The sequence below is a fragment of the Mus caroli genome, unplaced genomic scaffold, assembly GCF_978045245.1.
Source record: "Mus caroli unplaced genomic scaffold, Mus_caroli_1 scaffold_2, whole genome shotgun sequence".
Classification (NCBI taxonomy): domain Eukaryota; kingdom Metazoa; phylum Chordata; class Mammalia; order Rodentia; family Muridae; genus Mus; species Mus caroli.
In genome coordinates this window covers 82,777,298-82,849,386 of record NW_028227257.1, presented here as the reverse complement: position 1 = coordinate 82,849,386, position 72,089 = coordinate 82,777,298, and positions in this window count along the sequence as shown.

Genomic DNA, 72,089 nt, shown 5'->3' with positions numbered 1-72,089 from the left:
GCACAGTGGCATTGTTTAAGGCGACTGTATATCGGAGACTGGCACCATCTTTTAGGCGCTGGCTGCCTACAATCCCAGGAAATAAACCACCAACAAGAATATACATAAAGGGACCCATGGCTCCAGGAGCTTATTTAGTAGAGAATTGCCTTATCTGGCATCAACAGGAGGGGAGGCCTTTGGTCTTATAAAACTTGATGTCAGAGTGTAGGGGAATGCTGGGGCAGTAAGGCATGAGTGGATGGGAGGGGCATCACTCTCATAGAAACGGGAGAGAGGAAGGGATAAGGGCTTTGAAGAGGGGAAATCGAGAAGGGAAATAACATTCTAGACCACTTTTAGTAACATCCAGGCAATAATATTTTTGTTACATTTCTGAGGATTGGAAGGATTTCTGAGGGTTGCCTTGATTTCCTAAATAGTGCCACCAAATGGGGACTAAGTTGTCAAATACACAATCAGTTAGTGGCCTTACCCTGTGCTCGGTTGTTGTTGGTTTGCCTGTTTGCTTTTCTTGATATTAAATACTTGATGACATCATCTCATCTTCTGTTTCCCTTTACTAAAATTCTGTGGTTTGTTTCAATTGTATTTTTTTGTCTTTCTTATCTCACATTTTAAATGAGATCAAATAAACTGTCCGTTTCATTATATATATATATATATATATTTACATATATATGTATATGCATATATACATATATACATATGTATACATATATACATATACACATATATACATATACATATATATACACATGTATACATGTATACATACATGTATATATATATATATATATATATATATATATATATATATTCTTTGTTCTCAAGTTGTCTATGTCTAGAATCAACTAAAATTCCAAAATGGCTTTGCACACCTGTGAGGGACTTTTGCATAATTGGACTATTTGCCTCAGAAAGGTCCATATCTAAAAAGAATTCCTGCAGAGGAAGACACTTCCTTAAATTTTTTTCTCAGAGTCTTTTTCTTTATTAGATATTTTCTTCATTTACATTTCAAATGCTATCCCAAAAGTCCCTTATAACCTCCCCCTGTCCTCCTCCCCAACCGACCCACTTCTGCTTCTTGGCCCTAGCATTCCCCTATACTGGGGCATATACTCTTCCTAGAACATGGGCCTCTCCTCCCAATGATGGCCAACTAGGGCATCTTCTGCTACATATGCAGCTAGAGACATGAGGTCCGGGGGTACAGGTTAGTTCATATTGTTGTTCCTCCTATAGTGTGCAGACCCTTCAGCAACTTAGGGTACTTTCTCTAGCTCCTCCATTGGTGGCCCTGTGTTCCATCCAATAGATGACTGTAAGCATTCACTTCTGTATTTGTCAGGCACTAGCATAGTCTCACAAGAGACAGCTATATCACGGACCTGCAGCAAAATCTTGCTGGCATATGCAATAGTATCTGGGTTTGGTGGCTGTTTATGGGATGGAACCCTGGGTGGGGCAGTCTCTGGATGGTCCTTCCTTCCATTTAAGCTCCAAGATTTGTTTCTGTATCTCCTTCTATGAGTATTCTGTTCCCCATTCTGAGGAAGAATGAGGTATCCACACTTTTGGTCTTCTTGAGTTTCATGTGTCTTGCAAATTGTATCTTGTATATTTTAAGTTCTGGGCTAATATCAACTTATCAGAGGTTGCATATCATGTGAGTTCTTTGGTGATTGGGTTACCTCACTCAGGATGAAATCCTGCAGATCCAACCATTTGCCTAAGAATTTCATAAATTTATTGTTTTTAATAGCTGTGTAGTACACCATTGTGTACATGAACCACATTTTCTGTATTGATTCCTCTATTGAGGGACATCTGGGTTTTTTCCAGCTTCTGGCTATTATAAAAAAGGCTGCAATGAACATAGTGGAGCATGTGTCCTTCTTACCGGTTGGAATATCTTCTACATATATGCCCTGGAGAGGTATTGCTGGATCCTCTGGTAGTACTATGTCCATTTTTCTGAGGAACCGCCAGACTGATTTACAGAGTGGTTGTACAAGCTTACAATCCCACCAACAATGGAGGAGTGTTCCTCTTTCTCCATATCCTCGCCAGCATCTGCTGTCATCTGAATTTTTGATCTTAGCCATTCTGACTGGTGTGAGGTGGAATCTCAGGGTTGCTTTGATTTTCATTTCCCTGGTGATGAAGGATGCTGAACATTTTTTTCAGGTGCTTCTCAGCCATTCAGTATTCCTCAGGTGAGAATTCTTTGTTTAACTCTGAGCCCCATTTTTAACGGGGTATTTGATTTTCTGGAGTCTAGCTTCTTGAGCTCTTTATATATATTGGATATTAGTACCCTATCTGATTTAGGATAGATAAAGATCCTTTCCCAATCTGTTGGTGGCCTTTTTATCTTATTGACAGTGTCTTTTGCCTTACAGAAACTTTGCAATTTTATGAGGTCCCATTTGTTGATTCTCGATCTTACAGCACAAGCCATTGCTGTTCTATTCAGGAATTTTTCCCCTGTGCCCATATCTTCGAGGCTTTTCTTCACTTTATCCTCTATAAGTTTCACTGTCTCTGGTCTTATGTGGAGTTCCTTGATCCACTTAGATTTGACCTTAGTACAAGGAGATAGGAATGGATCAATTCTCATTCTTCTACATGATGACTGCCAGTTGTGCCAGGACCATTTGTTGAAAATGCTGTCGTTTTTCCACTGGATGGTTTGAGCTCCCTTGTCCATGCCAAATGTAAAGCTGTACTACAGAGCAATTGTGATAAAAACTGCATGGTACTGGTATAGCGACAGACAAGTAGACCAATGGAATAGAATTGAAGACCCAGAAATGAACCCACACACCTATGGTCACTTGATCTTTGAAAAGGTAGCTGTCTTTTCACTGGATGGTTTTAGCTCCCTTGTCAAGATCAAGTGACCATAGGTGTGTGGGTTCATTTCTGGGTCTTCAATTCTATTCCATTGGTCTACCTGTGTGTTACTGTACCAATACTATGCAGTTTTTATCACAATTCCTCTGTAGTACAACTTGAGGTCATGGTGATTCCACCAGAGGTTCTTTTTTGTTGAGAAAAATATTTACATACCTGTTTTTTTGTAAGTCCAGATGAATTTGCAAATTGCCCTTTCTAACTCCGTGAAGAATTGAGTAGGCATTTTGATGGGGATTGTATTGAATCCGTAGATTGCTTTTGGCAAGATAACCATTTTTAGTATATTAAACCTGTGAATCTATGAGCATGGGAGATCGTTACATCTCCTGAGATCTTCTTGGATTTCTTTCTTCAGAGACTTGAAGTTCTTGTCATACAGATCTTTTACTTCCTTATTTAGAATCACACCAAGGTATTTTATGTTATTTGTGACTATTGTGAAGGGTGTTGTTTCCATAATTTCTTTCTCAGCCTGTTTATCCTTTGTGTAGAGAAAGGCCATTGATTTGTTTGAGTTAATTTTATATCCAGCTACTGCACTGAAGCTGTTTATCAGATTTAGGTGTTCTCTGGTAGAATTTTTAGGGTCACTTATATATAATATCATATCATCTGCATATAGTGATATTTTGACTTCTTCTTTTCCAATTTGTATCCCCTTGACCTCCTTTTGTTGTAGAATTGCTCTGGTTAGGACTTCAACTACTATATTGAATATGTAGGGAGAAAGTGGGCAGCCTTGTCCAGTCCCTGATTTTAGTGGGGTTGCTTCAACTTTTTCTCCATTTAGTTTGATGTTGGCTACTACTTGCTGTATATTATTTTGATTATATTTAGGTATGGGACTTTTTTGGAATAGTTTGAGGACAATTGGAATTAGGTCTTTGAAGGTCTGATAGAACTCTGCACTAAACCCATCTTGTCCTGGGCTTTTTTTTTTTTTTTTTTTTTTTTTTGGTATGGAGACCATTAATGACTGCTTCTATTTCTTTAGAGGAAATGGGACTGTTTAGATCGTTAATTTGGTCCTGATTTAAATTTGGTACCTGGTCCATGTCTAGAACATTGTCCATTTCTTCCAGGTTTTCCAGTATTGTTGATTATAGCCTTTTGTAGTAGGATCTGATGCTGTTTTGGATTTCCTCAGGTTCTGTTGTTATGTCTCCTTTTTCATTTCTGATTTTGTTATTTAGGATACTGTCCCTGTGTGCTCTAGTTAGTCTGGCTAACTGGTTTCTCTATCTTGTTGATTTTCTCAAACAACCAGCTCCTGGTTTGGTCGATTCTTTATATAGTTCTTTTTGATTCTACTTTGTTGATTTCAGTCCTAAGTTTGCTTATTTCCTGAGGTCTACTCCTCTTGGGTGAATTTGCTTCCTTTTGTTCTAGTGCTTTTAGGGGTGCTGTCAAGTTGCTACTGTATGCTCTCTCTAGTTTCTTTTTGGCAACACTCAGAGCTATGAGTTTTCCTATTAATTGTCCTATAAGTTTGGGTATGTTGTGACTCCATTTTCATTAAACTCTAAAAAGTCTTTAATTTCTTTCTTTTTTCCTTGACCAAGGTATCATTGAGTAGTAGAGTGTTGTACAGCTTCCACGTGAATGTTGGCTTTCTATCATTTATGTTGTTTTTGAAGATCAGCCTTAGTTCATGGTGATCTAATAGGACGCATGGAATAATTTCAATATTTTTGTATCTGAGGCCTGTTTTGTGACCAATTATATGTCAATTTTGGAGAAGATACCATGAGGTGCAGAGAAGAAGATATATCCTTTTGTTTTAGGATAAAATGTTCTGTAGATATCTGTTAAACCCATTTGTCTCAAAACTTTTGTTAGTTTCAATGTGTCTCTGTTTATTTTTCTGTTTCAAGTATCTGCCCATTGTTGAGAGCTGTGTGTTGAAGTCTCCCACTATTATTGTCCGAGGTGCAAAGGGTAGTTTGAGCTTTACTAGGGTTTCCTTAATGAATGTAGATGTCCTTGCATTTGGAGCATAGATATTCAGAATTGAGAGTGAATCTTGGAAGATTTTACCTTTTATGAATATGAAGTGCCCCTTCTCTTTTTTATAACATTGGGCTTGAAGTGGATTTTATTGGATATTAGAAAGGCTACTTCAGCTTGTTTCTTCAGACCTTTTCCTTAGAAAAATGTTTTCCAGCCTTTTACTCTGAGGTAATAGTGTCTGTCTTTGTCCCTGAGGTGGGTTTCCTGTTTGAGGCAAAATGTTGGGTCTTGTTTATGTAGAGAGTCTGTTAGTCTATGTCTTTTTATTGGGGAATTAAGTCCATTGGTATTAAGAGATATTAAGGAAAAGGAATTGTTGCTACCTGTTATTTTTGTTGTTAAAGTTGGGATTCTGTTCTAGCAGCTATCTTCTTTTAGTTTTCTTTAAGGATTACTTTCTTACTTTTTCAAGAGCATAATTTCCCTCAGTGTGTTTGAGTTTTCGCATTATTATCCATCGGAGGGCTGGATTCATGAAAAGATATTGTGTGAATTTGTTTTTTTCATGAAATACTTGTGTTTCTCCATTTGTGATAATTGAAAGTTTTTCTGGGTCTAGTTGCCTGGGCTGGAATTTGTGTTCTCTTAGGCTCTGTATAACATCTGTCCAGGATCTTCTGGCTTTCATAGTCTATGATGAGAAGTCTGGTGTAATTCTAATAAGTCTTTCTTTATATGTTACTTGACCTTTTACCCTTACTACTTTTAATATTCTATCTTTATTTATTGCATTTGTTGCTCTGATTTTATGTGTCAGGAGGAATTTATTTTCTGGTCCAGTCTATTTGGAGTTCTGTAGTCTTCTTGTATGTGCATGGGCATCTCTTTCTTTAGGTTAGGGGCATTTTCTTCTATAATTTTGTTGAAGATATGTGCTGGCCCTTTAAGTTGAAAATCTTCATTCTCATCTACTCCTATTATCTGTAGGGTTGGTCTTCTCATTGTGTCCTGGATGTGTTGTATGATTTCAGTTAGGATCTTTTTGCATTTTGCATTTTCTTTGATTGTTGTGTCCATGTTTTCTGTGGAATATTCTGTACCTGAGATTCTCTCTTCCATATCTTGTATTCTGTTGCTGATGCTTTTCTAGGATTTCAATCTTCAGAGTTGTGTCCCTTTGGGTTTTCTTTATTGTTTTTACTTCCATTTTTAGATCTTGGATGGCTTTGTTCAATTACATCACCTGTTTGTTGTGTTTTCCTGTAATTCTTTAAGAGAATTTTGTGTTTCCCCTTTAAGGGCTTTTACCTGTTTAGCAGTATTCTCCTGTGTTTTTTAAAGTTATTAATGCCCTTCTTAAAATGCTCTACCAGCAAGCTTCATGAGATATGATTTTAAATCGAAATCTTGCTTTTTAGGTTTGTTGGGGTATTGCTTTGCTTAGACTTGCTTTGGTGGGAGTACTGGGTTCTGATGATGCCCAGTTGTCTTGGTTTCCATTTGTAAGATTCTTACATTTGCCTTTTGACATATGGTAATCTCTGGTGTTAGATGTTCTAGCTGTCTCTGGTTGGATCTTGTTCCTCCTGTGATTCTGTTAGCCTCTGGAAGTTCAACTCTCTCCTGAGTCCCAGTGGTCAGAGCACTCTCTTCAGGCAAGCTCTCCTCTTGCATGGAAGGTGTACAGATATCTGGAGCTCAGATCTGTCTCCTGACTGAAGATGAAGGCCTGAAGGGACCCTGACAAGGAAGCTCTGTTGCTTCTGTGGTCCATGTACTCTCCTGTGTGGACTGTTCTTTGAGAGACCTGGGATACAAGATGGCGCTCTTACCTGAGTCCTGGGGTCAAACCCTGTCTAGTGGCCAACTCTACTCAGTGATCCTAAGATCCTAGGTGTGCTAGGGTGCCTGCAGCATGGAGAGTCTTCTGGGGACCTTGGGACCATCAGCTGAGTTTACTCCCAAGGTGCTGTGGGGCTGGTGCTGTCTGGAATGAACCCCAGCCCCTGTTTGGGCAGGTTTCCTGTGTCCCTGTTCCTGCTGGCCCAAGCTCCTCTGGGTTGTTTTGGAACAGATGTTGCATTCCACTCACCAGTAATCCCAAGATCCTGTGTGTGCTAGGGTGCCTGCGGTATCAAGGGTCCTCTGGGGATCTTGGGACCATCTGCTGAGTTTGTGCCCAAGGTGGTGTGGGGCTGGTGCCGACCTGAACCAAAAATACACATACTTAACCCAGATATTTTGAGATATAAATATCCACTTCTCATCTGAGATACACATTTTTTTGGAAGCCTATATTAAAGGCAAGAAAGAGGAAAGGTATGTCTCACTGTCTGCATCTTCCTTTACTCACTAGCAAGACCATTCCTTCACTAGCATTGGAGATTATTTCTTTAGAATTCTGACATATAATGAAGATAATCTATGCCATCTAGCCTCATGCATGGACTGAATAATTACTGAATCTTAAACATTCTGTATTTCGTCAGCCATTGTTGGGTTATTAGATTATGATCTATAAGTGATTTTAATAAAATCTCTTTACATATATATTTTACTGCTATCTTACCTAGAACAACAAGACAACTGGGGAATATGAAGTGGACTACAAATAGAAAGGGAAGACTTAAACATATCTTAATCCACAGATGAAATATATTGGTAGGATCAATATAGTAGAAATGGCTACCATACCAAAAGCAATCTACAGGTTCAACACAACACCCATCAAAATATCAACACAATTCTTCTCAGATAATTAAAGGAGAAATTTCAGCTTTTAAGTGTTCAATGAGCAGGCTACAATCTATATAGTCACAGAGGTTAGGAAGAAAGTATGGACTAGGGGTGACAGAATGTAAGATCCTCTTGCTGAGTACAACACCTACATAACTCATTGAATATGAATAAATTTGGTGCTTACCAGAGTGTAAGGATTAGTGCTTATTGTACTATAAGTTCCTATACAAGTATCAGAGGAGAAAAGCAAAATCCAATCCTACAAAATCTTATTTTCACTATGGTAATCTGCTTGTAATATGCTGGTGAAATAGCAGGATAAAGTTATGTGAGAAATCAATCACTATCTGACTGGGATTAATCCTAATCTATGAGATTAAATCCACACTTAATGCAGTTTAGGTAACCAAGAGAATGAGACCAAATAAACTACAGATCTGGGGGGTGGGGGTGGCAGGGAAGAAAATACTACTGTTCTGCTAAAATTATGTGGCAGTAAAATGCCTTCTTCTTCTTCTTCTTCTTCTTCTTCTTCTTCTTCTTCTTCTTCTTCTTCTTCTTCTTCTTCTTCTTCTTCTTCTTCTTCTTCTTCTCCTTCTCCTCCTCCTCCTCCTCCTCCTCCTCCTCCTCCTCCTCCTCCTCCTCCTCCTCCTCCTCCTTGTTGTTTGTTTGTTTGTTTGTTTGTTTGTTTGTTTTTCAAGACAAGCTTTCTCTGTATATCCGTGGCTATCCTGGAATTAACTTTGTAGACCAGGCTGGCCTAGAACTCAGAAATCCACCTGCCTCTGCCTCCCAAGTACTGGGATTAAAGGCATGCGCCACCACCACCTGGCTTAAATTTCTTCTAACAACATTTTACATACTCATAGATCAGTCTCTTACTCAACCATCATCATAGAAGCTTTCTTCTGTAATAGTTACAAACAAATGCAGAAACCCATAGCTGGACAATGTGCAGGAACTGAGAGACATTGAAATAGTCTGTCTTATATGGGACATACTATTTACAGCATAAAAGACATAGAAATGGAAGACATCAAGAAAAGAAGGACTTCTAGATACAACAGATGGATATATGAACTCACAGAGATTGTGGCAGTATATACAAGGTCCACACAGGTATAAGCAAGATGGATCTCAGCATTGAGAGATAAAATGGACCAAGTCCCCAACCTCTAACCTAGACTCTGTTTCCAATGGAAAACTGTTTGGACAAGATATTTCTCCAATGGAGTATCCCTGGGAATAAAATGAACACTTAAGGACATACTCTATACCCAACACTAGATGGCCAAGACAAAATGAAATCAACTGTATTTTTGGAGGGATTTTGTCTCAAACTGATTGTCCTAAGTATTTTTTACTGCAGGTCTTACTGCAGGTCTTTTGCATATATATATCATGGTTTTATTCTCTCTCTCTCTCTCTCTCTCTCTCTCTCTCTCTCTCTCTCTCTCTCTCTCTGTGTGTGTGTGTGTGTGTGAATGAGATTTTTGTGTGTAAGTGCATGTGCTTCTGCATCTGCATGAGTTTTTTTGTGGTTTTCCTTGACTATTTATATTTGTTTGCTAGTATTTTTTATCTTATTTGTTTTTTAGATGCTTGTTTCTTTTCTAATGAAATAAAACAAGAAAGATGTGGGTTTGAGTGGGTGTGGAGATCCTGAGGATCTGGGAAGTTGAGGGAGAGGAATCAGTGATCAAAACTATTAAAATGAAAATTTTCTTGACCTTGCTATATGGCAGTTACATCGAAATACTACTACATATTATTAATGGTATTTTTTTTTTATTATTTAAAGTGTGTGTTTGTGTTTGACAGTCTCTCTCTCTCTCTCTCTCTCTCTCTCTCTCTCTCTCTCTCTTTGTGTGTGTGTGTGTGTGTGTGTGTGTGTGTGTACATGAGTATTCACTCATTTAGCTCCATTACAGGTGGTAGTAAGATGCCTAATTTTGCTTCGAATGGAAATATGGGCATTTGGAAGCATAAAAAGAATTTGTAAGCATGATTTCATCTCTTTAACTTCCACAACTGGATGTTTTAAGCATTAGACATTTTTTAGAATTTCATATGATTTTATTTTAATTATATATTATATTTTGTATACCTAATTATGTTACACATAATATCGAATATTATATAAAATATTCATTTCTTTAATTATATTTACATTTTACTTATAATGATATAGATTTATACCTTTTAATGAATTTAAAAAGTGTAAGTGAAGGGCCAAGGCTTTTCCCATTCAGTTTGTGGTAAAATCTGTTTCCTGATTGTGGTATAAGCCTTCTCTGCCTATGTTTCTTAATGGTCTTGCTCCAGTACCTGCAAGAGTGTATTTGTGAAAAGTGAAAGGGGCAAGACTAGAAGAACTCTTTTAAGTATGAAGTACAAAGGTTTAAAGAAAATTTTAAAAGAAGATATATGTAAATCTATTCATTGAGTGAGAACAACAACTTCAAGTTATTTTTAAAAGGCTGAGACCGTCCACTATTTAATAACTCAATAGACAGCTATTCAATTTAACACAATATTGTACCTGGGCTTCTTTAAATGCCAGATGAACCTTTTTGTTGTTTGTTGTTGTTGTTGTTGTTGTTGTTAACTCAAGTTTTAATTCTTCAAAGCTGCTTTTTCATAGTTTGGCACATCTTTTCTTTTTTTGTTTTTCTTTTCTTTTTCATTTTGTATTGATTATTTTATTCATTTACATTTCAAATGTTGTCCTCCTTCCCGGTTTTGCTTTCTCAAACCCCCTATCCTTTTCCTCTCCATACTGCTTCTATGAGGGAGCTCACCACCCAATCACCCACTCCCACCTCAGTGCTCTAGCATTCCCCTATGCTGAGGCATCAAGCCTTTACAGTGCCAAGGGCCTTTCCTCCCAATGATCCTTATCTGGATATTCAATTGTCTGCTACATATGCATCTTGAGCCATGGGTATCTTCATGTGTACTCTTTGTTTGGTGGTTTAGTAGCTGGGAGTGGTGGGGTGTCTGGTTGGTTAATATTGTTGTTCTTCCTGTGGGCTTGCAAACCCCTTCAGTTCTTCTCCTAACTCCTCCATTAGGGTCCCCTCCCTCAGTCTGAGGGTTGGCTGAAAGCATTTGCATCTGTTTTGTAAGGTTCTGGCAGACCTTCTCAGGACACAACTATATCAGGTTCCTGTCAGCAAATACTTCTTGATATCAGCAAAAGTGTCTGGGTTTGCTGGCTGCATATTGGATGGGTCCCTAAGTTGGTCAGTCTCTAGATGGCCTTTGATTCAGTCTCTGCCCCACTCTTTGTCCCTGTATTTCCTTTAAACAGGAACGATTCTGAGTGTATATTTTTGAGATGGATGGGTGCTCCATTCCTCAACGAGGGACAATTTGGTACATCTTTTCAATCCTGGTCCTCAATTTGAAAATAAATAAATAAAAGAACAGCACTCATCACAAATCATTCATCATTTTCAGATTCGTTGACTAAAACGTGTAAACATTTTGAACATCTGAAATTACTTAATAAATTAGGTTCTTTGAGGAAATAAGAATTCGTTAATAAAATATTGTAAACCAGTACTTGCCGTAGCTATAGAAATTTACTCCTGACCTGTACATCAGTATAGGTTTGTATAGCAGCAGCAAGTCTCCCAAATATGAATGAAGGAGTTATAAACATTGTTTTCTGAAATGCACTGTCTCTTATAATGACTTCCACTGGCATATTAACTCCAATTTTTATTTTTGAGATTTACCAATGAATTCTACATCTCAGCCAAGGCTTGTTACAGAGAATAAAAATCATTTTCTGAGCAAATGAGCTCTTTAAACAACACCTTTCTCAGTTCTTTACTATATTAAAGATGAAGATGTACAGTGTTTGAAGCTATTTTGACAGATAAATTCCCTTTAAATAAATTACAACATTCACACAGAAGAATATCAATTGCTAAATTTGTGTCTTAGTCCCAGGAAGAGACTCCATGACTATGGAAACTTTTATAAAGGAAAGCATTTAGTTGTGGTTGGTTTACTGGTTCAGATATTTAGTCTGTTATCATCATGGTATGGAGCATGGCAGCCTACAGGCAGACATGATGCTAAGGAAATAGCTGAGAGTTCTAAACTTGGATTTTCAGGAAGCAGGAGGAAGAGACACTGGGTCTGACTCTGGATTCTGAAACCGTAAAGTTCATGTCGAGGGACACACTTCCTTTAACAAAACCACACACACTCGGACATTTTCACACCTTCTAAACATTCACAACTAGTGCCATTTCCTAATGGATAAGCATTCCAAGATATGATCCTATAGGTGACATGTTTATGCAAATCATCACAAGTGGTATCCACATGCCTATTTTCAGAGGACTACAATGTGATTCTTGGTAAATTTTCCATCCTTTGACACTTTTAATGAAAAATTAGAAAAAAAAATGTTGCATAGAGGCTGAAACCATAGATTGTTAAAATGTTGAGAATATTCAAATGTAAAGCTCTTTCTGAGATTTTAATATTTTCTCACAAATACTACATAAATCATTAGTTTTATTTAATTACAGTACTTAAGAGGTTTTAATGCAAGTGTTTTGAAAATAATAGTATATGAGAATCATAGGAAAGAGAGGCCTCTTGGTCTAGCAAACTTTATATGACTGAGGACAGGGGAATACCAGGGCCAAGAAGGGGGAGTGAGTGGGTTGGGGAGCAGGGCAGGGGGAGGTTATAGGGGACTTTTAGTATAGCATGAGAAATGTAAATGAAGAAAATATCTACTAAAAATTTTTTAAAAAGAGAATATCTAAAATAACACTAATATGTATGTTATTTATTATAACAAAATCTATACTGCTATTTTCCCTTTTATTTATATTATTTATTAATTTATTTATTTACATCCCAACCACTGCTTACACTTTCTTGCCCCTCCTTAACCCAGCCCCTCCCCAACCCCCTTCTGCTAATTAATCTCTACTCAATCTTCCCAACTGCAGCAGCCCATACTCTTTCCCCCTCGCTCCAGTGTTTGGAGTTCCTGAAAGAAACACACACACATTAATCATTATATTTTAACATTTCTTAAACAGCTCAGTGGCTAGACCACTGCAAAACACTTCCCCTCTAATATTCCTGAGTTATTACTTATAACAATCTATACTCCATCTTTGCTGCCCTAGACCCAATCTCCACTCACTACCACTTCCTTGGCTCTTACATGATCACTATGCTTTCTCTCCTGAACCTCTCAGGTCTGGTATTACTTCTTTCCAGGCATGGTGGTTCGGTCTCCTTTCTCCCTCGGTCCCCATGCTTTCAAATCTCAAAATCTTGCCTCTTTTTTTCCCCTATTTTTTCTAATTAGGTATTTTCCTCATTTACATTTCCAATGTTATCCCAAAAGTCCCCCATACCCTCCCCCCCCAACCCCCCTACCCTCCCACTCCCACTTTTTGGCCCTGTCGTTCCCCTGTACTAGGGCATATAAAGTTTGCAAGTCCAATGGGCCTCTCTTTCCAGTGATGGCTGACTAGGCCATCCTCTGATACATATGCAGCTACAGTCAAGAGCTCCGGGGTACTGGTTAGTTCATAATGTTGTTCTATCTATAGGGTTGCAGATCCCTTTACCTCCTTGGGTACTTTCTCTAGCTCCTCCATTGGGGGCCCTGTGATCCATCCAATAGCTGACTGTGAGCTTCCACTTCTGTGTTTGCTAGGCCCTGGCATAGTCTCACAAGAGACAGCTATATCTGGGTCTTTTCAGCAAAATCTTGCTAGTGTATGCAATGGTATCAGCGTTTGGAGGCTGATTATGGGATGGATCCCCGGATATGGCAGTCTCTAGATGGTCTGTCCTTTTGTCTCAGCTCCAAACTTTTTCTCTGTAACTCCTTCCATGGGTGTTTTGAAAATACCTAATTAAAAAAAAAAATCTTAAGTAGAATCAATACATCATGATCATATTGTTATTATCTTTTGTAGAATTATTTTTTCATACATGGGTCAATTATCTAAGTGTGTTAATAAACTGACATTTTTAAAAATAGCTAATAAACACTATGCTGACCTAAAAAAAAAAAAAAAAAAAAACTTTCATAGCATCTTAAGTTACCATGAAAGCCAGTCTTCATGAGGAAACTTCAGGGACCCTTACAATGTTTTTATTCACCAATAGACACTTTTTAATTTTTTTTGTCTCTTGGGGAAACTAAGGATAATAACCATAATTTATATGTTTTGGGACTCTTTGTCAAACTGACCAACAACTCAAAAAAGGACCTCTCATGTCTGGTATTGGGAGTTTATGTTAGGGTTTCTTTCATCCCCCAGAGACAATTTTTGTCAGTCCAGAGAAAATTTTGTGTAAAATATGTGTGTATATTATACATCAAATTGCATTATACAGACTTTTAATGTAAATAGTTAATAGTTTATTCTGGTATGGCAGTGCAAACCTTTAATCCTAGCACTCAGGAGACATAGGAAGGTGGATCTCTGATTTTGAGGCCTGGGCTAGATTTGTCAGTTTGGTACATGGATTGATAGTGTCAAGGATACTTACAGGGACAGACAATGGAGAAGGATTTGGGAGGCTTAGCTTGATGTATTAATTGGGTCAGGCACAAAAGGGACTTTGTGAATGGGGGCTGGTAGAATGAGTTCTAGCTGGTTCCTAGAGAAGCATGTTTAATGGACATGTTAGATAAAACATAGATGGAAACTGGAGGTTGTAGCAGATCACACACACAAAAGTCAATTAAGATCGAAAGATCACTTGTAATTATTAGATGGTATCCTTGTAATGTTTCGCCAGCAAAACACACTCGTACAACCGGATCCTTCTATGGCAAAGCTTTATTGCTTACTTATCAGGAAGACCCCGAACCCGGAAAATGGAGCTGCTTAAATACCCCTCTGTGTGACATGTCAGCTCCTGATTAGCTGCTCACTCATCACCCCACTACTACGCCCCGGGATGGGCAGTGACTTGGCACAAATTTACTCCAGCACCTGTGCACATTGCTTTTTTACTATTTAGGCACTGAGAAACCAGCGTCATCTTGTAATGGCTACTGTGCACGGCTTCCCACAAGATGGTAGTTTAATTAATGGCTTACTCATAAACATAGGACATCAAGATGAAGTGGGAACTGTGCATGGCAAATATTCAGAGAGTTACTAAAAAAGTGAACGGTAAATATTTAGCTAACTGAATTTCAGACTCAGACAAACCTACAGTGAAATACGTTTTCCTAACTTTTACTTATGTGACCTGGAGTAAATAATTGATTAAGTGACTCTAATTTTCATCATGTGTGAATTAAAACTATTGTTAAACCTGTGTAACTATGGGTTCAATGATAATATTCCTCATTGTCTCAATTATTTGAACACTAGATTTCCTTTGGTGGTAGTATTTGGGGAGTTAATGAAACCTCTAGGAGGCCCAATTATACTGAAAGAAGTGCATCCTCTCACTGGGTATCAACTTTGAGAATTTATAGCATAGGGATCCATCTATCTGACCTGTATATCTACTGCCTGCTTCCGGTGTGCTGATGAAATGTGATTGCTCAGCTTCCGGATCCTGTTGCCACTCGTCTTCCTCCATTATGGGCTATAATTCTCTGGAACTGTGAGTCAAAATAAAATCTTCCTTAGTTGTCATTTGGTCAAGATAGTTTAAAACATCAGCACTAGTACAGTAGTTTTGGAACCAAATTGTTTCCTTATAAATTAGTGTCCTCTAGACACTTCTAAGAAGTTGCACGTGATAAAATTTGAGTACTTTTAAAACATTTTCGTAATTATGTGTTTAGCACAACTGCAACTACTTCATTTAAAATTTGAACCTAAATAATAGTTGTGATGGTTGTCCTAATTGGGATTTCTGTTGCTGTGTAAAGACACTGAGAACATGGCAAGTCCTCTAAAGAAAAACACTTAATTGGTGTATGACTTACAGTTCAGAGGTGTAATCCATTATAATCATGGTGGGAAGCCTGGCAGCTTGGGGGCAGACATAGCACTGGAGAAGGAGCAAGAGTTCTACATCATGGATCTACAAGCAGCAGAAAGACTGACACTGGGCCTGGATTTGCATTTGAAATCACAATGTCTAGCCCCAGTGAAAAACTTCCTCTGCCAACCATGCACATACTCCTACCAGACTAGCTCTCTTAATAATGTGACTACCTATGAAGCTATGGGGACCACTTTCATTCAAACCAGTGCAGTAGTCTTTCACTCAAAAATGATTATTTGTATAATAGTTTTATTATTTTTGCTTAAAATTAATTTTGGTAATTGGTCATTTTTCAAAAGCTTTCAAAATATTCATATGATTATTGAAATTTTTTTAAATATGTAAATTTTAAACACTTGTTATTTTAGGATAACATAAAAATATCACTTATGAAATTAAAAAAATGCAGAAATCCCAGGTAATCATTCAATGTTTCTTCACACTTTGAGATTGCAAGAAAGACCAGCTCTCATTTACTTAAGAAGAAAGACAAAGTAATTAAATTTCTTTAGGTGCTATTCTACAGCTTTTCCTCCTTCAAATCCATATAACAGAGAATAACTAATGTTCACATCAACATCATTGAATTGCTGCTATTTTTAGTATTAAGCAAATCTGAGTACTAGACATGACAGCATCATGTTTTGTTTTTATTTTTGGGTTTCATGCATTTTTTTCTTTTAATTTTAGGCTGTGATTTAGGTCATAGAAAAATTAAATTAAGATTGGAAGATCATTTGGGATGGATAATCTTGCCTACTGAAAAATCTAATCAAAGTTCCCTGCCTCACAGGATAGGCTTCATTATTCATTACTACAGCTAACAGATGTGTGCTTTGGTCCTCAATTTAATGGGGGGTAGGAATGTTGGTCCTAAGTCTATTCCTTAGAAGCCGTATGTTTTCAGGCAAAATTGCTTATTTGGCCTCACTCCATCTTAGTGCAGAAGAAACTGGGTCAGAAAAGACAGCCATCTCTGGCTTTTGTTTTTTTGTCATTGTCAATAAGTCAAAAGAACGTATGTTCCAAAATCAAGATGTTGTGGCTAAGAATCTACCTGTGTTCATAGTTTAAAAAAATAGATTACTTACAGAAAAACAAAAGACTATCCTGAGGATAGTTCCTTAAAAATACCTTTTCAAAGACATTCCGGAAACCAACAGATACCACCACAGGTTAATACTGGGAAGAAGAAAGTTTCAAAGAATAAAATTAGCATGACTGTGTGAAATATAATGAATTGGAATGGGTGGATCTTTCCCTGAAATATTCCTGGTTGCTGTTTATAGATTAGAGGAGAATGAGCTTACTAAATTAGGCTGTTTATCTAACACACAGATTTAAAAATTTGATAATAGAAAAAAGCCAGAATTGATCTCCAAGTGGTTAACCTCAGAAGATGAATGTAAATGAAATGACATGCATTTTTCAGAATATTTGTGTCAACACTTTTCTTTAATCTCAAAGGCATCCTTCACAGTATTTAGCTCATCTTTCAGATGAGTGATCACATTAATTATCAAGGTCACACAATTCCTAGGTGTGCCAGTAGGAAGTGGATGTTCACACCTTTGAACAGATAAAGTCTAGACTGAGGTTTAGCTGATCTTCCAATTGCAGGTTTATTTCTCTTGCAGTGGAATAGTATTTTATGATTCTGTCAGAGAAAGTCTATCATTTTTTACTCTCCCTTACACATCACACTTTAAGGGAATTTATTTTGAGGAAAGAACAATATAGAAATTCATGAAGACCCAGGGCGATTTTCTTAACAGTAGAAGAAATGCTCACACTGGGAAGAAATCAAGCAGGGAAGCTACAAATAGCATTTCCACACGCACTCAACCATTGTAATCCTTGCTTTTCTGGCTTTTTATTTTATTTTTGCTTCATTTGACTTTTCCGCTGTACAAGAAAGACAACAAAAAAATATGATCCCTCAAATTAACAGTAAGGTATAAGTGATTTCCAGAATATTCTAGACATTTTAAAAGAGATAATACAAGTATATAATATATATATATTTCAAAGAAAAAGAGAGGAGATTTTTAATATCCAAACTGTTGGGGGATATAATCCATACTGAATGTGAGCAAAGTGTTTAAAGCAACTATTTTCCCTTGAAAATTCTGTATTGAAAAGTTAAAAATTAGACTGGCTATCTAAGACTTAAAAATTAGCATCCACACATAAGCCAATATGTACCATTGTTGTCGTTCTGGGTCTGAGTTACCTCACTCAGCATGATATTTTTTCTTGCTCTGTCCATTAACCTATGAATTTCATGATTTTATTTTCTTAAGAGCTGCTAATAGAAGCTTACTCTTTAGCAGATGGGAACAAATACAGAGGCCCACAGCTAGATAATGTATAGAGAGTGAGAGACCTTGGAACATTCAGTTCTAAATTTATGTCTCCACCTAATCCCTCCTTTTAGGGATCAGAAAACTGCAGAGGCAAAGACACAACAACTGTAAGAGCAAGAGGGGATAGAAGAAACCAAGCAAAAAGAGCCTTCAAAACAGAGCTGGAACCATGAACCTAATTTCACAGAGACTGTAGCAGCATAGGCAGGTCCTGGATATATCTGTAATAAATGGGATCCCAGAACTGAGAAAGAAGGTGAGCACAAGCCTCCATCCTTAACCAAGAAGCTTTCTTCAGTTGAGGACTACTCGCAAATGAAAATTTAGTCCTTTCCAGTGGAGTCTCACTGTGGGCACAAAACATTCTTAAGGGCAGGTCCCAAGCCTGGAGGGATAAAACATAGCACACTCAATTGTTTTATAATGCGTTATGTCAGTTTTCTTTTCCCATAGAGGTACTTTGTGTGCATACATCATGGCTTCCAGTTTTTGTTTTTTATGAGATTCCTATGTTTTTGAATACACACACACACACACACACACACACACACATATATATATATATACATGTATATATGCATATATATATTCTTGTGTGTTTGTTTTTGTTTTCTTTGTCTTATTATTATTCTTTAGATGTCTATCTGATTTTGACAAGAGAGAGAAAAGGTGTGGATGAGGATAACAGTGGACATCGGATGGATATTGAAGGCATTATGGGAGGAGAAACCATAATCAGAACATATTGTAAGAAAAACAAACTATTTTCAATAGAAGATTAAAAGATAAACTGGTTTATTTATACATAATCCTTATTTGTTCTCTTTGTCTAGTAATTTACATGTATAAATTAACAATTTCCCTTAAAATCTCCAAATGTACTCAACTTGGTTATTTTTAAACCTGGGTCACAAAAATGACCCCTTAAGTATAAAAAGAATATTTCTTTATATTTATATTATGTTTTTAGTTAATGACAACTAGATATTGAATAAAAGTGTAAGAAAATGAAGTCATTTAGAAGTGAATCCTACTTGAAATTCTTATAAGTCAATTTCTTTAGTTTTTAAACATCTTTTTATGGAAATAGAATTGCATTCCTTGCCATCACTTCCTTTCTTAAGTCCCTCTCATTTCCTTTTGCTCAAGCACCTACTGTGCCCTATCAGATGATTGATTCTATGGGTTTGAATGGATTTGTTACACTAATGTGGAAGGGAGAGTTTTTGCAGTGTCTCACCTTTAGACGATGAACTTCAGGAAAGTATTGACTGCTGGGAAAAGGAGGATTAATCTCTACTTTGGAGTTTATACACCTAAACAACAGAAATAGATGTATCACTGTGTGTATGTGTGTGTGTGTGTGTCCGCGTGCGCATGCACAATGACATTAATAATTTGTATATTTTCAGTACATAGAGATGGATATTTAAAAGGATAATATGCACAATAATATTGCATGCTGACCATAGGCTGACTTCTTTTAATAAACAAAAGAAGGTATCAAACCCCGAAGGGGCTGGTTTTGACCAGTCAAAGAAGTTTTAAAATCCAAAATAATTACATAGATTTAATTCAGTAGGCACATTAAATTAGGAATATGCTCAAATAGAATCAAATCAATATTACTGAAATTTCCTGTGACAGCATTTCTAAATATGACTTTATATTACTTGGAGAGTTAGGTTATTGATTACAATGGGCCCCAAACATTCCTTCTACATAATTGCACTCTTGCTTATTTTTCTCCCTTTGGAGTCATGGAAATTATAGCATTCTGATCGATAAGGTTATAAAGTAGAAGGAACAGAAATAGTGATTCTTATCTTTTACCCAGATTTTCAGAGTTTTATAAATGAAAATGGTATTGTGTAGTCATTTTTCCTTGGGAGAGCTGTGCCTTTCTGAATGAGAATACAGAATGGGTCTTGTTCTGTTTTGTTTATTTTCCTTATTTTACCTGCATTGTGCTGGCAGCTAGACATACAAATGCTTATCCCTCAGATGTTTTCAAGTCTACTTTCATTCTTTGTACCATGTTAATAATGAGAAGTATGTTTGCCTGCAGTTACAAAATGCTCAGAAAACTCATTCCATTAACATTGCTACTTGAAGTCAAGACAAGTGCTTAAAAGCAGTAAGCATTCATTCAGACTCCAAATGATGGGGCTTTGCTTTAGATTCTTGCTTCTGATATTTCAGATTGATACTTAATTAGTTTATATATTAGAAGGCCAAAGATAAATTAAGGCAGGTTTTCTTTTTGATAATTATAAAATTCCAGTTAATTTAATGATTCCCTAAAGATAACATGAAAGACACACAGCTAGAGTTCCTGCAGATAGAGAAGGATCAGAAAAACATAGGAATTAAATACTACTCAGCTATTAAAAACAATTAATTTATTAAATTCTTGGGTAAATGGATGGATCTAGAGGATATCATCCTGAGTGAGGTAACCCACTCACAAAAGAACACACATGATATGAACTCACTGATAAGTGGATATTAGACCAGAAGCTTGGAATACCGAAGAAGCAACTCACAAACCATATGAAACACAAGAAGAAGGAAGACCAAAGTGTGGATACTTTGAACCTTCTTAGAAGGGGAACAAAACATCAATGGAAGGAGTTATAGAGACAAAGTGTGCAGTAGAGACTGAAGAAATGACCATTGAGAGACTGACCCATGTGGGGATCCATCCCATGTAAAACCACCAAACCCAGACACTGTTGTGGATGTCAAGAAGTGCTTGATGACAGGAGCCTGATACAGCTTTCTCCTAAGAGGCTCTGCCAGTGCCTAACAAATACAGAAATGGATGCTCACAGTCGTTCATTGGACTGAAAATAGGGTCCCAAATAAAAGAGCTAGAGAAAGGACCTAAGGAGCTGAAGGGATTTGCAGCCCCATAGAAGAAACAACAATATGAACTAAGCAGTACCACCAGAGCTCCCAGGGGCTAAACTACAAACCAAAGAATCACATGGTGGGACTCATGGCTCCAGCTATATATGTAGCAGGGGATGGCCTAGTTGGACATCAGTGGGAGGAGAGGCCCTTGTTCCTGTGAAGGCTCTGTGCCCCAGTGTGGGGGAATGCCAGGGCCAGGAAGTAGGAATGGTTGGGTTGGTGAGCAGGAGGAGGGAGTAGGAGGTAGGGGGAGGGTGTTTTTTGGAGGAGAAACTAGGAAAGGAGATAATATTTGAGATGTAAATAAAGAACATACCCAACAAAAATAAAATAAAATAAAATAAAATAAAATGCTACTTTAATCATGGATATTTCTAAATGAGATAAATTACAAACAATATCAATAATGAAAATGCCAGAAAACAGGATAATATAGTCAAAATGGCTATCCTGCCGAAAGCAATCTACAGATTCAATGAAATCCCCATCAAAATTCCAACTCAATTCTTCACTGAGTTAGAAAACACAGTTTGCAAATTCATTTGGAATAACAAAAAACCTAGGATAGCAAAAACTCTTCTCAACAATAAAAGAACCTCTGGGGTAATCACCATGCCTGACCTAAAGCTGTACTACAGAGCAGTTGTGATAAAAACTGCGAAGTACTGGTACAGCTACAGACAGGAAGATCAATGGAATAGAATTGAAGACCCAGAAATGAACCTACACACCTATGGTTACTTGATCTTTGACAAGGAGCTAAAACCATCCAGTGGGAAAAAAAATAGGCAGCATTTTCAACAAATGGTGCTGGCACAACTGGCAGTTATCACATAGAAGAATGAGAATTGATCCATTCTTATCTCCTTGTACAAATCTCAAGTCTAAGTGGATCAAAGAGCTCCACATAAAACCAGAGACAGTGACATTTATAGAGGAGAAAGTTGGGAAAAGCCTCGAAGATGTGGGCACAGGGGAAAAATTCCTAAACAGAATAGCAATAGCCTGTGCTGCAAGATCAAGATTCTACAAATGGGACCTCATCAAACTGCAAAGCTTCTGTAAGGCAAAATACACCATCAATAAGACAAAAAGGCCACCAACAGATTGGGAAATAATTTTACTACTCCTAAATCTGATAGGGGACTAATATCCAATATATACAAAAGCTCAAGAAGCTGAACTCCAGAAATTCAAATAACCCCATTAAAAAATGGGATGCAGAGCTAAACAAGGAATTCTCAACTGAAGAATAGCAAATGGTTGAGAGGCACCTGAAAAAATGTTCAACATCCTTAATCATCAGAGAAATGCAAATCAAAACAACCTTGAGATTCCACCTCACACCTGTCAGAATGGCTAGAATCAAAAATTCAGTTGACAGCAGATGCTGGAAAGGATGTGGAGAAAGAGGAATACTCCTCCATTCCTGGTGGGATTGCAAGCATGTACAACCAATCTGGAAATCAGTCTGATGGTTCCTCAGTAAACTGGATATAGTACTACAGGAAGGCCCAGCAACACCTCCCCTGGGCATATACCCAGAAGATGTTCCAACTGGTAATAAGTATGCATGCTCCACTATGTTCATAGCAGCCCTATTTATAATATCCAGAAGCTGGAAAGAACCCAGATGTCCCTCAACAGAGGAATGGATACAGAAAATGTGGTACACTTACACAATGAAGTACTACTCAGCTGTGAAAAACAATGAATTCTGAAATTCCTAGGCAAATGGGTGGATCTGGAGGATATCATCTGAGTGAGGTATCCCAATCACAAAAAAGTCACTTGATATGCACTCACTGATAAGTGGATATTAGCCTAGAAAACTAGAAAACCCAAGATTCAATTTGCAAAACACAAGAAAATCAAGAAGGCAAACATAGAAGTGGATGCTCACAGTCATCTATAGATGGAACTCAGGGCCCCCATTGGAGGAGCTAGAGAAAGTACCCAAGGAGCTGAAGGGGTCTGTGACCCTATAGGTGGAACAACAATATGAACTAACCAGTACCCCCAGAGCTTGTGTCTCTAGCTGCATATGTATCAGAAGATGGCCTAGTAGGCGACCATTGGAAGAGAGACCCCTTGGTCTTGCAAACTTTATATGCCCCAGTACAGGGGAAAGCCAGGGCCAAGAAGTGGGAGTGAGTGGTTAAGGGAGCTGGGCGGGGGAGGGTATGGGGACTTTTGGAATGGCATTTGAAATATAAATGAAGAAAATATCTAATAAAAAAATTAAAATAAAAAAGAAAATGCTAGAAAACAAAGTCAACTCATGTGGTCTAGAATATATCCATTAAAGTAAAGGCATTTACCAGGAGTTTGCCATGAGTCAGATATATAGCAGGTAAATGAAATTTTACATGGATAAATGTTTAAATGGTTTGGAACTTGCACCCCACTGCCTGACAGTTACCTAATTTCCACCAAAATATTTGATTTTTTCCAAGTTGTTTTCATTTTCAGTACATTATGGTAGCATTAGTCCTTAGTTTTGAAGGTATTCAGAAAAATTTGCCCTTTATAATGGTACAGTTGAATATGACAATGTAATTTAACAATGTTAACTATGAATTATTTCATCGTTGTTATTAACAAGTAGAGCAGTCTGCTGCGGTGGACAGATACTTAACTTATGTATCTCTCTATAAAGTGTGACTTGCTATAGTCCCTCATAGAAATAAATCTGATGTTGGAATAAATGATGGTGATAATCAGATGTAAAGTAGGGTGAGAAAGGAGAGTTTCTAGAAACTGCCTGCTTTCTAAGCCTGTCTCTCACCTCCTGCTTAGCTAAGGAGTCCCCTTGACCCATCATTGGAAACTATTTCATGTTGAAGTCCACAATAACAATCTTGCCTTTGTTGCAGCCTAGGGTGTTAATGAATTACAAGTCCTATTGTCAGTTCCCAAATTTGAAAACCACTGAGCAGTTTTATTCTATATTTTTTAGATAAAGGCAATTTAGCTAAGCAGAGAGCACTAGCACAAAAGTTACACTTAATAGAAATGTTCTTATGGTTTCTAGGGAATTGAAAGAATGCAATTGCTCTGGGCTGTGGGATGATTGGTCAAGGGACTCAATTGGCCATGCACAAGTTGCCTAGGAATTCAAATCCTTTTGAATTACATTTTTCAACATTCCCACTGTCCTATATAACTGTACTTTCATCAGATTACTTTGAGGTAGAGATGGAGGATCTGATCTTTAGAAAATCTTACTCTTCAAGAAATGAACACCTAAATTATACCCTACACATTTGCCACTTTCTCCTTATTTTGCTGTTTTATCCTTTGGACAATCATGTGTACATCTTGGAAATAACCCAGTGATTTCATATATTTGGTTTTGAAGCATAAAATTCCTCTTGAAGAAGATACTTCTGTGGGAAATAACTTCAATTAATGTTTGCTTCTGGGGCTTTGAGGAGCCACCTAACACAATTAGGAGATGGGAAAATGTAGGGGGGTGGGTAAGCAGATCATATCTAGAGTATTCTGAGGAATCAATTTCACAATTGAAAGAGTAGCTGTAATTAATTATGAGTGAGTGGATTTCTTCTAAATACAATGCCATAAGTATTTTCATGGAGCCTTCATAACTCTACCAAAGATGATAACATGTACATATTATAATGTGACTTTTATTTCAGTACCTTTGGCCTTATATAAAAGTTCCAGTGATAGAAACATGTATTATGAAAATTTCACATAGTTCTTCATGATTTCTAAAATTATAGGTGACTTGAAAGAGCAGAGTTTTCTATAAAATTAGATTTGAAGAGTATATGGACCTTTAACATGTGTTTTTCATCTAATAATTACCAAAGAACAATATTTTAAAATTTTAAGTGAACTTATATTACATGTAATTCAAGGACTATATATACTGTGTAATTAATTAAATAGCTTATATAGATATACTTTCTTACATGCTTTTAAATACAAGTTTGTAATCATGTTAATAAATTTATTAAATAGTTTTTGCTGAACATATGGGCAACATTGCTTTGTATTTAGTTATAATGGACTCAGGAATATTGCTTTTCTAAAATGGCATCTTTCACCTTTCTACACTGCAATTCAAAATCTTCCCTTTTGATTAGCCTAAGTAAGTGCCTGGTCTCTATAGGGTGTAGATGTGAAGAGAACGCTTAGAAATAGACAGAAACTGATCACTTATTAGCAGATAGATCCCAGACCTATCTGTGGTTTATTTATTTGCATCTCTGGTAACTTTTCATTAATTTCTCAAAGTTGTAGTGTCAGTAACTCAGACTAACTTGTAATGCAGGATGCTTTGTGTCATAATGTGTTCAGGGAAGCAGCAAAGTGGAGGAAATATCTTATAATTCACATCTTATTACTTTCATGTTTTGCAAAATGTTAAGTGTAGTACTTCCTGTGAAACAAGTCAAAATTCATAAAATATAAAAAAAAAAATGAAGAAAATGTGTTTGTCAGCAATGATAGGAAGGAGTACTTAAGCTTCCGATCAAATAATGAGCTTCTGTTATATCTGATAGGTGGAATAAATGGAAAGGATAATTTAAATAGTTAATAAATGACTTTTAATATTTTTTTTAAATTATGTTAGCGACACTTAGTTTTATTTTAAAAAGTCTTTCATTTCTTTTTTTTTTCTGAAAAAAATTGTACCTATCTAGTTCATGAAACACATCTTAATAGTGAGGAGAGAAATATTCCATTATTTTCTAGATGTGTGCAAATTAAAGTAAGGTGCTATTATTGTGGTTATATATTAAGTAAAGAAGGGTAAAGAAGGCAGAAGGTTTGATTGCTTGACTGCAGCTGACAGAGATACTGGGATATGACTGAACCATGAAGGCACTAACTTCATAGATGGTTTAATTAATTGATGATTTGATATTGAACAAGCAAAGAGTCAGGGCCAGGAGGAATGAAGTAGGGGTACTGCATCTCACGGGTTTGTCTAATTTTCAGGTCCTTGTTTTCACAACTTCTGCATACTAGCTGCATGATCTGCGTACCTTTCTTTAACTCTACCCTTCTGATATGTTTCTGACTTTTTTAAGCCTATAAACCATGGGAAAAAACTGAGCACTGAGTCAAACTTCTAAAACTGTAGGTCAAGGTAAATCTCCCCATATCTTTTTTTCCTCTGGCATGTTGTTAGAGCCATGAAAATTTATTAGCGTAATCTGGATTAACTAGAATTTATTTTAAATAGAATGCCCAATATTTCTGTAGATTCTCAATGATGATGAAACTGAAATATTTGATGAATTTTCAAAAAAAAGATGTCAATTGTGAAAAGATGAACAGACAACTCCAATTTTAGCTTGTACAAGTGTGGGAGAATAAAATAGCAAGACTATATGAAAGTGCAATTCATAGCATTCTCATATCTTTATAATATTTTTTGCATTGTATAGATATATGTTGAAATACATAATGATTGGTTATCATTATGTATAATGCTTATTAGGTGTTATTTGGGGGTATAAATATGGTGTTTTATACATTTTGTTAGTTATAACTGTAATTTATTGCATTTTTATTTTAATTCTTTTAAAAAATTAATTAATTTTTAAAAACTCCATATTTTACTCCCCCTCATCTCCACTCTCAGACGGTTTCACATCCCATACCCACTCCCCATTCTCTCGTAATCATGTGGATGTACCCACCACCCACCCCACCTGACCTCTAAACTCCCTGGGGCCAGTTTCTTTAGGGTTAAGTGCATCATCTCTGAATGAACACAGACCCAGCACTCCTCTACTGTATGTGTGTTGGGGACCTCATATCAGCTGCTGGAAACAACCTGGATATCCCACAACAGAAGAATTGACACAGAAAATGTGGTTCATTTACACAATGGAATACTACTCAGGTATTAAAAATGAGGATATCCTGAGCTTTGCAGGCAAATGGATAGAACTAGAAAATATCATCCTGAGTGAGGTAACTCAGATCCAAAGGGACATGAATGGTATGTACTCACTATTAAGTGGATATTTGCCAGTAAAATAAAATAAAATAAAATAAAATAAAATAAAATGTGCAGAATACCCAAGATATAGTCCACAGAACTCCAAAATGTCAACAAGCTGAAGTGCCCAACTGATAGTGAGGATGCCTCAGTTCCACTTGGGAGGGAGAAGAAAGCAATCACAAGTGAGGAGGGTGGGTGGGACCTGGGAGAGAAAGTACACAGGGGTCAGGATTGGGATAGGGAGTGGAGGGGTGTGGGGGAAGAGGGGAATTTATTGCATTTGAATGACCTAGCCAGGCAGGCTTTTTCCCCTACATTGTCTTTAGATGAGAGCAATGTTAACTCTTAGAAAAGTGTCTTTGAAATACCATATACATAGATTATCAGATTCTTATCATATTTAAATCAAGAGATTAAAAATTGGCTTTTAAAGTAACGCAAATATACTTGAGCAATTCTGGTAGATTTACTTTGACTCTAGACAGATTCATGAACAAGTAGCTATTTGCATTACATATTAAAGTACAAAATTAGTTTAGTGGAAACCTCCTGATAATTGTTTCAGAGCAAATCACACCATCTTCTTAATCCCACCATAATTCTATTTCTAAAAACAAAATAATAATAAAAAAATAAAATTTTAACTCTTACATCAGTTGTTATATATGTAAAAGAGAAAGTTTATTTCATGAATTGCCCTAATAAAGCACCATCATACCATTAATCTTATTACACAGTTCAGGAGTAAATTACCTTAAAAGCACTTGTAATTTTAAGCATAGCATTTCCAGGATCTACACTGAAAGGAACAATGGCTCAATTACAATTTCAAATATATAAAGAAATTTGATAGTGCTTTAATGTCAGAGATAAAATATATTCAGAAGATATTTTGAGACAGATAATATGAACTGATAATTTTCAATATGATAAATAGTATTTCTTTTAATTCTCCCTTAGAGTAGCTAATGGAATACCATTTCAGAAATAGTTTTCACATCTTTTATTAGTGTGAAGGTGTAATTTTATACACAGACACTCTTATGTAGTTATCACGTTCAAAAACATTTTTTAAAAGAAGACACAGTAATTTATAATGGGAAAATAAAAGTTTTTAGATAAAAAAGTGTGAAATATTTTGAGGGTTTTTTGTATATATGATTACATTCTTTGAATCTAATTTTAAAATGTACATTTGACTTTATTTTCTAGGTTTTGTTTTTTTTTTTTTTGACTTCTTTTTGCCTATTTTCATTTCATGTACCAATTAGTTTTTATTTTAGAAAATGTAGTTGCTATATCTGAAATAATTAAAACCATTCATTATATTTTAGGAACTTGCTTTGTGTGTGGCTACCCACACACACAAAAAAAGAGTCCATTAATTGTTTTCTGTGGTGTGAGTGAAGGAATAAAGTAGATTAATGTACATCTGATAAGAATACAAGTTATAGGATTAAGAGAGGACAAGGAGTCATGTTGATGGATGTCTGGGAAAGGACAGGGACATTTTTGACTTGATACCTGGAGAGCCTCTATAGAAGTGGGGTAGAAGGAAAGGAAACAGAGATCCAGGAGGACTACTACATATATGCCAACCCATTCCTGGAGAAAAGAGGATTGCTACTGTCCAGAGAAAGGGCTCTTTACAGGGACAGAATCATGAATTCAGAGCTTGATGATTTACTTACAGGCTAGGAATGATAGAAGTTGAAAAGAGAAAGAAAAGAGCAGTAAATATGTCACCACAGCCTGACCATATCAGACCTAGCTCAAGGTGAATTTCTTCAAAGAAACAGAACCAATAGACAACTACTTTGTATGTTTTGTCTCTATAGTCCCGTTATCCCTTCATATCATTGACTCTGAATCCAACCTTAAATTAAAATGTATGTAAAATTCTGCAACCCTATAGGTGGAACAACAATATGAACTAACCAGTACCCCCAGAGCTTGTGTCTCTAGCTGTATTTTTAGCAGAAGATGGCCTAGTTGGCCATCATTGGGAAGAGAGGCCCCTTGGTCTTGCAAACTTTATTTGCCCCAGTACAAGGGAACGCCAGGGCCAAGAAGAGGGAGTGGGTGGGTAGGAGAGCAAGGCGGGGGTAGGCTATAGGGCACTATCAGGATAGCATTTGAAATGTAAATGAAGAAAATAGCTAATAAATTTGAAAAATATTGCACTAGTACTGTACATGCTCAGACTTTTTCTTGTTATTTCTTCTAGATAATTAAGCAAAACAAACAAAGAAAGAAAGAAAAGAAAAAACAAAACTATATATATTGTGTTAGAGGTGATGATATACTGGACATGCTATAAGATGTGTGAGGATATGTGTAAGTTACATGTAAGTATTAAATATAATACTATTCCATTTTTTATTTTAGCCTCTATGGAGTGCCCTAGAAGACCATAAATTCAGAAGAAAATAATTAACCAGCATAAACATTTTAGGAACATGAAAGACTTTAACACCTAAAGTGGAAGTGGAAATAGAAAATGGGAGATCTCTCTGTCTCCATCTCCGTCTCCCCTCCCCTCCCCTTCCCCCCTCCAACCCCCTCCATCTCCCTCTCCCCCTCCTTCTCTCTCTTCCCCTTCCCTCTCTCTCTCCTTCCTTCCTCTCTCCTCTCTCACTGGTATATGTGTGTACAGTGTGTCCAAGTATTCATATCTGTAGGACAAATGCCTGAATCCACAGACAGGATTATGGGCCTGCTCCCTTCTGAACTTATGCTGATACATTCCAAAATCCCTTATAAGTTTTAGGATCATCTTATTGCAGTCTGCATTAGAAGTTTCCCCTCAGTATCCACATGGTATTAGTCTTCTAGGACACTCCAGAGAGACCATGATATCGGACCCTTTTTGAAGCCCTTGCAATAGCCAATAAAATAATATTAAATATAACTTACACATGTGATCCCATATATCTTAAATCATTCCCAGTGTATAACATACCATATAAGATATAAATGTTTCATATACAGTTATACTTTATTATCTGGGGAAAATAAAGAAGAAAATACCTTCATGTGTATAATACTAATCCATTTTAAAATATATTTTTAATTTAAATCCATTCCATCTTTGACTCTCCATTAGAAAAAATGAATGGTAAGCTCCTGAGATGTTTCTCTCTGCTCCATCAGCATCTTGCTGCTTCTGAAAATACAAACTGGAGAGACCGTATGTTTATGTCGTCAATGTTTGCTACTTCTTCCATTTCCCATTGAGCCAACTACATAGCTCAAGACTGAGAAAAAAATTAAGGAGACAGTATATCTCATTTCTATCATGTGAACAAGCTAAAGGTGATAAATGTAACAACCTGTAAATTTTGAGATAGGAGAAGAGAGACAACTGGGAGACAAGTAGAAGTGAGAAGAAATAATTCTAATGTGTGTGTGTGTGTGTGTGTGTGTGTGTGTTTGTGTGCGTGCGTGTGTGTCTCTGTGTGTAATAATTGGAAATTATTACGAGTGTGACTTAGAGTATAAAACAAACTAAAAAGAGGCTGAATATTCCCTTAACGTTTTTGACTAATAAATGAGAAGAGTTTGGATGTTGTCAAATGAAATGTGAGACGAAATTAGAAAGAGCTGAAAGGATGAATTTATTGGCCATAGTAGATGCTCAGGTGTAGACACTGAGACAGAGATTCTAAAGAAATATACAAGGTCGCAAAGCAGGCATTTAACCTGTCTAACTTCAACTGGAATTTTCAGCATATGAGTAAGACTTGTGTCTAAACTCTCCCTCTGACCAGCTTTAAGTCTCTTGGTACAGAGTCTCAATATTTGGTTATGAATTGGGGCTCAGATAGAGCATGGCATAGGCTTAGTTGATGTCATACAGTTCTACTTTCCATCTACACACATCAGCCACTTGGATAATCTAGTTCATCAAAAAGTTAATTTATATGAATAAAATCTTGCAGTATTGACAGTTTAAAGCATAAATATAGGAACAATAATATTTTTATATTTTTTATAGTTTTAAAAGTTAATACTTAGAGGCACTGTTGAAAAAAAAATAGACTACCTTGTGCGGTTATTGCAGGATCAACTATTTATACTTGACACTTTTAAATGTGGACATTATTGTCCACAGACTGATTCTCAGGAGACTTTCTTCTGCTACAGATTCTATTCCCTAAAGCAGCTTCATCTATGAAAGTCACCAACCAAGATACATGAGACAATTATCTAGATTGTTCACACCCTAGGGAGGGATGCTACCTATGCTTGCCCTACATTTGGCACCAGAAACATACTCATTTTCTCCTATGATGGAATTCTTTTATTAATTGGCACAGGTCCTCGATATAGAAACAGGAAATTGCTAGGTTAGCATTATTTGGAATTGTTATTTCACTCCAATCTAGTAACTGTCATTTTAATGAAAATTAAAATATATATACATATTATGCAAATAAATACTCTGGATTATAGCCTATGCCTTGCATTTCAAATCTGCTTTGAAAAACTGGATGTAGGTAAACTGACAACACAAATGAATGAGAAAAAATAATATATCCCACCCTCCTGAGTAACCTTGTACAACAGTTTATGCAATCAGGATGTGTCACTTGTTCTGGGCAAGTTGGGAATGATTAATCCCTATGGTTCTTAATCTGATGATAAATAATGACTGATAAATAATCTAAATACATATATGTTGTTTCTGTGCATATGTACTTCCACTGGAAGTATTCTTGCTTGTGAGCAGAAGGACAATGGACCCTTGAAACTGAAGTGCATTCTATCAGTGTGTCTGAACAGATCTTATTGAAAAGCAAACATTGGATGGTCCCCAGACCTTATGCCTAATTACTAATTTCTGCCTGGTTAAGGGCAGCAGAGAACAGAGCTCAATCAGACATCACATTTCACATGAACTGTCATATTTCATCTTTTTCTCGGTGGAGAGATGGCTCTGTGCTCAGTGACTAAGAGCACTTACTGCTTTTACAGGTAACCTGGCTTTGGTGCAAGCACTCATACGTACACATAAAGTAAAAATAAATAAAAGTTTAACCTGAGTGTTCATGCAAAACATGAAATATTGAAGTGGCTTTTCCCCATAAACTTTTAGATGAGTACTGATGTTTCTTGAAAAAGTTTAAACATTCATACTTGAAGTATAGAAATGTAATTTGGTCAGTGCATGTATCTACTAATTATTTGCAGAAGTACAGAAACAATAGAATCAATATATTATAGTAGTTTTAGGAAATTGGCTTAAAAAACTGTCTTTGCAGTCCACCAATGGGTGACTTATATCAGAGAGATGTAGAACACAGTAGTTGTTTAATTTGCAAGGCTGACTGCGCAGAAGTACTAATTTGGTGCTGAAGGCTGCAGAGAGTGCTGGAAGCTGCTGTTCTTAAGTGTATGGAGTTAAGAAACTGATGCAAATGTTAGCAAAGGAATGTAGGTATGGTAGTAAGATGATAGATGATCTTTTTAGCAACAGTAAATGAATGCTTGCAAACAGCAAAATTTGCTTTCCCTTACTGTTACCTGGGTGATACCATAGGATTCCATCCACATTTAGGGCTTGTCTTCTCATTTCAAATAATATCTTACAAAAATTTTTAGATGATTTCAGAACAAGTCAAATTCATATCCATGCAAGATTTACCACGATAGTGATTCTGTTTGCGTACCTTATTCTTCCATCAATCCACCCATCTATCCATGCACCATTCATCCATCCATCCATCTATTCATACATGAGTGTACTTGCATACACACACACACACACACACACAAACAGAGAGAGAGAGAGAGAGAGAGAGAGAGAGAGAGAGAGAGAGAGAGAGAAACAGAGACGGAGACAGAGACAGAGAAAGACAGAAAAAGAGAGACTGGGGGATCACTGACAGCAAGAAAATTATGCAACTTTAATCTCAAAGGGGTGAGAGTTTTCGAGCTATAAGAGACAGTCAATATGACTGCCATGGTCTAGTAATACAGGTGCTTTGAAGATTACCCAAAGCTCCATGTGCTATGTAGAATGTGTTTCATAAAATATTTTTATATTAGCAGAACAAAAGTCATAAATTATTATTTTTCAAATATTTTGGTGTGCACATTCAGTAGATGGATTACAACAAAGTAGACAAACCTTTACTATAGGCCTAGATTCTATCTGATTACATTCTTAGGTTTTAGAGATCTATGCATACATTTCAAAGAATTTAGATAAGTCACAAAGATGCTATTTCACCATGAGATGCTCAATGAATGGTTACTAATGGAGCTAATGTTTGCCCAAGATCAATTGGGCCTAGGACTGAAACATTCTATATCAGCCCTATAATCACAGTTTATACAGTTTATTTCTCCTTTTTTTTTTTTTTTTTTTTTTGCATTTCAAGAACCTTAAATTACCTTTATGGGTTCTTAATCTTGTATACAAGAGAATTAAAAGAATTGGATAGCATTATTTGTAGGAAAATTTTGGTGTTACAGAGAAACAATAACAGATGAGACATATAAGAGTTGCTGGGAAGAGGTATATAATCCGGGCATGGTGGCACATGCCTTTAATCCCAGCACTCGGGAGGCAGAGGCAGGCAGATTTCTGAGTTCGAGGCCAACCTGGTCTACAAAGTGAGTTCCAGGACAGCCAGGGCTATACAGAGAAACCCTGTCTCGAAAAACAAAAACAAAAACAAAAAAAACAAACAAACAAACAAAAAAAGAGGTATATAAAAACACGAAAGAGGAAGTTGGTTTTAATAGAAAACAAGTAAAAAGGCATATACTGGATGACGGGTGGGCATACTAGATAAGAGAAAATTGGGGGCAAGCTCTTTGTTCCTTGTATTTTGCACTAATATTTTATTACTACTAGTATTTTTCATTAATATTATATTTTAAAAATTCTTCTGTCTCCTCCTTTGGGATATGAAGGTGGTCCTAAGGACAATATGTGGCATTCCATTCCTTACACATTGTGATCCATCTTCTCATATTGATATGTCTGTGTCAATAATTTCTATGGATAAGTCAGAATGCTCAGACATTGGTCTCCATTTTGAACTTCCTGAGAGTCTCACAAAACTGAAGCAGAATGAAATAAGTCAGCCTGTGTTTTGTCATTCATATGCCTCACATTTGTTCTGTGGACATCCAGGAACAGAATGACTCCTCCTTTGTTTATAAGCTGTGGATGGCCAGCTCAAGGGGAGGTCTCAAGGCCTGACACTATTACTGAGGCTACAGAGCGCTCACAAAAAGACACCTAGCATGGCCGCACTCTGGAAGACCCAACTAGCAACTGAAAGTCAGATGTAGATATTTGCACCCAACCAATGGACAGAAGCAGCTGACCTCTGTTGTTGAATTAGAGAAAGACTAAAAGAAGCTGAAGAGAAGGGCAACCCTGTAGGAGGACTAGCAGTCTCAATTAATCTAGACCACTGAGATCTTTTAAACACTGCAGCACCGGACAAGTAGCATACACCAGCTGATGTGAGGCCCCCAACATACATACAGTAGAGTACTGCCGGGTGTGTGTTCATTCAGAGATGATGCACCTAACCCTCAAGAGACTAGAGACCTCAGAGAGTTTAGAGGTCAGGTGGGGTGTGGAAATCCACTTAGAGATAGGGGGTAGGGAGGAGATAAGGGATGTGGAACAGCCGGAGGGTGGACAGGGGCAGGGAAATAAATTCTGGAGTGTAATTAATAATTATTAATTAATTAATTAAAAAAGAAAAGAAAGAAGTGTTGATCAAAAAAGATGAAGAAGAAGGAGAAGGAGGGGAAGGGGAAGGAAAAAGGGGAAGGGGAAGGAAGAAGGAAGAAGGAGAAGAAGAAGAAGAAAAAGAAGAAGAAAAAGATGCAGAAGCAAAAGCAGAAGCAGAAGCAGCAGAAGCAAGAAGAAGAAGAAGAAGAAGAAGAAGAAGAAGAAGAAGAAGAAGAAGAAGAAGAAGAAGAAGAAGAAGAAGCAGCAGCAGCAGCAGCAGCAGCAGCAGCAGAAGAAGAAGAAGAAGAAGAAGAAGCAGCAGCAGCAGCAGCAGCAGCAGCAGCAGCAGAAGAAGAAGAAGAAGAAGAAGAAGAAGAAGAAGAAGAAGAAGAAGAAGAAGAAGAAGAAGAAGCAGAAGCAGAAGCAGAAGCAGAAGCAGAAGCAGAAGCAGAAGCAGAAGCAGAAGAAGAAGAAGAAGAAGAAGAAGAAGAAGAAAAAGAAGAAGAAGAAGAAATCTTTAAAAAAGAAAGAATAGATTCTTCTCTGTTTAAAAGGCTGCTCCTTGTAGGAGTTTTACTTTTGTCTTCCTGAATAGCTCTGTAACCTAAAATTCCCCTGTCTTAATATGGGCTAATTAGGGCATGGAGATATTCACCTTTATAAAAGTAAAGAAATTATCTGAAATTATCTCACCTTAGTTTCCTTTTTAGTATTAAAATGTCAGAATTAGTGAGATTATGATTATGATACTAAAAAAATCAACTTAGATAATAGTATTTTAGAGACATATATGCTGGAATAGTTTTAAAATCCCTTGTTATTTGAAGATGATCTTGAAACCCTGATCCTTCCGTGTGCACCTCCAAAATGCTGAGACAGAAAATGCGTGTGCACTTAAGGGTATGTTTGTGCAATGGTGAAATAGACACTGTGTTGGTGCCTGGTAGGCAAGTTCTTCACCAAACGTGAGACGGTTCCTGCCATCTTTACATATTTTTGATGCAAAGATTTTAATAGTTCAAAACTTTACTAGCATTAGAAAATCAATTTGGTCAAACTAAAATATAAACAATAAAAATCCATAAGTCAGGATGAGTGAAATCCATGCTAGGAGTTGGGTTGACTGAACAGTTGGCCAGATGAGAATACCTTCTCAGTTTGATTCTTATGTGTTCCAAGAACTGTTATGAAAGAAACCTGAATAGTTAAGAGTTTAGAGGATAAATACAATTTAATCAATTTGAGGTTTATATCTTCAGGGAAAGAAACAGCAAATAAGATTTCAAGCTGATTATGCTACTGATTACAAGGAAGCATATAAGTACCTGCTAGAATGTTTACTTAGAAAGCTAACATAAAATCTGGATATAATATTTTACAACACCAGGCCTGTAAGTTTCCTTATCATAGTGACCTCAGATCTGAAATGTTCCCTAAAAATACCAAGAATTTTATGTCAAATTCTGCAACATCAGAATTTTGTTTTAACCTTGATTTCTTTTCTTCACAGTGTATTTCCAAATATTTAACTATTCTCATGAATTACTTCTCATTTGTGTTTATAATCCTAAAAACTTTTTTCACATAGACTGTTACTTTTTTCTTCCTGGTTAATTTGTAATGGCCTCATGAATGGTCTATCTGCTTTTATTACAATTCTCATTTAATCTATTTTTATTCAAATAATCAGAGTTTGAGACTGAAGTCTGGTAGTGTTTTCCCTCAATAGAAAACCTGCATATGGTATCTGATGTCAGAGCAAAAATAATTGTGTGGCAGAATGCCACATTGGCTCAGGATAGCCATGACGATATATACTCTTTTCATTCAGTAGCTCCAGCTTCATTCATGACTTCTTCTCTACATTCAACATTCCTGTGGAAAATAACAATTTCCCAGGTGTCAATTTCTTTACTTTTCGAACATTCCTTTTCTTTTTTTTTTCTTAGATATTTTCTTTATTTACATTTCAAATGTTATTCCCTTTCCTAGTTTCCCCTCCAAAATCCCATATCCCCGCCCCTCTCACCCTGCATAGAGCCTTCACAGGACCAAGAGGCTCTCTTCCCATTGTGACCAATTAGGCCATCCTCTGATACATATGCAGCTATACATGAGTTAATTTGACTTGGTGGGGATGAAACTGGAGGAACAGAAAGTCTAACTCACTTTTAAGTAGTTGTTTTTCATATGCTCCCCCTGAGCACTGGTTATTTGAATGATGAGAATACAACTAAATCTAAAATGAATCTAAGGCAGTTTCTAATTGATGGGCTCTTTCTGAACATCTCTGACTCTTCTGCTATGAGAATCAGTCTGGAAGCAAAACTGACAACACCTGTAACTATTTTCAGTAGCTCTGCCTGTTTTTCTCTTCAGAGATCACTCATATCAGGTGACATCCATTACCTTTTGAGAAGTTATTTTTCTGAAACTTCATGAAATCTTTCTATTGACTTGTGAAAAAAAGAGATACTTTTACTCTAACAAACACCATAGCAATCAAAAGTGACCCTGATTCCAGGTGACTTGGGAGGGAGGATGAATATAAAAAAAATTAGTTCACACAGCTGCTGTGTTAATTGGAAGAGAAGGAAAGGAAATTGCATTTTGATACTGATAATTTATGATGAAGTAACTACTCTCTCTACGATCCATTTGAATTAAACTACTTCATTCTACTTTATTGGTTGGATTAGTGATAATGGCAGCATAAAAATAAGTCTTTTTTCTTTTTATCTTTTTTAAAGATAAGTCTTAAGTGGAGACTTCATATCTTCCACTATGAGGAGTCCTCACTGGGATCACCTTCATACATTCCAGAAGGTTTACACTGCAATAGGTTTCCACACTTCCCCTAAAGCCCTCTAACTTCAGTCATCTCTTCTATACTCTCTCCCTCCACCTTCCCCAGCTTGATCCCCTGTTCCTGCCCCCACTTCCTCCCAATGGGCTTTTACAATTTATTCTATTTTCCCTCTCCATGAGATCTATGTGTTCTTACAGACCTCACATTTTATCTAACATTTCTGAGTGATGGCCTTCATGGAACTCGGTTGTTGGTCAAGGTGGGAGCTGTGGAAATCCTCAAAAAACACAAGTCATTCCTAAGACAATGGGTTGCTCTCCAGAGACAGTAGTCTCCCATTGCCAAGTACATCACTGACATAAGGCACAAGTCATGGAGAGGTTAAGTAGGTGCCTATATAGAATATACGTTCTAGCATCTTTTGTTCAGTAAGATATTCTTCAGGCTACTGAAAGGGAAACATGGACACCAACTCTCCTTGATAGGGTTTCTATTATCATGAAGACATATCATGATCATGGTAACACTTACAAAGGAAAATGTTTAATTGGGGCTGGTTTACTGTTTCAGAGGTTTAGTCAATTGTCATGGGTGGAAACATGCCAACATGCAGGAAGACATGTTGCTTGTGAAGGATCTGAGAATTCCACATCTTTACTCACAAACAGCAAAAGTAAAAGTGTCACTAAGCCTCACTTGACTATCTGATACATCAAAGCCTACCACTACCATGGCATAACCTACAAAATGAGCACACCTTCTAATAGTGACATTTCCTATGAGCCAAGAATTTAAAATCATGAATCTATAGAAGCCATCCATATTCATATCAGCTCATCAAGTCAGTCTCAAAATCTTTGACTTACAATCTGTCCTGCTTATGAAAGAGGAAAATTACTGACCACCAGAACTCTCACCCCAGAGTACATTCTGAACTCTCACACCGGAGTCCAACCCCTCCCAACTAAGGACTGTGCCAGGGACATTTTTGAGATAAGGGTGTGAGTAAAAACCTCAGTTCCAATGAATCAAGTACATGGCCAAAGTGTGGGACGCGTTGCGAAAAGCACTTTGGAAAAAAACCCTTGGCTGAATCTCTTAGTGACGTAAACCTGTATTTTCCCTGCCCTGCTCCCCCCTTGCCTCCTTCCTATAAAAGCTTGTGAAAAGTTTGGGCCAGTTGTCGAATCTCCTCTACACCATGCTGGGTGTGTGGGTTTCGACCCCAGAGCTCTAGTTCATGTATTTGCTTGCTGTTGCTTTATAGAGCTCTGGTTTATGTGCTTTTTATGTGCTTTCTTGTTGCTGCTGTATTAAATCTTACTCTCTACATCTTAAGTTTAGTCCCAGTGTCTTCTTGGGTGCGCGGCTGTCCCGAGGCTTGAGTGGGTGTCTCCCCTTGGGAGTCCTGGAGTCTTTCACTTACAAATTATGCTAGGGTAATGGAGGTACAAATATTTTGAAAGTGATTATCTGATGTTAGATTTGACTTAAGGACCATTCAGGAAATGGAACCATATCCAAAACTAATTGAATTGAACCAGAGTACAGGTATCCCAGAGATCTCGAGTAAAACAAAAAATCTGATATTCTGCTATACTCATATAGCCATGACTTGTTTAGTCATTATCAGCAAGTTATCCTCTGGCATCAGATGAAAATATATTCAGATACTCACTGCTATAGATTGCATGGAGAGAGAGTCTAAATGGACAACTCCATCAAAACCCTTTACTAAGAACTCAGGAATCCTGCAGAAGAGGATGTGGAATGATTTTAAGAGCCAGAGGAAATAGAGGACACCAGGAGAACAGGACCCTTCTGAGTCAAGTAAGTAAGGTACCTCTGAACTCACAGAAACAGAAGCAGGAGGGACAGGTTCCCCCCAGGTATTCTATGTTTATATTATAGCTAATAAATATAATATTTTTATGGGAGTTAAAACTGTGGGAATGTGTGGGTTGCTGAATCCTGTGGCTGCTCTGTGGACAGTTATCTTCCTGTTGGGTGGCTGTGTCTAACTTTGGTATTTTTGCTCATCTTATATCTTATTTTGTCATATTTGGCTGCTATTTATTAGAATTCTATTCTGTTCTAATGAGACACAGAAAGTAGATTCAGAAATGAAGAGAGGAAGGGAGAACCTGGGAGAAGTTCAGGGAAGGGGAACAATAACCAGGGTATATTGTTTAAGAAAAGAATTTATTTTGAATAAAATGAATCTTCATAGAAACTGACCTGAAATTTTACTTGAAGTGCATGGTCAGGACATGAGAAGCTGAAGTGTTTCTCTTTATCAGTTGAGTAGAAGAACACTCTTGTTAATACATGTACTGGGAATGTGAACTGTTTTACTCACTTTCTTCCATCCTTTGTGAAACTGTGTCCTGCTGGCTAATACCTTTTTTGGAAATATGAAAGTTCATTTAAGGAAACAGTTAGTAGGACATAAGAGAGGAAGTATAGGGAGTTTTGATTTTTTTATAAAGGAGAACAAGTGTTAAGCTCCTTGTGTTCCTCGAGTAAAGAATTCAATAAGAAATATTTATTATGAAACTAACTACAAAGTAAAGAACAGTGATTTCAGAGATAAATGGAAATATCTCAGTGAAAGCAGAGGCCTGTGTTCTTCATAGACCAGAGGAAATCCCATTCTTGAGAACTGTCAGTTCAGCATTAAATCCACTTCCCTTTTTCAGTCTATCATTAAAAGGTTTATTTGAGAAGTCATACTTGGTTTTCACCACAATACTAACTTCTTACTCTTCTAATACTAACTTCTCCATAGGGTAGCTAGAAAACAGCCATACTGATTTTACAATGATCACATTTCCTTAAAATGAAGAGCTCTCATTTTTATTTTAAATAAAACTTCCATTTTCTTACATTCAATGTAATCAATGAGCAAATCTACATATCTATAGATTACCCCTCATTTTGAAGCAAAGGCATGGAGTGAAATGATGTAATGGAGTAATAATTAGGAATGATTGACTAAGGTTTAGGAAACAAAAATAGAACACATGTTCATGTAAGCTTTACTAGCTACACTCTTGCATCATTTAATAGACGACTACTTGCCATTGTGAAACAAGGTAGATTATAACAATCAAAGGAAAAAATAGACAAGAATGTTAAAGTTAACACTAAACCAATAATCTGTCTTTTATTTGGACCAGTGAAATATCATAATTTTTGATTTCACATATTGGTGAGATTAGGAAACATCTCACAAATGCATGGTGTTCAAAAAATTATGAGAAAGTATGCTCATCAGAATTCATCTAACTAAAACCTCAAAAAATATTCAAGGAAAACAAGAAACAAACTGCCTTGTCTTAGAAATGTCATTGTTATCTACGTGAAATTTGGAATTAAATGTTAAAAGGAAGTAAGAAAATGCAGCTATTAAGGGCCTACAGTAAAATATTCAACATTGGAAGAAGAGAGGATGAAGGAATAGCCTATCTACTTGTTTTAGAATAATGTGGCTTTTGAGTAAACAGTTGAGCAGATTTTGAAGGTATCTTGATCTTAGAAACGAAATAAAATGACAATAGAAAATCAGCAATTCATGGATATGTAAATTAGTTTCCAAATTTATTTGTTAAAAATTTAAATACAAAAAGTTTCATTGAAAGAAAAGAATCCATGAAGTTACACTTCAGAATGGGCACTCTTAGGAGATTCACAGGCTTGTAGTCATAGCCAGCCACGAAGAAACCCTTATATGGGAAGAACATTGTGAGAGACAGCACAATACTATGGACAGTGTAATGGCTTCTTGAAGAGAAAGCCTTTAATTCTTGAAAAACAAAGGCAATTTGGGTGCCTCACAAATTTTAAAGACTATTAGTGCTCCCCATCATGAAACCTAGTCTGGCTTAGCCTACATGACTATAGGTAGGACCACAAACTATTACTGTCTCTGCAAGAAGGAGGCCTTCAAAGTGCCAACATGGATTTTTACCAATCTGTGCCTTGGAGAGAACTGCTAGAGGTGTTGCCTATTCCTAGCAATGTTATATATTACACTGGTATACTCATCATTTCAGATCAGGAACCTGATAATTTTATTGCTGAAATGTAATAAATAGTGTGTCTTCAGCTATATTCTTAGTCTTTCATTTGCTTTTTTACTAGGGAACTTTTGTGTTTCTATTTGATCTTTCTGAATCTGATGATGTTATAAAGAACACTTAGTATTTTTAATGGAGATTTTATTGAATATGTAAATTACTTTGAGAAGTATAAACATTTTAACAAAATTACTTCTTGAATCCATGATTATGGGATATCTTCATTTTGCTGCATCTACTATCATTTATTTTATCACTCTTACAAAATTTTAATTGTGAGTTTTTAACACATTTAGTTAAATGTTCCCAGATACTGTATTTTTTGTTTGTGTTCTTTAAAATGTTATAACTGTGCAAACTTCTTTTAATCCAGTTTGGTTTTATAATCATTATGTGCTGGTGGTGAAACCTATAATTTTGTTCAAGGTACTTATCACTTCAAACTTGATTTTATTTTTCACATATGTTATTTCATATATTGAGAAGAAGACAGCAGCAGAAAAATGATTGTTGAATTCATCCTTTAAAATTTGGAATTTTCTTTATTTCTTTCTCTTCCACAATTACCTAAGAATGCCAACAATATGTTGACTAAGTTTGGCCAAATTAGACATAATTGATTGTTTTTCTAGGTTTTAGATAAAACATATTTAGCTATCCCCCATTCAACATGTTATTTCTCATACAGGTTTAGATGATATACAAGAATTGAATAAAGCATATTTTTATGGCAATGGAAGTTCTTTTATAATGAAGAAATCTCAGGTTTATTACATTTTAAGGCATCTTTTGAGGTAACTTGCAAATTTTACCAGTGATCTGGTCTGTTCTGGGTGTTATAGGTTCTTGATAATGTATTCTAAAATAAATAAGGGTAACAATATAATGCACCTGGTTTTAACCTTATCCCTGCCCTATTATGAGGAGACATAAGATGATATAGAGGAGAGTGATTGTAAAAGTTGATTTTGCTTACATTGTTTACCTAAATGTAGGTGCACTAAAAAACAATTCATGTTGGAATGATCTCTCTACCTGCACACAAATGCTTGCCTAGAAAACAACTGAACAGGATGCACATTTATTTCATTAAGAAGATGAGAAACATATTGTTAGGGCTGTGCACATAATTCAACATTAGCTGGTTGGTGTTCTATGCCACTAACCAGTAGATCACCAATGTTTTATTAAGTACATTGGTCTGGATGGGGCATATATGAAAACCATGTGCAAGTTAGCATCTTAGGCATTTATGTTTATTATTTGAAGAGGTATATATACAAAGCAAAAATAAAATGGAGTCCTGGGTTTCTAAAACACTGTCTCATGCTTTCTTGCCTCAAGTTTGGAGACATTTATGTTTGCTTGTTTGTGTGTGTGTATGTTTGTGTGTGTTTCCCTGTGTGTGTGCCTACACACAAGTGTATAGCACAGTGAACATGTGGAAATCAAAAGACGACTTAAGAAATTGATTGTTGTTTCAGCATGTAGGTTCCAGAGATCAAACTCAATAGTCAGAGCCTAGAAGCAAGTGCCTTTAGCATCTGTGATCCATTTGTCAACATTTGCCTCAATTTTAAGGTCAAATATTTAAACAAAGATGCATGTGTTTGAATACTTGATTCCCAGCTGTGGTGATGTTTTGAAAATTTGTAGAAAACTTAGGAGGTAGAGGTTTACTGAAAGAAGTTGGTCCCAAGGTGTGTCCTATGAATTTGGGAGCAAAACACCACTTCCAGCTCTTTCCTGTTTCTGTGGACTTGATTTGTCCAGCCACTCACATTCTTTCTCTCACTAACATCTATGGTGTGCTATGTTTCTTATAGTTATAAGTTCAATGAGGTTCCCTAGCTTAAACACACACACACACACACACACACACACACACTCACACATACCTGCACAGATATAGCTATATAAACATATTTCATTGTCTTTGATATAGGTCAATAGTGAGATGTACAGCTCTAGTATCTTTGTTATATCACCAGTGAGAGGTTATTAATCATCTATAATTTGTATTTATAGCAGAGAGTAATGACACCAAAGTACTAATAGCATGGTAAAATTACATGATTTTTATCTTAGTTCTCCAGCCCACATGAATGAATGGTACATGCTGTTGCATCTTAGTGATGTTTCCATCACTCTGAAAACAATCTTTCCATTAGCATTGGTAAAAATTAGATAAAGGTGAGTGTCAGTTATTATTATTAATTTTCCTGTTGTTGCCATGATTATTGGCATATATCTTACGAAAATTACTAGTGGAGGTAAGAAGCTTGCCTGTGGTGGTCAGAAAAGCAATCTGCTGCTTAAATCATACCTCTGTGGACCATCACACAAGAGCAAGTATGAAAGTAGGGTCAGGGCATAAATGTCATATCTGCGTCCCTCATAGTGACTTCCTTTAGCTTCACCTTGCCTTCCAAGGTTTTCACAAACCTCTTGAAATATAACAACACTTGGGGACCCATAGGCAATATTTTACATACAAAATAACAACGATTGATGATTATAGTTCTGTTTAATACAGTGAGATTGTATTTTAGGTTTCATTGCTCCACAGAACAAATTTTGCTTTACACCTTTACAGATGTTATGACAAATAAATAACTTATGTGTAATGCTGTTGATGTGTGAAGTAAATCTTGATTTCTTTTCTTGCTCATGTATGTAGTCTTATGTTGAGTCACTAACATATTTAATGTTCTTATTTTTTCTTATATCTCCATCCTGAAAAAGTTACAGTAGTTAACCTAGATTAATCTTTTAGCATTTTCAGATAACCTAGTAGTTAACAAAACAATAAAGGCTTACCTTCTCTTTCAATTTATTTAATTATCAATCTTAGATTTCTAGAAATTTTTTAATTATTTATTTTCTAATATATTTTGCCAGTTAATAATTCTCTTTTTAAAACCCTGTTTTCCTTTTCTGAAAATGCATGATTTAGTGCCTTTTCACTGAAAAGTATTCATTATTTTCTTTTATCTATTTTTATTAAATAACTATACATTTTTCATACAATATATCATGATTACAGATTCCTCTCCATCTACCCTTCACATATTTTTAATACCTCCATAACTGTCTACCTTTCTGCTTCTCATTAGAAAAGGGTATGGTTCTAAGAGAAAATAAAACATAACAAAATAAAATATAATACAACAAAAAAATCACATTGAAGGTTAAAAAAAAAGTCAGGAGGAAAATATCAATATTCACAAGAGAAGACACAAAAATCAGAGACCCACACAGTCACACACCCAAGATTCCCATAAAAATACTAAACTGAAAGCTGTAATATCTACACAGAGGACCTGGTACATGCCTGATTAGGCCCTGTGCTTGCTGGTGCAGTATCTGTGAGTTCACGTGACTCTGCTCAGATGAAGTAGAGTTGTCTTGTTCTCCTGAAGTCTTCTATACCTTCTGGTTTCCACTATCCTGTGGTTTCTTTTCTGTGGGTTTCCTGAGCTTTGAGTGGAGTGTTTAATAGAGACATCTCATTTATAGTACGTGTTTTAAGGTCTCTGAATTTTGTTTGGATGTGTGTCTCTGTATTTGGTACCTTCTGCTGCCAGAGGAAATCTCTCTTATGATGGCTAAAAAATAGGCACCATTTTATGAGTAAGACAGATTATCATTAGGTGTAATTTTATTGTTCATTTTTTTGACCAATAATTTTATGCTAGGTTTCTGGGCTATTGATTCTCTGCTTCTTGGTCATGCAATCAATGCCTAGTAAGAGTTCTACCTTGTGGAGTAGGCTGACAGTTAAATCAGACATTGGTTGCATACTCCCACAAGCTTTGTACAACCATTGTGCTAGCATAATTTGCAGGCAGGACAGATTGTAGTTCAAAGGTTTTGTGACTGGTTTTATGTTTATGTTTCTCTTTTGGAAATCTGGAGCATAACTTTCCATATCAAAGACTCTAGAACATAGAAATGAAAGTCTTATGTAGGCACTAGTTTTATATCTGAAGTTTCAGTAAGTTGGGTGAGTGTTGCTTTCAGCAATTGGGGCCTTGCTATTAGGTTTTGCATGGAAACCTATTGTCTTGCCAACAGTCTGGGCTATTTGGGAGTTTCCATAGGACCCTTTTGGGCAACAACTCTATTAGATGTATTCCAGTCCCATTACTGGAAGCTTTGTTTGGTGACAAAGGATGGACAGTTGCTACTCCATTTACCTTATTTTTAGAGACTTATTAAGATAACATTCATAAATTTTAGGAAGTTTGCCATGCATGTGCTTTTCATAACACACCTCAAGTAGCCAATAATTCTAGCTGTCTCTCTTAGCAATCCCTCCTTAACCACGCCTCTCGTTCCTTTCTCCACTTTATCTTCCTATTACCACTTTCATAAACCTCAGTCCACCATAAAATTTATTCCATTTCCCCTTCCCAGAGAAATAAAGATGCCAGCCTTAATCACTTCCTCTATACGTAGCCTCTCTGTGTCTCGAGATTGTAGCTTCTTTATTGTGTATTTAACAGCTGATATCCACAAATAAGTGAATATACAACATATTTATCTTTGTGGCTCTGGATTAACTTACTCAAGATTATTTTTCTAGTTCTATGCATTTGCCTACCAAATACCATTATATCATTTGTTTTAATAGAGTATTATTTCACTGAATAACTGTAACACAATCTATTTATACATTTATACAGATGTCTTCTGATGAAGGACATCTAGGTTGCTTCTAGTTTCTATTTTGAAGAATGCAGCAATGAACATGATTGAACAAGTATCCTGGTGGTAGAATGAAGCATTCTTTGGGTTTACACACAAGAGTTACATAGCTGGGTCTTCATGTAGAGACATTCCCACCTTTTGAAGGACTTGCCATACTGATTTCCAAAGTGGCTGCACATGTTTGCCTTTCCAACAGCAATGGAGTGTGCTTCTTGTTCCATACCCTTGCCAGCATGAATATATATATATATATATATATATATATATATATATATATATAATATTAGTTCTTTTGGCAGGTGTAAGATGGAATCTCAAAGTCATTTTGATTTCATTTTCCTGATGGTGAAAGATGTTGAGTATACTTTAAGTGTTTTTCAGCTTTTTATTTTCTTCTATTGAGGATTTTGTTCAGCTCTTGTACTCCATTTATTAGTTTGTTTAATTGTTCTTGATATCTAGTTTTCTGAATTCTTTATATATTTTGGATATTAGTCCACTATTCAATGGGGGGTTGATAAAATTCTCCCTTTCTGTGGGCAGTTTCCTTTTTAAATTGTATGGGTTTTTGTCTGAATAATAATGCCCTTTACATTACAGAAGCTTTTCAATTTCATGAGGTCTTATTTACTAATTGTTGATCTTACTGTGTTTGTTATTGGTTTTCTGTTCAGAAAGTTTTCTCCTGTTAATTGTGTTCAACCTTTCATATCTGCCAAGATTTGAACCAGAAATGCATTGCCTAACACTTGCTGCATAAATGATAACTTTCCTGTAGTGATCAACATAGACTGAACATTTGATAATGGTATTCTGAAACTTTCTCTGACCAAGGTTTCTTTGCTCCAGGAATATTTTTATACTTGGCTAGTCATGTTCATTCTAAGACAGCAATGAAAGACAACCAGAGGATTTTTAATGCTCCAAAGTATATTGAAGGTAGAAGCTGAACAATTAACAACTATAAACACATCAAAGATCTAAATTATAATATTTGTATCCTGCCAGTAATTACTGATGGAATCTTTGTACCTTTCTGCCAAAACCATTTCATAGCACACATACTAGCTTGGACATAAGTATGGTTAGTTGAGAGATTTGAGTGTAACTTATACAGACATGTAGAAATTCTGATGAATACACATCCATTTCTCTATTACCAAAGACTGGCTGCAATGTTTCTCCATTCACTGTTATTCCTTTTTTTTATTGTTATTGTTTAATTATTTGTAATTATTATTTTCATCATTAAATAATTTTAAATAATAACTAATAGCTTTTACTTCCAATAGAGCTCTATTATACTAGGTGGAAAGGAAACATTATTTAATTTTTGTCTGTTAAACTGTGCTGAATTAGAATGCAAATGCTAATTTAAATGCAAGATATCTTTGGTGAAGACAGAACAAAATTCAATAAATGTCTGCTTATGTAGGAGTAGATAATTTTTATGCATAAAATATACTTTCTACTGATCCATATTTAAGATGTAACTCCAAATCACATTTGCCTCTAAGGAAAAATGGCTATTCACTCATTATCACTCTAATCAGAAACATCAAATGTATGCTAATTCATCTCTAATTATGACACTTTTCCAAAAAAATCAGTTTCTGGGTTTCTAGAATAAATGTGATCTTTAAAACTACAGCCAGCCATCAGCTGATCATTAAATACTGTGCATCTGTAAGTCACTTTGGTAAGTAAACACAGTAAAATCTCACAAAATATACCCGAACAGGATTCCTATGGAACTATCAACCTCTAAAAGTATTTAAAATATTCACTACATACATCAACAACTATTTAATTTAAATTTAATGTTGCTATAGATGGATAGCATAAGAAAATTGGGAGCATTGGAAGTGAATATGAGCCCTTGTTATAGTTATTATTATTCATCCAGTAATGTCTAATTCTTCTCTAAAAATTCATTCATTAATTAATAAAATAATAAATAATAAAAAGATACTTAAAGCAAAGTACTTGACAAATATTTTCATCATAAAATATTCTTAAAATTAATCTCTTCTTCTTTTTTTCAGGCAATTCACACACATTTTTTTAATAAGATATTTTCTTTCTTTACATTTCAAATGTTATCCCCTCTCCTAGTTTCTCCTCCGAAAATCCCCTATCCCCTCCCCCCTTCCCCTTCTCCCTAACTCACTCACTTCCTCTTCCTGGCCCTGGCATTCCCCTATACTGGTACATAGAACCATCACAGGACAAAGGGCCTCTCCTCCCATTGATGACTGACTAGGTCATCCTCTGCTATATATGTAGCTAGAGACACGAGTCCCACCATGCGTTTTCTTTCATTGGTAGTTTAGTCCAAGGGAGCTCTCGGGGTTACTGGTTAGTTCATATTGTTGTTAATCCTATGGGACTGCAAACCCCTTTAGTTCCTTAGGTACTTTCTCTAGCTCCTTCATTGGGGACCTTGTGCTGCGTCCAATGGATAGTTGTCAGCATCTACTTCTGTATTTGTCAGGCACTGGCATAGACTCTCAGGAGACAGCTTTATCAGGCTCCTGTCAGCAAGTTCTTGTTGGTATCCACAATATTGTCTGGATTTGGTGGTTGTTTATGGGATGGATCCCCAGTTGGGGCAGTCTCTGGATGGTCAATACTTCAGCCTCTGCTCCATACTTTGTCTCTGTAACTCCTTCCATGGGTGTTTTTCCCCCTTCTAAGAAGTAGTGGGTGGGTTGGGGAGCAGGGCGGCGGGGGAGGGTATAGGGGGCTTTGAGGGTAGCATTTAAAATGTAAATGAAGAAAATATCTAATAAAAATATCTTTAAAAAAAAGTATTGCAATATCCACACTTTGGTCTTCCTTCTTGAGTTTCATGTGTTTTGCAAATTGTATATTGGGTATTCTGAGCTTCTAGGCTAATAGCCACTTATCAGTGTTTGCATATCATGTATGTTCTTTTGTGACTGGGTTACCTCACTCAGAGTAATGTTTTCTTTTTCTTTTTTTTCAATTTTTTATGAGATATTTTCGTCATTTACATTTCAAATGCTATCCCAAAAGTCCCCTATACCCTCCCCACGCCCTGCTCCCCCACCTACCCACTCCCACTTCTTGGCCCTGGCATTCCCCTGTATTGGGGCATATAAAGTTTGCAAGACCAAGGGGCCTCTCTTCCCAATGATGGCCGGCTAGGCCATCTTCTGCTACATACGCAGCTAGAGACACAAGCTCTGGGGGGTACTAGTTAGTTCATATTGTTCCACCTATAGGGTTGCAGACCCCTTCAGCTCCTTATTAAAATGGAGTCTCTAACCTCCCAGGTCTCTGGTACATTCTGGGGGATTCCCAGCCAACCTCCTGTTTCCTGAGGTTGCCTCTTTACATTCTTTGTGCTGGCCCTCAAGGCTTCATTCCTTTTCCTTCACCCAATACCAGGTCAGATTTCCCTCTTAATCATATTCGACACCCTCCACCCAGTCCACTTTCCCTCCCAGGTTCTTCTCTCCCTCCCTACTTGTGATTGCTTTCTTTTCTCTCTCAAATGGGACTGAGGCGTCCTTACTTGGGCACTTCAGCTTGTTGAGCTGCTTGAGCTCTGTGAACTTGGACATTCTGAACAGTTTTTTTGTGTGTTTGTTTGGTTGGTATTTGTTTGTTTGTTTGTTTAGGTTTTTGTTTGTATTTTGGATTGTTTGTTTGTTGGTTTGGCTAATATCCACTTAATTGTGAAAACAGATCATGCATATCCTTTTGGGTATGAGTTACCTCACTCAGTATTTGATACCTCACATCAAATAGATAAAATACTTATTTAAAAATTCTGCTTTTATGGTCTTCTCATAGAAATGGAGAGTTGAAATTATTCTGAATTTTTATAGTACCCTTCCATGTGGATTTTACCACAGTATTTACTTAATTTTGAGATATGAAACAGGAAATAACATTACTTCTTTTATAATTTTTATTTTGGTAAGGCAAAATGTCACACTTGGTGTTTGCATATCATACATATGGGACCTATCAAGAATATCTAACTAAATTATGTAATGTATTTATTATTTTACTGTATGTTTGGAAGCTGCTATTTTGATCTGAATTAAAATAATATTTTGGAATAATCAACAACATTTGGAATCATTTTAATCCAAGATTTTTTTAAACAATAAAATCTAATAGTAAATTCACAATATGCTTAGACTTTTCATAAGTGATAAATTTATTTCATCTTAAACCCATCACACAACAAAATCAAACTGAGACATACTTTCTAGCCAGGTCTCGAAAACATGTTATGTAGGAAATATACTAAGATGGTTAAAAAAATGATAATATGTATGTTTTTTGGAGACATGCTTATTAGTTGAGATATTCAGTAGTTATTTCTAAGACTTCTCTTTTACTCTCTCTCCTATTTACATTGTCTAAGAAATAATCTATTTAAAATCAAGTAATTCACACTAGGTTTTTTTTTTTTTGGGGGGGGGGTTGGTTGGTTTTTTTGTTTGTTTGTTTTTGAGACAGGGTTTCTCTGTGTAGCCCTGGCTGTCCTGGAACTCACTCTGTAGACCAGGCTGGGCTCGAACTCAGAAATCTGCCTGCCTCTGCTTCCCAAGTGCTGGATTAAAGGTGTGCACCACCACTGCCCAGCTAGTTTTGTATTTTATTACTCTCATGTTTTGTAAGAAGATGCCTGAGATAACACTTAGCTACTTCTGCAGTGATGCAACTCATCATGCATGAAAATTAAAGCTTACAGAGCCATACACGTAAGTAAAGCCATAAATATCTCATTTGATCATAGCAATAACAGGTTTATAAACATGGCCAAATGGGCCACATGTATTTTTAAATACAAAATTAATTACAATATAATGTAAAAACCTCACCTAGGTTCCATGATCTTTGATTTTTTTTTTCAGATGTCTGTAAGGTAATGGTCCATGTGATGACAGATTATATTAACTTTTAAAAATTGTTATGTATTCTATTTATGTCTCACCAATGAAAGTTTAAAATATTTAAACTTTATATAGTCTCATATATATCTGTGAACATTTAAATGATAACTCAACTAAATATTTAAGAGTCAGAATTGGTTTTTATAGCATTTAAAGCCACAAAGATAATTCATACCTGCAGCAATATTTAAAAATAGGCTACTTCTATCTTTAATTTCACAACCCTGCCACAAATTGAAATATTAAAAATCCTCTGAAAACTAAATATACTCTTTTGTGGTCAGGTAATTCTTGTGGACTCACAAATATATGGACATTTTCAAAAATGAATAGTAAATCCTTCTAAGTCGTATTTTTCCATTATAACAAAATAATAGAGATCTATCACCTATTCTTAAATCATGAAATGCTTAAATTACAAAGTGATATATTCAACTTTTATGTCTACCAAACTAGAAAAAGTTATTTTAAATAATTTTTATTCTTCAAGATTTTTCTGAAAATGTAAACTTGACTAGGATCTGGGAAGTAAATTTAGGCCAGTGAAATGATTTTAAAAGTGAAATCAAGTGAGGTGTATAGTATTTACTATATAAAAAAAAAAATCACTCACTACTTCAATTCTAGTAGGAGTCACAATAATGGAGTTATGAACATCAGACAAGATGAACCAGCACATACAGTAGTAATACTCTAGCAATAGGAAATGAAAATTGTTTTCACCCATATCCTTTATAGCAAGATACAGGGAGAAAGTAGTCTCTGATAGACACTGAAGAGCAAGGGACGGTTTCTATGGCTCAATGCTCACTGAGTCTCAGGGAAAGTTAGAATCTTATCCAAAAAAAGATCAAGACTAAATCAATAGTGTATTTGAATACACTTTGGAAACTCAAGCATAAAGTTAGGATGAACACAAAATCCTATGGGTGAAAAATGAGACATTTGCAATTTCATACCAAACATTTCAAATGAAGTCCTGGGGTAGAGAACAGCCTAATTACAAGGGCTTGCTGCAGGGGAGCACGTACCCTGAAATGTATCATGGGTAGACTGTATCACAAGTGAGCTCTTTGAAAAGCTGCCGGTAATGAGAGTTTCAGAGAATGGGCTTTTTAAGAAACAGAGATAAGAATTCTTAGGAGTATCTGAAGAAATGTCAACCTGTAACTACAATGCCAATGTTGAGAGGGCTTGAAAGGCTGCAGAAACAAGACTCTCAGAAAATAATGGTTATATATATATATATATATATATATATATATATATATATATATATACATATATCCACAAAGAAAAGCAACAATGCAAGAAAGGTGTGAAATTGATCCACTGAGCATCAAGATTACCTAGGAAATAATTTCAATGAAAATATCAGTGGCTGAGTATGGTGGATCTGCAGGATTGTAAATGACATCATTTTTGGAGGTAAGTCTAAGCATTTATGAAACCAGTGATTAATAAATTCAGATCCTCCTTATATTACTTGTTATTATCCATGTAAGTTAGAATGGCAACATTCTGTATGTTTTATGATGCAAATATACAAATGTACTTCTCTGAAGAGTAAAAGAGTTAATTAGTCTCTGACACTCTCCTTACAAAGCCAGACGTGATTAATGTCATACGAAATACAGTGATTCAGAGAAGGGAGTGATAGGAATTTGACATGAGGCAATAATTTTTAAGAGGGGTTAGTAGGAGAGGAGAGGGTAGGTCAAAGCTGTAAATGAGATTTCTGAATGAAGAAAATTAGTATTAAAATGGCCTTTCTCAGAACTATTCAAACAGATTCTTCATTTGTTTCCTCTCATACACATACTTCTAGAAAAACAGCTATATAGCACACATCTTTATGTTTTCTCCTCCTACATTGATCTGAACTATTCTGTCAAAGACCACCTTTGACATCCAGGCTAAACTGGGGCAGGGCGGGGCATAGAGTTAGTGAAAGAAGCCAGCAGTGCCCTGATGAAGAATTCCTTTAGAGGCCACAAGAAGTCACTGAGAAAATTCCTTGGGTAGACCAAAGACTGAGAGAAAGAAAGAAAGAGAAAGAAAGAAAGAAAGAAAGAAAGAAAGAAAGAAAGAAAGAAAGAAAGAAAAAAGAAAGAGAGAAAGAGAGAAAGAAATAAAGAAAGAAAGGAAGGAAAGAAAGGAAGGAAGGAAGGAAGGAAGGAAGGAAGGAAGGAAGGAAGGAAGGAAGGAAGGAAGATAGGAAGGAAGGAAGGAAGGAAGGAAGGAAAGGAAAGGAAAGGAAAGGAAAGGAAAGGAAAGGAAAGGAAAGGAAAGGAAAGGAAAGGAAAGGAAAGGAAAGGAAAGGAAAGGAAAGGAAAAAGGAAAGGAAAGGAAAGGAAAAAGGAAAGGAAAGGAAAGGAAAGGAAAGGAAAGGAAAGGAAAGGAAAGAAAAGGAAAGGAAAGGAAAGAAAAGGAAGGAGGGAGGGAAGGAAGGAAGGAAGGAAGGAAGGAAGGAAGGAAGGAAGAAGGAAGAGAAAGGGGGAAGATTCACAAACACAGAAACACATAGAGAAACATACACACATACAAACACACACACACACACACACACACACACACACTCACAGTGGATGGATGAAGCAAACTTCAACAAGCTCCATTAAGAAAGCTCCAAAAAGAAAGCACCATCAACTTTATTTTTCTTTCACAACTTATATATCCCAACAAAATCATTAAAACAATATAGAAAATACAATGAGACTACATTCATCTCTTTTTTTAGTCAGTAATTATGTATACAATACTGTATGTTTCCCCAATTTCTTTCTGTGAGGAAACATTGTACACTGTAAAAGATCCATCCCATATGCTGGCACCAAACCCAGTCACTATTGCTGATGCTAAGAATCACTTGCTGTGATTCATATGAGGTTGGTCCTTCCATGTGTACTCTTTGGTTGGTGGGAGCTACAGGGCTTATGGTTGGTTGATATTGTTGTTCTTTCTATGGGGTTACAACCTCCCCAGGTTCTTCGGTCCTTTATCTATCTCCTCCATTGGGGACCCCATGCTCAGTCCAATGGTTGGCTTTGAGGATCTGCCTCAGTATTTGTCAGGCACTGGCAGAGCCTCTCAGGAGGCAGCCATATCAGTCTTCTGTCAGCAAACACTTGTTAGAATCCACAATAGTGACTGGTTTTGGTGACTGTATATGGGATGGATCCCCAGATGGGACCGTGTCTGGATGACCTTTCAATCAGACTCTGCTCCATGCTTTGTCTCTGTATTTGCTCCCATGAGTATTTTGTACCCCTTCTAAGAAGGACTGAAGCACCCACACTTTGGTCTCCTTTATTCTTGAGTTTCGTGTGGTTTGTGAATTGTATCTTGGGTATTCTGAGATTTAGGGCTAATACCCACTTATCAGTGAGTGCATACTATGTGCTTTCTTTTGTGACTGGGTTACCTCACTCAGGATATTTTCTAGTTCCATCTATTTGCCTAAGAATTTCATGAAGTCGTTGATTTTAATAGCTGAGTAGTACTGCACAGTGTAAATGTATATTTTCTGTATCCATTCCTCTGTTGAAGGACATCTGGGTATCAACAGGAGGAGAAGCCCTTGGTTCTGTGAAGGCTCTATCCCCCAGTGTAGGAGAATGCCAGGGCAGAAGGCAGGAGTGGGTGCACGGGTTGGGGAGCAACCTCATAGAAGCACAGGGAGTGGGGATGGGATAGGGGATTTATGGATGGGGAAACCGGGAAAGGGGGTAACATTTAAAAATTTAAAATGTAAATAAATAAAATATCCAATAATTTTTTTTAAAAATCACTTGCTGACAGAAGCCTAGTATAACTGTCTCCTGAGAGGCTCTCCAAGAGACTTACAAATACAGATGTGGATTCTTGCAGTCAAACATCAGAATGAGTGCAGGAACCCCAGTGAAAGAGTTAGGGCAAGGAATGAAGGAGCTCAATGGGTTTGCTGTTTGCAACCCCATAGGAATAACAGGAATATCAACTAACCAGACCCACAGAGCTCCCAGAGATTAAATCATCATCCAAAGAGTACACATAGGAGGATCCATGGCTCCATCTGCATATGTAGCAGAGTAAGTCCTTATCTTTCATCACTGGGAGGGGAGTCCCTTGGTCCTTTGGAGGCTAGATGACCCAGAGGAATGCTAGGGCGCTGAGGCAGGAGTGGGTAGGTAGATGGGGAAGAACCCTCATAGAGGCAAAGGGGAGGTAGAAGGGATATAGTGTTTATGGATGGGCAACTAGGAAGGAGAATAACATTTGAAATGAAAATAAATAAAATATCCCATAAATAAATAAACAAACCAAGAACTGTCATACATTTATAACTAAGCAACTTGCTATAGGTTAACAAAGTGTAAAAAAGGCAAATTAATTTTTTCAGCCAGCGTTTCTTACTGGCAGGCAGCAATTTGCAAGGAAAAGATCAGTTATTTTATATTTTATCTTAAAAAGAATTCTTCCAAAAATCTAAAAAAAAAAAAGAAAAAGAAAAAGAAAACACCTATAAAAATTTATATAAAACATCAGTCACTTCTACTTGAAATCTTCAGAACACTCATCTACTCATTAACAATTTTTATTGTCATATCAGGAGGCTGAGGGTAAAAATGGTGACAAGAAACTCATCATCATCTGTCCAGCCTCCGGAAGAGTCACTTCAAACAATGCTAGCTAGCCTGCGATTGTTCTTCTTCCCTGATTGCAAACAGTCTCTAGCTCAACTATTAAAAGTGTATTTTTCTGAACTTCAAATTGTTCCCTAAGATTTTCTACATCAATGCCACTAACAAAACAACCTTAACCTAGCTCCATTAATCAATTTACTTTTTCCAACTGCTTTCTAAGGGCAGTGTTCATTGTTGATATTCTATATTCCTAAGTTTTTTCCAAGGGTGGTCACTAAATCTTTAATCTGTTCCTTAGTAGCAATTCTTGATAAAGATGCAGCACTATTCTTTTGAGTTCCAATGATACTGCACAGTGAAGGGCTGGAAGCCCCTTAGAGTTTTCATATAATTCTTAGATTAAGAGAAATATGAAGGTGACAAGCCTAGCAAAACCACTCCACAACAGCAAGGCTGCACAACAGCATGAAGTCTCCAGGACACTCAGTCCTCCTAGCTCTGCCTGCTCAAGGTACACTAATTGTGACTAGTCACTGGGACACATTTTGTGAGTTTAAAGCCATTTATTGCTCTTTCTTCATGGCCCTCTACACTACTCAATTAAGTTTAATTCACCTGTGTATTTTCTAGAATGGTGCAATGGAAATTGAAACTTTATGGCAGTAAACTGAAGTTTATTCTATTCCATATAATTCTCTTCAAAAGAAGTGTTCAAAGGTTCTCTATCCCACTGATGAAAAAGCAACACAGAGTTCCAGACAGCCCTTGATCTTCAGTAAGTCATCACTCAGACATCAGGATCATTGAATAAAAAGCAGAAGCCTTCAAGAGTCACTGTGAACTACACAACATAAGAAAAATGAAAATTAAATATACCTTTTCTTAATTTTGTGCTAGAAGACTGACTCCCAAGGGTAATGCAGTAAAAAGGAATGAAAGAAGGAAAGAAAGAAGGAAAGAAAGAAAGAAAGAGAGAGAGAGAGAGAGAGAGAAAGAAAGAAAGAAAGAAAGAAAGAAAGAAAGAAAGAAAGAAAGAAAGAAAGAAAGACAAAGGAAGAAAGACGAAGGAAGAAAGGGAAGGAAGAAAGGGAAGGAAGGAAGGAAGGAAGGAAGGAAGGAAGGAAGGAAGGAAGGAAGGAAGGAAGGAAGGAAGGACGAAAAAAGAAAGAAAGGGGAAGGAAAAGTGTATATAGATTAGATAGATAGATAGATAGATAGATAGATAGATAGATAGATAGATAGATAGATAGATAGATAGATAGGTAGGTAGAAAAAAACTAGTATAGATTTCTCATAAATGAGGACCTTGAAGTTTAGTATGTATGTGAACATCAAGTTGGAGGCAATGCCAGTCACAACCTGGGATCTTTACAGTCCAAGTATAATATATTAGCCCCTAGAATAGTCTTGGAAATTGTTTGAGGAAAGTAGGATGCAGAAAAGTTTCACTTAATTAATGTAGATGACACATGGCTCTCTTTACATGTTTCACTTAATAAATTTGGTCCAAACTTTGATTGTACTCTGGATCCAGCTAGGTAAATGTTTCAAGCCCTAACTCCTCTATGGAATGCATATTTTAATACATCACTAGACTGAAGTTGTGCACTACAATAATGAATCTAAATTACCAACAGTATACATAATGTAAATAATATAAACACAATCTAAAAGAACCCCTGGGTTTTTGCAAACTTTTTCTTAACATACATAATACTTCTTTCCACATACTTTTTAAATATATTTGAGTAGGTATATATTCTATTCAATAAAATATATTATTGTTCTCTGAAGATACCCTCTTTATCTTTGTCACTGTTCCTCTCCATTGCATTTACAGTATCTGACACAATAAAAACATATAATTTATTAAATGAGTAAACTATTAATTATTGAGTTATGTGTCATTATTATTTTCTTTAGTGAAATGCTTAGAAGACTAAAAAAATGGCCTTTACCCTAAAAGACTGTAATTTTTCTTAATTATGTAGAAGCTTAATTAATATATTCTAATCTCCCAGCAAAGTTTTTTTTTTAAAGTTAGGAAACGCATCTCTATAGTGCAGATCCTAATTTATTCACAGATAATCATCCCTGCCAATGTCATCCTGCATCTGTGCTCTTCATGACTGTGACATAATCTTAGATATTTTTCTGTCACCCTGGGTTGCTCTTACAAGAAAGTAACCAAAAACTGAGTGCTGAGAAAAACAGAAATATACTTTTCACCATTCTGGATGCAGAATCAGAGGTCAAGGAGCTGGTGATTTGTGGAGAAGTTTATGTTTCTGATTGTATAGTGTTGCCATTCCTCCTCGCTTTGTTAAGAGAAGCGGTTTGCCTGTCTTGTATCTCTTAGAATATTTTGGTTTATTTTTTCTGTGAAGTGTGTTTGATTAAACTTATAGCCTCAGACAAGCTAAGAAAGACCTCTGTCATCCAGCCACCCCCTTAGGATTAGTGTTTTTTCTTAAAATTGTACAACTCTTATTTGTGAAGATGACCTTCACAACATGCATCCTTTTTCACAGTCTGTATAGGTAGAGTCTCCTTTCTGGATTCTCTGGTTCTAGGGCACTAAAGTCTCTCAAGGCAGAGGATGCATGGCAGAGAAATTCTGCCTGGCAGCAAAACCTTGGGTCAGAGAATGTTCATACAGTAGAAGACTAAAAAGCACATGGAAGCCAGAGCTCGAACCTTCAAAGAGAAGCCCCTAGTCTATTGATTCTAGTGACTTACTTCTGGTACACATCCACATATCCTGAGAGTACCATTGCCTCTCATATAATGCCACCAGGTGATCAAACAGTACAACACAAATGTGTACAGGACATTTTAGATTCAAACAATAACAGATCTTTTGTCTAATTTCCAGCATGTGAATTTTAGGATGATCAAAACATTTGGAAGCAGATGGCAAATATAAACTGAATGTGATGAATTTCAGTTTAATCAGTTTGTTTGTTCTCTCCTAAGACATCTCTTTGAACCTGGTTTTGTTTTAAAGATCCCCACCTACAACCACATCCCCACCCACACATACACACAGAGAAGAAGAAGAAGGAGGAGGAGGAGAAAGAAGAAGAAGAAGAAGAAGAAGAAGAAGAAGAAGAAGAAGAAGAAGAAGAAGAAGAAGAAGAAGAAGAAGAAGAAGAAGAGAAAATAAAAGAAAAGAAAAGAAAAAAAAGAAAAGGAAAAAAGAAGAAAAGAAAGAAGGAGGTACATTAACAATGTTAAAAATATTTTTTCTTTTGGCTCTTATAATATGTAAAATACATATCAATGTAGTGAGTACTAATCAATGATCCTTCCTTACCTGCCCACAGAGAACTGATGGGTATTGAAACCATCCAAACTATCTCTAACTATCTTCAGCTCTGGCTAATACATGTGTGAAGGTAGTGAAGAGTGACGATAAGGTAAGTAATAAGAAAAGAGTTTCTCATCTTCAGATGGTATCTTAAACTTCAGTGCATTTCTAAAGGCCACTCTTCATAGAGATAGAAGACCAGTGTCAAGATGAAGCTGCCTTCTAAATGGTCGTTCTGCGGTCTGGTTTAGCTGTGATTAATTTTACATTATCACATCATTTCGTGTCCCACCCTCCTGTTAAACATTTCTCCTCACCTGGTGTTGATTTTTTTAAGCCTAGCCTGCCAGTTCAAATCAAGTTTAATATTCAAAAGGCAGATAGTGATTGCAAATTTCAAATTTGTGGTTTTATTTTATCCCTCTATCCAAAAGTAAAGTGTAAAGTGTCACAAAATATAAAAAACAAGTTTTAATGCAATTTTTTCATTTGAATAGAAAATTTGATTTATATATTTTGAAACTTTTTTTTTTCATTTTGGTCATTGAGCTTGGAGTCTGATGAGATAAGGCAGTACTGTAGTACACAGCTATGAGCCCATCTCATTTTTGTGATTTGTTTCTTTTATTTACTTCCTATAAAAGTAGTCCACATAACTTCCCAAGCAATTGTTGATACTGCTTTTGATACACCTCAGGGCTGGAAGGTATGGGACCTTATTGCTAAAGCCACTGCACACTTAATACACTGGATTTGGAAATTTTGAACTGAATATGACCTTAAAGGCTCTTTCCTGAAGTCGAATTTTCAGGTGTCTATAAAATATTATGCAAGATCCAAGGGACTGAAGGAATTACAAAGTCCTAACCCAACTGAAACACCTATGAACCACCACAAATGTTGGAATTGCTTGATGTTGAAAAATTAGCCAGCTTCCTGACGATAGTGAATTCCTTGTTCATAGAAGAAGAATCAATTCCAATACTGCGACTGTGTTAAACCAGCATAGTTGTAAATTATAAATCATATTTTGGTCATATTTATGTTGACTGTGAGTCATGTTAAAATGCTCAAACTGAACATGAAATTGTTCTGTAGCTCAGGCCAGCATTGAACTTGTGATCCTCATACTTTATCCTCATGAGTAGCAATTGCAGGCCCATATCAGTTGACCTGGATTGCTACTTTGTTATACTCTTTAAACTCACTCATTTCTATGTAGTTCCATTGTATGGGGAATCTGTTAGCTTATGACCCTTTCCAAGTTTTAATGTAGAAAAAAAATTTCCCTTGACTCAGACCATAAATTCCTGGAACACTGTCATGCTAACTCTTTTTCTTTTTCCCTCCAGTGTTTATTTATCTGCTCGCCACAATTTATTGAGCAATTACTGTGTTTAAAGAAAAATATTCATCTTACATGGAACAGAAATATAACTAGGATAATAGGAGAGCTTTTCAGATCTCATGACTATGATACTTTCATATGGGTTTTCCTAACATACAATACTAAAGGATAACTTTGTTCTATATTCACATGTAGTTTTTGTTGGGGCAGAGAGTAAAGTTTACCATGTTTAGTGTTTTGTAGCTCAGTCAAGGTCCTTGTCTGTATTTGTGCTCCATCAACCATTTAGCCCTATAGCCTCATTCTGAAAAGTCTTCTCAGCTATGCTTTTAAAGATTCTATTTTTAAAATGATGAAATAAATTATTAATTTTATACTCACTAACTCCTATATCTTTCAGCTCCCTTCTCATTCCTTTTATTTAGACAGCCACTGTCCACTTTGATTTAAATAAGGTCTATGTGCCTTATAGCTTTTCATTCTTCTATGATCCTTAAGCACATTAAGATCTGATAAGGTTCATTTGGAGTTATCATGTTCAGAACACTGTGGATCCATGTTATTGTGGTTTACAGAAAAGAATAGGAGGAAATATTGAAGAGAAAATAAACATCATTAAGATAATTTAATCAAAATCAACTCAGTATTATGCCAATCATATAAACTAGCCTTTTAGGGAGGTTTGGTATTGAGAATTGCTACCATATTTTGTCTAAAATGCTAGTTTCCAACAAAATAACTACACTGCATACCAACTAAAGGAAGGCTTGGCATAGAAGCACAAGAAGATAAAACAATAGCGATGTCTTTAAGAACCCGAAGCATGGGTTTTAGGTAACACATGGTGTAAAACAGCATTATAAATGTATCCTCATAATTCACTGAGGTCATGCCTGCAGCACTAAATGAAGGGATAGCTATCTTCTCTTGACAAGAATATCAATTAAAAGAATCTCCCTCACTCTCTCTATTCCTCTGTCTCTCTGTCTCCGTCTCCGTCTCCGTCTCCGTCTCCCTCTCCCTCTCCCTCTCCCTCTCCCTCTCCCTCTCCCTCTCTCTCTCTCTCTCTCTCTCTCTCTCTCTCTGTGTGTGTGTGTGTGTGTAGGGGTGTGTATAAAGAATATTTATTTCTGGATTTATTCCCACCCTGGTCTCCCAAGCAGAGTTCCTCCCCTATACCCCTTCCCATTCTCCTTTGAGAGGGAAGCCTCCCTGCTGGTGTATCTCCACCTAGGTGCATCAAATCTCTGCAAGATTTGGTTCATCTTCTCCCACTGAGGCCTGACCTGGCAGCCCTATACTACATATGTGCCAGGGGCCTTGGACCAACCCATATATGATCTTTGGTTAGTGGATCAGTCTCTGGGGAATCCAAGGGGTCCAGGTCAGTTGACAATGTTGGTCTTCTTGTGAGGACCTCCAATCCTCCTCCTAAGTCTTCCATAGGGGGTCCCCAACTTCCAACACATATTTGTCTCTGGGTATCTGCCTCTGTCTCAGTCAGATGCTGAGTAAGGCATCTCAGAGGGATGCCATGCTAGGATCCTGGATGCAAGCACAGCATAGCATCATTAATAGTGTTAGGGATTGTTGCTTGGCCATGGAATGCAAGATGGGGTGGCCACCGGTATCACTGGTCACCATTCCTTCAGTTTTGCTCCAGCTTTGTCCCTATATTTCTTTAATACAGGAACATTTTGGGATCAAAAGTTTTGTAAGTGCATTGATGTAAACATCCCACCACTGGTGGTCCTGCATGGCTACTGGAGGTAGCCTCTGTAGGCTCCATATCTCCACTGTTAGGCATTTCAGCTAAATTCACCTACAGTGACTCCTGAGAGCCTCCCCCATCACAGGTCTCTGGAACTCTCTAGAGAACACTCCACTCCCACAGATGCATATTTCTATCCATTCTTATGGCCCTCTGGGACTCTCTTCTGTCTCTCTACATGCCCAGTCCTGCCCAGCTGTTTCTCTCACTCTCCTGTCTCTCACCCAGGTCCCTTACTTGTTCTATCTCTCATGTCATTTTTTTCCTCCTTCTAAGTGGGATTGAAACATCCTTCACTTCACTTGGGCATTCCTTCTTATTTAATTTCTTTGGGTCTGTGGGATGTATCATGGGTAGAACTTTTTGGATAATATCCATTTATCAGTGAGTACATACCATACATGTCCTTTTTTGTCTGGGTTACCTCACTTAGGATGACATTTTCTAGTTCCATTCATTTGCCTGTGAAATTCATGATGTCCCTGTTTTTAATAACTGAATAGTATTTTATTATGCAAATTAACCACATTTTCTGTATCCACTTTTCAGTTGAGGGACATCTGGGTTGCTTCCAGTTTCTGGCTATTATGAGTAGAGATACTATGAACATAGTGGTGCATGTATCCTTGGGGTATGGTTGGACATCTATTGAGAATAGAAGATTCCCTGTTCAAAGGTCCAGAAAACATCTTCAATAAAATTATAAAAGCAAGCCGGGTGGTGGTGGCACACACCTTTAATCCCAGCACTTGGGAGGCAGAAGCAGGCAGATTTCTGAGTTCGAGGCCAGCCTGGTCTACAAAGTGAGTTCCAGGACAGCCAGGGCTATAGAGAGAAACCCAGTCTTAAAAAACAAAAACAAACAAACAAAAAATCATAAAAGCAGACTTCTCTAATCTAAAGATAGAGATGCCGGGCTGGTGAGATGGCTCAGTGTTGAAGAGCATCGACTGCTCTTCCGAAGGTCCCGAGTTCAAATCCCAGCAATCACATGGTGGCTCACAACCATCTGTAACAAAACCTGATGCCTTCTTCTGGAGTGTCTGAAGATAGCTACAGTGTACTTACATATAATAAATAAATACATCTTTAAAAAAAAAAAGATAGAGATGCCTACAAAGGTACAAACAGCTTACAGAACACCAAATAGATTGTACCATGAAAGAAAATCCTCCTATCACAAAATAATCAAAACAATAATAATAATACAGAATGCCATGGACTGGACAAAGTGGGTCCCTCAACCCATGGGGAATCAGGGTCCCAGGCTTCAGGTAGGCAAGGAGTCGTCAGAGTGACAAACAGACACTGACACAGAGAGAGTGCTGTATCTGAATGTAATTTCTCAAAGTGAGCATGAGACTTATAATACAGAAGAATAACAAGAAAGCTAGGCGAATATATCAGCCAAGGTACATCGAGATGCATAATGGTTCTTTACACAAAACAGAGAAAAATGCATACATAAAAATCTGACAGTAGCCAGGCAGTATTTACAACTGAGATAGGAACAGCCCTATCTAAAATTAGCTATTCACAGGAGCCAGGTGAGAGGTCTGATGCAATACTAGTCTATTGTTAAACCCACCTCCAGGGGTCCCTTAGCAAGTATCTAATTATGCTATTCCTCTGGGTCTAGTGAAAAACATGCACAAGGGGAGTTCTGTTCTACTAACCCTTTCATGAATAATACAATACTCCAGTTCCTCCTTAAAACCACCTTCTTTCTACTATTATGCAATGTAGGCTGCCATTCATGTCTGTGATGAGAATTCTAAGTTTACTATTTTGAACTAGCCCTGAGATTACTAACACCTACACTGCAAACTGTGAGATGCCAGATTACTAACTGTCCGCACTGGGGCATTTCTTCTGAATAAGTAACATTCTTATGAAATTCCAAGCCCCGGGTCAGCAACCTGTTTTAGATATTTGCAAAATCATTTCTTGGCGGCACCTATAATAAAACTATATTGAAAGAAAGCCCACAGATCCATTCACTGACTAATGCAAGGCCAGGTTTGGAGCATTCATTCTACAGGATGCCAAGGTTCCAGGAGAATAAGTTTCTGTGAAACTTTTTGCCTCGAAACTACTTTCAAGTTTTTGGGCCTGCCCCACGCTCTTTACTGGAGTGGGTTTGCCAACAGAACAAAAAAATAATTTTAAAGGGATAAGGGAAAAAAAAACAAGTAACATATAAAGGCAGACCTAGCAGAACTACACCCAATTTCTCATCTGAGAACCTTAAGGCTAGAAGGGCCTGGGTAGAGGTCGTTTGGATTCCAAAAGACCATGAATATCATCTCAGACTACTATACCCAGCAAAACTTTCAAACATTGTAGATGGAGAAAACAAGATATTCCAGGAAAGACAACACACAAACAAACAACAACAACAACAAAAAACAAAAAACAAACAAACAAAAACCCTCAAACAATATCTTTCCACTAACCCAGCCCTACAGAGGTTACTTGAAGGAAAGCTCCAACTCAACGAGTCTAACTTTACTTAAGAAAACACAAACAATAAATAATTTCATACTATAAAAAGCAGCAAAAGAGAATTTCTTACATACACAGTCACATACCCCCCACACTAACCGCCAATATCAAAATAATAGAAAGTAACAATCATTGATCATTAATATCTCTCAACATCAATGGATACAATTCCCAGTAAAAAGTCACGGGCTAAGAGAATGGACACATAAACACAATCCACCATTCTGCTGTATACAAGAAACATCACAACAACAAAGATAATCTTTATCTTAGTATAAAGGGCTAGAAAAAATGTTCTCCAAGCAAATGGACCCAAGAAACAAGCTGGTATAGCCAGACTAATAGCTAATAAAATAGACTTGAATCCAAAATAAACAAAAGTGGCAGGGAAGGACATGTCATACTCATCAAAGAAAAAATGACCAAGAAGATATCTTATTTCTGAACATCTATGCACAAATGCAAGGGTGAGCACATTCACAAAAGAAACTTTACTAAAGCTTAAATCACACATTAATCCCCACACACTAATAGTATGAGACCTCAACATTCCACTTTTTCCAATGCACAGATCACTGAGACAGATACTCCAAAGATAAATAATTAAGTGTACAGATGTTATGATTTAAATGAACTTAAAAAATATATAGTGCCTTTTTACCACAAAAGAATACACTCCGAGTTGGCCATAAGCAAACCTCAACAGATATAAATATATTGAAATAACTGCATGCCTCTTACTAGGTCTCCATAGATTAAATCTGGACTTCAACAAAATCAGATACAACAGAAAGCCTACATAGTCACAGAAACTGAACAACTCTCTACTCAATAATCATTGGTCCGGGGATGAAATAAAGAGATAAATTAAATACTTTATAGAATTCAATGAAAATGAGGGCACTTTTGAAATCAGTTCAAAGAAGAAAGTTCAGAGCACTAAGAGCTCACAAAAGGAGACTGGAGAGTTCACAAACTAATTAATTAAAAGCATATCTGAAGGTAGAAGAAAAAGAAGCAAACTTACCCTGGAGGAGTAGATTGCAGGAAAAAAAACTCGGAGCTGAAATCAATCAATCAACCAGAAAAGAGAGAGAGAGAGAGAGAGAGAGAGAGAGAGAGAGAGAGAGAGAGAGAGAGAGAGAGAGAGAGAGAGAGAGAGAGAGAGAATTCAATGAATCATCAAAACCAGTAACTGGTTACTTGAGGAAATCAACAAGATAGAGAAACTCTTAGCCAAACTAATGAAAAGGCACAGCAACAGTCTCCACAGTAACAAAATCAGAAATGCAGAAATGAAAAGGAATACATCATAGGAGACACTAAGGAAATTAAAAAAAAATCATTAGGTCTTACTTTAAAAGTCTGTAGTCAAAAATTAGAAAAACTAAATAAAATGAATGATTTTATAAACAGATAACAATTAGCAATATCACACCAAGATTAGATAAACCATCTGAATACACCTATAAACCCTAAGGAAATAGAATCAATCATTAAAAATCTCCCAACCAAAATAATTAAATAAATAGATAAATAAATAAATAAAACACCCTGGGCCATATGGTTTTAGTGGAGAATTCTACCAGATTTTCGATGAAGAGCTAATTCAATACTCCTCAAACTATTCTATAAAATAGAAAAAGGAAAATGCTGCCACACGTAGACTCAACAAAGAAGGAGAATTTCAAGCACTTTTTCTCATAGACTTTGATGCAAAAATACTAAATAAAATACTTGCAAACTGAATCCAAGACATTTCATGTAGGATTCATTGTAGGAATGCAGGATGGTTCAATATATAAAAACCCATCAACACAATCTGTCACATAAACAAAATGAACAACAACAACAACAAAAACCCCACACAATATCACTAAATGCTGAAAAAACATTTGATAAAAATCCAACAACCCTTCTAGATAAAAGTCTTGGAAAGAGAAGGGATAGAAGAGGCATACAAAGCTCAACACATTAAAGGTAATATACAGCAAGCCAATAGTTAGCATCAAATTAAATGATGAAAACCGTAAAGTATTTCCACTAAAATCAGGAACACTACAAGGCTGTCTATTCTCCCTATACTTCTTCAATATTGTACTTGAAGTTCTGGCTAGGGCAAAAAGACAATTAAAGGAAATCAAGGGGATATAAATTGGAAAGAAGTTAAAGTATCGCTATTCACAGATGCTATATACTATACATAATGACCCAAAAAATTCTACCAGAGAACTCCTACAACTGATAAGCACTTTCAGCAAAATAAACTCAAAGAAATAAGCAGTCCTCATCTATACAAACAACAAAAGAATCTTAATAAAGTTAAATCTTTGGAATTAAAAATTCAATAACTGGTCTTAATTTTTTGGGTAGAATTCATTAACAACAACAAAAACTCACAGAATGACCAAGCTTTCAGACTGAAGCAGTTACCATAGGTCTTAATACAAAAAGACCAAATGGAACAAATTTCCTTAGGAAATAGGTTCTGCCAGCAACTGTGAGTTTGGGGACCCTGACCGGAGAGCTGGCCAAAGGCCTGGGGGAGAGGTGGAACCCCATTAGAAGAATATCAGCTGGCCAGACCATCCACTGATCCCAGGTACTAGACCACCAACCAAAGAGTATAGAGTGAGAGATCTATGGCTCCAGATGCATATGAAGCAGAGGATGACCTTGTCTGAAATCAATGGAAGGAGAGGCCCTGGTCCTGTAGATGCCTCAGCATAGGGAGATGCTGGAGTGGTAAGGTAGGAGAGGGTAGATGTGAGGGCAGGGAAGAGAGGATGGATGTGGATTTTTTCCTTTATTGATTGTATTTCTTTCTTTCTGTTTGTTTGTTTGTTTGTTTGTTTGTTTGTTTTTTCGAGACAGGGTTTCTCTGTATAGCCCTGGCTGTCCTGGAACTCACTCTGTAGACCAGGCTGGCCTCAAACTCAGAAATCTACCTTCCTCTGCCTCCCAAGTGCTGGGATTAAAGGCATGCGCCACCACTGCCCACCCCATATTAGACTTTCAAGTACCTTTTATGTGTTTACAGGTTGACAAAACTGCATAACATTCCATTTTGGACTATGTCCCCACTGATAAGCAATATATGTCAATAAAATGAAAAATTAATTTTTAGGTTTGTAGTGTAAAATTTAAAATATATGATACAGCACCACAGATAGGAGCTGTAATAAGAATACACAGATAATATATTTCCATTCTCTTGTGAGTATGTATCTCCACTAAAAAATTAGGAAATATATTTGGTTGGTCATAGAATACCAATAGCAATATAAAATTAGAGAGACAGTTTAAAATATAAAAGATTACATGTATTATATTAGCTTATATTGCTAAAGAAATTAAAGGAAGGATGGAAAAAGTGAACTATGTATTGTGAAATATGTACATTATTTATATATGTAAATGACATATATATTCAATTACCTCAGAAACACCATCAAGAACAAGATCAAAATGATCATATCAAAAAGTATAAATGACTACACTGTGGAACAACATGATCTAATTCCATGCTGTTGAAAGGAGGGACCCTTTATCTTCAAAGAACTGAACATAGTTGTGACAAAGGACTGTATGATGCTAAAAGAAAGCCAGAGGAGCTATTTTAAAATCAAAGAAGACTTTAAGATACCAGTATAACTAAGAGTAAGAATAACTCTGGTAAGAATAAATGTTTCAGTCCCTAAGGTATTTGCCACCTTTGCAAGCATATATCCATCTAAAAACAGGCTCCATAATACATACAAATTTCTTTTTGTATAGAATTGTAGGTAGAAGAGGTGTGTGAATAATAATGAAAACTCCAATATCTTACTTTCAGCATTAAATAAATCTAAGCATAGCATAAATAAGAAAACAGTAAATTTGGGTAGCATTAGAATACAAATAAACCTAGCACGACATCTGTGGGAGCTCTGCCTGGTAACAGCAGAATTCATATTGTTATCAACAGCACAAGCATTATTTTCCCAACCAGACCATTTGCTCATGACATAATAAAATCCTGGTACATTTATAAGGCTCAAACTTTTGTTTGGCTCAAAACTATACAAACCATGTCTCCTGACCATAATTAAGAGGAATTAGACATAAACAATAAAAGAAGTTTAAGAATTTCATGAATGTATGAAAAGCTAAAACACTAATACTTAAATACTCAAAGGGGTAAACAAAGACAATTAGTGATGCGTGTGGCTATTAGAGTGTGGATGGTATTAGCTACAAGTTCCAAATTCTTGTGTCCTAGATAGAATTAGACAGTGATATGTTAATGATAGAAATGGAGGCAATTTTTTTTTCTTTTTCTTTATTTTTTTTGTGATTATACCACAATTACATCATCTCTCCTCCTCCTTTCCAACCCATTCCATATATTCCCACACCCTACTTGCTCAGAAAGACTTAATAAAGAAAGGGACAGGTTGATGGACGGAAGTTGGACAGATCTGGGAGCAAAACTTAGAAGTGTATGACGAAGTGCTATACAAAGGACTGGGACTTTTTAATATCCTCCAACTGCAGACTTTGTGATCACTCACACTGTAGACTTTCCTTGTACATCTTCTATTTTGCTATATGTATTTCTGGAGGGTTTTAGTTGCTTTGGTCTCATCTTTCTCTCCAATATTGGCTTCTCCCATTCGTTAACTTCACTTTCTTAACTATTCTCCTGCAAGATAAGCAAATGGCAGAAGTCACAGGATGTTACTAACAGACAACTAAAGCCGTCACTGCTGATATTAGAAACATGACTCTAAAAATAAAATTAAAATTAAAATAAAATAAAATAAAATAAACTTGACACTAAAATATATTTTAAGACTCAAGACAGTGAGGCCAGTAAAAAATGTAAATTAATAAGAATAAATCAAACAAGAACAGCAATTTATAAAAATAAGTAAGTATAATAGAGAAAAATCAACAATGAACTCCTAAATTTGTTTCCAGAAAACAGAGGTAAAATAGATGATTTTTTGTCACTGATCAAAATGAGATAAGACCCATAGTTGTACAAATTGAAAGGAAATACTAGTATTGCTGTTATTATTAGAACCTTGATCAGGTATACCAACTGGGATGGTGACCTTGGAAAATATTCACTAGAAATTGTGTATGTGATCATATTTGAAAGAACTGATCTTTGCAGTAGTAATTGGATAAAAAGTGTTGAAACAAGAGAAAATATCCTTAATTAAAAAATAATAATGACGACTAAGAAAAAATATGGGCACAAGAAGAAGAATGCAGAAAATGACTTAGGCTGCAATATGTCATGAAGTGCCAGGAGAATAGAAATAGAAATTGGAAGACGTAAAACACAAATCTACCCAAGAGTCTCCGGGGTGCTTGTTGCCCTGCTGACAAATTGATTTTCGATATCTGCCCTAAAGAAATGTGAGAGAATGGATGTCTGCAGTTTCAAGACTTCAAGTTTGTAACATCTGTTATGATATCCTCAGGAAATTAATAAAACTACATGTCAACAAATTAGATGACTTTGATAAAATAAAGTAATTCGTAGAAAAGCCTAACACACTAACACTCAAGAGGAAAGAAAAATCGTTACCAAGAAGATGATTGCAAACCTATGAAAAACACTCCAAAGAGTCAATGTGCTTTGTCTTCACTACTGTTGTTTGGTTGCTGGTTAGAAATAGCAAATTTGGTCTGGGAAGACAGCTCACTCAGATGAAAAGCTAGCCTCACAAACAAAAGCACCTAAATTCAATCACTGGAAACCACGTGAAAATAAAGTTGTGTGTGGCTACATTTTATTAGCAGCCCAGAGACAGCAGAAACACACAGCCTGGGTCTCACAGGCTAGCTAGCCGAGACCATATGGGAAGTCTCTGGCCAGTAACAGAATACTGGAGGTTGTTCTATATCCTACACACACACACACACACACTGACTGTTTTGTATACACATGTGAACTCTCCACACAGAAATTAGCATGTTTGAAGGTCATCAAAGAGGAGTCCTCCTTCACAATAGGCTTTAGATCTGACCTCCTACATTCCTGTTAACATAATCATTTGAAGAGGGGAAAGAATATCACAACTGCCTCCCTCTGGTCCTTCAGAGGTTTAAAATGTCATACAAAAGGGACAGAGTAGAGACAGAAGGACTTTACTGAGGCCCATCAAGGGAGTGCTATTTGTTCTCAGTGGAAAGCATGGCTGTTTTTGTGGATTCATCTACTTTGCTTCCTTAATTCTTATCATTATGGTCTGATGGGTGATTTTTTGATTGTTAGAACTGGGTCTGGGATGTATCTTAGGACCTAAGTGAAAACACTTCCATCTGAATTGTCAGGATGGATATAAGGTTCCTGTAAGACTTTGCTTTAAAGATCAAAGAAACATCAAGGTATCCTCCTTTAAGAGGAGAGCTGTCAATCACCTGGACCAAAAAAAAAAAAAAAAATCTTCACAGAAAACTGTCTACTTGAGACACTAGACAATATAACATGGCATAATGGTATGATTGCTCAGTTTTACTTAAAATACCCCCTTGGTCCTTCTCTACTATCATGGTTCAGAGTGATTCCATGATAGCAGTAATAGCTAGATTGTCTTTCTTTTGGATTATTATCAGTGTCTCATCTGAATGTATTAGAGGAAGTTCAGTAGACTGGTGAGCCCAGTGGATGTATGAGTGAGGTTCAACTGACATGAAGGCAAGCATTTGAAAATACTCAAAGAAATCTTACCAAACTGAATGCTGGGACACATTTGAATTAATTAAATTTAGGTTCCAAAATACAAAGTTGATACAACAATTAGTAAGCAATGATGGTAGAAGATTAAGTGAACAAATGCCAGAAAACAACATGCCAACTTCATTGGGGGACACATACTTTCAGTGTTGGGAGACATAGGCAGGAGCATCTATTCTCCAATATAACCACCATGGCCAAATGAGTTCCTCTAGACATTTGGTAACTTGACTAACACCAAACTGGAGCAGAAAATAATGTCAAGATAGCCATTTTATAAAGTATAGTTTGACTTTAATAAATGGATTTTTTACAGAAGCTTAAGCATCAAGTTTAGATAAAGAGTGACATTCAGAAGAAAGTAAGACATATCAAAAATTTGAATGTAGCTTGAGTTAGTGTGTGTGCGTGTGTGTCCATGTGTGTGTGGGGGAGGGGGGGAAGGATTGAAGCCCTAAGAGGCAGCAGAAAGAATGGAAAGAGGCAACCTTGGGAGGAAGGAGGTGGAGGGACCCTCCAGAATGTACCAGAGACATGGGAGGTGAAAAACTCTTAGGACTCAAAGGGAGAGAGACATTAGATGAAATGCCCTAAAGTAGGGAAAAGAAACTTGTAGAGCCCACCGCCAGCAGAAAGGCAAGGCAGGAAGAGATGAGGTTGCC